Below are 72089 nucleotides of genomic sequence, written 5' to 3' on the forward strand. Positions count from 1 at the left end.
CATATAACAAAATTTTGTATTGTCGTCAACAAAAATAATAAAGTATTTATTTTCACCACGTGTTTACACTCCTTTTAAATCTCATATATCACTGTAAATTAGATCAGGTGGTTTAATATTTTTCAATTGTTCGAAAAGATGATCTTGTTAGTTTTGTCTCAACACAAGTTTCGCATTTGTGTTATTTTTCAATTTGGAATGCATTAATGTTTTTCATGTTAATTAGTATACGAATTGTATCATAATTAATGTATCCAAGTCTACCATGCCAGAAACAAGAAGACTCGAGCAAGTAAGAAAAATGTTAACTTTATTAATCAGAGTCTTAATAATCATTACATTGAGTTTGAACATACCAATACTTACATAGCCTTTGCCAACAAACATTCCACTTTTAGAAAAACAACTTTATCTGACTCAAAGACAATGCGAAAAATATGCTTGTTAAGAAGTGATATGGATACCAAGTTATTAAGGTTGTCTAGCACATACAACACATTGTTCAAAGTCAGATCTTTTCCAAATGTCATCTTTAGGAAATTTTCATTAACCTTTGATTTCAAAAGAAGCGGAATTTCCTATTAATAGATTTTTCCTCATTCTCAGATTACTCAATATTTGCAAACACGTCCTTGGGTTTGATCCATCCCCCTTCCTTGGGTTTGAGCACACCAGATTAGCTTCAGATATTACAACACATAGATTCATGTTTGAAACTTCTTGAGATATGTTCTCTACCACATTATCTTTCAGTTTTTCTTCGGCTTCTTACACTCAGAGGACTTGTGACACGTGCCATCAAAGTTATAACAATTTCTAGGGAACTTATTCTTAGAAATGCCTTATTTTGGTCTCATATTCATCCTTTTGTAGGAAGGAGAAAAGTTTCTCTTTTTCGAACTTTGACCATGTTTGACAACATTTTCCTTGGCAGCAACTGCAGAAAAATATTGTCTTTCAGAACTCTTGTAGTTTTCCTCATTGCAAAGTCGAACAATGAGCTCTTAAACATTAATCTCCTTACACTAGTGTTTCAAACAGTTTTTGAAATCATTCCAAGCTGGTGATAGTTTCTCAACAATAGCAGCCACTTGGAAAGATTTGCTCAAAAATCATCCCCTTAGCGTGAATCTCGTGAATAATCACTTGGATTTCTTGAAATTGATTGATAACTATCTTAAAATCTACCATTTTAAAATCCAGAAAGTGGCCTACATAAACTTCTTGGGCACATAAATTCTCGATTTTGTACTTTTTGTCAAGAGATTCACATAGCTTTTTAGTCATTTTCTTTTCAAAAAACACATTGTAGAGCGAATCGGTCAATTTGTTCACTACATAATTTTGTCATAGGAAATGAGAATGATTTCATGCCTCCAGAGCACTGACGGATTCAACAACTTCCTCATCTTCTTTGGGGTTAGGAGCATCCTCAGATAGGAATCTGGTCAGGTTCAGTGTCACTAAGTAAAATAGCATTTTATGCTGCCACCTTTTGAAGTCCTTACCAGTTAACTTCTCTGGTTTTTCTCTGTGACTTGCTGGGCTGGAACATCAATTGCGGCAGCACGTGGGGCAACATGAAGAACGAGTTGAACCGTAACAGGAACAGTGACATGAGGGACAACAACACCAGTTTCCTTTGCACGTTCGTTTCAGAAGTCATACCTAAAAAAAATAACATAATGAGTATATTGGATCTATTTTAAGATTGTTAGACAATATTCTAAAATCGAATATATGAATGTCACAGGTCAAGAACAGTGAATGTATGAAAGATGAAGGACGAAACAAAAGAAGTATTCTATAGAAAAAGATAGCATAACGTGGGTAAACGATTTTTGCCTTGATCGGTAAACAATAGATTTGCATGCATAAGATATGAGCCGCTTGATTCGTGAACTAGAAATATCAAGGAGTAAAAGAACAAGTACATTAAAAACTCTTATTTTTTTCTAAATAGGTTTCTTGGTTTCACAAATATTTATCGGTGAGACTATATATTTATTTATTTTTAGCTACATTAACATTGGGTGAAAATATTTTAGCAGCTTATTGTAAGAGTATCGGACAACACAAAAGATATTTAAATATAAAATTATTTATACATAATTAATAACACACACAAATATGTATGAATACATGTTATTAAAAATACATCAATAATTCAATAGATAGCAAACTCGACTTTGCGCAATAGTAATTAAATAAAGTTAACATTATAAATTGATTGATAAATTTTCGGTAGTATATAAAATGATACATTTATTGAATTAATAATATATAGAATGGAAATGAAATATTCTGATCAACACACACACACACATATATATATATATATATTTATATATTTATTTTTATATTTATATAATATTTATTGTTTTTAGTCGACCATACCATTGGAATATATTTTATTATTTTTTGTTTTTCATGTATTATTATATGAACTGAAAACTCTAAAATTAATGTATTGTTATTATTATTATTCGTGATAGCTATAAATCAAATCAATTAATCTAATTTTATGATTATAGATTGATGAGATCGTCTCTAAATAAATTTAATATTTAAATTTATTTAAACATTATATTTTATTGAGTTAAATTAATAGTACAAATTAAATATAAAACAATCGTACACTTTGTGTGTTTTGGGGCACTAAGGTTAATTATTGGTTTGTTGCATGCCTACGGTGTACTCGTTATTGTGACAAAACCAAACAAATTTTTTATAAAAAAAATATATATATATTTTTTTGTCAATACCAACCATCACAGTAAATCGGATTCTTAAATTTTAATTACAAAATGTAACTTAATTCAGGAAAAAAAATATTTTAGTTTTTTAAGCTAAACTCGACATCGGGATTTTTAAAAAGTCACTAATTTTTCCCCAAAAAAATTAGTTTTTTAACCACTAAAATTTGAGGTGCCGAAAGAAATTTAGCCACTAAGAATTTAATGATTATGCATGCAACTCGAAAAGTGGTAAAAAAATTAAAGAATAATAGATCTTAAGGAGTTGCGACCACATACCAAGAAAGATTTTATTCCAAAAAGTTTAAATTTTCTACAGTATTTCAATTTCTTTGCTCCCCATTATGGCCCGACCAAATTAATATAAATTTGGTCACGTAATAATTGAAACACATTAAAGATTTAATTTTTATTTTCTTTATTAGATTTGGTCTTGCAGTCGTCTCTCTCAAACAGAATAATAATAATAATAATAATAATAATAATAATAATAATAATAATAATATATTAAATGAAATTATTAAAAAAAAAAAACAAATTTTGCATATTTTTGAAGTATAATGTGAGGAAGGAGATCAAACTTATATCTACGAGTTACGCGGAAGAGACCACTACCACTTGACTACGAAGCCTGATCTCAATTTTCTAAGTACTAGGATGTGTTCGTCAATATTTTTATTATATTTATCTAAAATTCATGATTCTTTTTCCAATGATAAATGTCATGCACGAGTAGCATAATTGAGATATAAATATATAGTGTTTGGAATAGATGCTATAATTTATGAGCCTGACATATATCTAATATCAAATTTTAATATGAGTAGGTCTGTTGTGAGACGGTCTCACGAATCTTTATATATGCGACGGATCAACCTTACCGATATTCACAATAAAAAATAATACTCTTAGAATAAAAATAATATTTTTTTCGTGGATGACCCAAATAAGATATATGTCTCACAAAATACGACTCGTGAGATCGTCTCTCACAAGTTTTTTCTTTTTAATATTGTGTAATAAATAATTGCCATTAATTTGTAGTACTGATCAATATTTACACATTTTTTTGTCTTAGAGATTTTATCTTCTTAAAAAAAAGGACTTTTCACTATAGAGTCTTCCACCATGGATTTAAACACGTAATTAATTGGGACCATAAATTAAAAAACTTACTTTTATTGATATTCCTAAAAAATATTTAAGTAAAATATAAGAAAATATATATTATTAATTTTCCTTCAAATTAATTGCAGTGAGCACATGCCCTGTTCGTACAAAGAGTTCTGATATGCACTCAACCCAACTACAAGTCTCACACATGAACACTCTTCCTAATAACTTCACATGCTACTATATCACATATTAATCCAGAAAGGAATAAAATTTTTTTGCAATATATTACGAATGGTCAGAATGAAGACAGAAAGAAAAATAATGTTTTTGATCGATTAACTTGTCTCATTTTGATTTTTTTATCATTAAATTTTCAAATTTTAAATGTCTAATTGCTGACATGATACCGTATACGTCAATATTTTCCGAAAGACGAAATAGTAATAGACCAAAACCAAAAAATATACAAATTAAAAAACTATTTTCCTAATTACAGGTTCACATATATACATATATACATATATATATATATATATAAATTAACAATGTTTCTGACTATATATATTGGAATAAAAAGGATTAATAAATTATTATATATTTACTACACATCATCACTTTGAGTTAGGACAAGTGGTACTTGTTTCTCCTACATTAATACATAAAAACCTTTCAACATACAAATTACAAAGGACAAAATCCACCGAGAATGCTAAAGAAAACATGTTTTTATTCGATCTATATTGAGCTGGTTATATATATATATATATATATATATATATTTTTAACATTTCAACTGACATATAATCACGTAAAACACCAAGTTCATTTGATTAATTACCCTTAATGATCCTGATCAGCTCGAGCGGCGGTTGAAGAGATAATGAGGGGTTGCTGATCTTGGCAGATAAACAATGGCCGATTCCGACACCGCGCAGCCTCTCTTGCAAGAACCATACAAGCTTATGAATCCGAACCTGTCGCTCAAAGCCCTTGTAATGAAATTCTTGGAGCTTGTGCTCTTCCAGACATGATCAAGATGATCCTTGTCCTTGGAACATTCCACGAGTGCCACGAGAAATGGATCCTTTTTCGTGACGGCGGCGGAGGCGGAGTTCGCTGCCGGCGGCAGAGGGAGGAAGCTCCTCGTCGATGTTGATTTCTTGTGGGATTCTTGGTACTTGGGGATTCCAGGTATCTTCTCCCAAGAAAATGGGATTCCATTGAAATGGAGAGAACTGGTATATGGAGCAGTGGTGGTACTACTGAATTCTGTGTATGATGGAGTATGAGTCGGGCGAGCCGCCGACAGTGGCCGGAACGTTGGAGTGGCGTAAGGGGTTCCGTCGACATCTTCTTCGGACTCATCGGAGTTGATTTGGACGTTGTAGTTGAATCTTGTAGGAGTTGGAGCCATTGTTGATATATATTGAGAGGCTTAATCAAGTTTCTTTAATGTGTGCTACTTTAGTGCTGCTGTTGTGGTGTGGGCAGTATAAATATGGAGGAGTGTTATGGAAATATATCCTTTTTAAAAAATAATAATAATAAACGAAGTAAATAAAGTTGTGATTTTTTATTTTTTTTTTAAACATAAAGTTGTGATTTCTATATCATATTTTTATAATAAAACTCCCATCAAATGATTGCATTTACGAATACAGAGGAGGAAAAACTGCATTCTTAGTATCTATAGTTTTTTTATATAAAAAGAGAAACTAAGACTGAATTTTAATAAAATCAAATGTCAAAATCACAAAATAAATATATATATATATATATATATATATATGATGACAGATACAATTTTCGATAAATAAAAAAATAAATTAAAAAACGAGTATCTTGACAAGTGGTATATAAATAATAAATAAAAAAAAATCAGAAGAAAACTAATACGAATCATAATAAAAGCATGGATATTGATTTATATAAGTACTAAGGTTACGTATAAGATTGTGACGTGGATTTTTCACTATTTCCCGTATAATGAAGGGAAGTAGGTATTTTTATAATTGCTATTAATAATACAGATAAAATATACATTACTAATTTATTAGGCGGGGTTGGATGGACGTACGTGACTCAAAGTCAAGAAATATTGCACGCATTACATCATACATTATATTCCTCGCATTACTTACCTTTTTAGAGTCTTCGGTCGTACACTAAAATTGTATCTAGACATATTTTATGAACCCACCTAAGTGTACCTTAGCCAAGTTTATGTATAATTTGGCGGGCAGTAGGTTAGAGTACTGTTTTTTCTTACCCACGACACAATGAAGTTTAAAATTTTAGTATCAGCGTTCGAAATCATCTTTGGATGTCGTATGACTTATAATATTCATAAGGTGTTTTAGTTTATTTACCTATATGTATTTAACGTCGGCTCCGAACATTTCGATTTTTAAGTAGATATAATACTTCTTGTAAATTCTTACGAGCGGATCTCTCCTTTGACCGTATAATCAGATCTACGATCAAAGATTAGATTCCTTGTTTTGATCATACTAGAGATCTTAAACAATTTTGTGCCAATACTATGTCACTAAAATTTGAGAGATTTTGCGGCAATGATAGCCGCGGAAGTGATCATGGAATTTTTCTTATAAAATCTCAAGTGGATGGAAATTTTGAAGAGAGAATGATGGGAAAATTTTGTCTACCAAAATCTGTGTGTAAAACTTGTGATGTTTCATATGTCCTTCAATGAAATATTTATAAGTTTTGATTCATGATCTCATCAGTAATCTCGCTCATATTTGGATTCATAATCTTAATCTCATCAGGATTCCTATTTTGACTGATTGATTAAAATATCCATGCTTATATGTATCATGCAAAGTCAACTTTTGATAATGCATGATATATATCTCCATACATCTATGCAAACATATTGTTAGAACATTTCATGTTTGCAATCTTGATTTTGATGTTAATAAAACTTATTATTTTGTTTTTAACAAATTTATCTAGGCAGAAAGCTAGAACTGATCGGGTCACAAACTGATCAGTTCCCAAAGCCAAAAACTGAAGTTTTCGAGACGCCAACTGAAAGCACCGACTGATTTTCAAATCTGAACTAGTCCGACTAATATATCAAAGAATAGTTCAACTGATTGTCTAGTTGATAGGTGGTTCAGCCGTAGACATTCAGAAGCCTGGCCAGCTGACGAAGAGCTCAACCGATGAAGAACCCAGCTGAACAAAAATACTGATACAGCTGATTTCACCAGGCCAGTTCAGAGAACCAGTTCACCAGACCAATCAAAATCACCAGTTGTAACTGATCTGTTCGCATTTCACGACAATACTATTTAATGGAATCCAGCTAAACGCGAATATTCAAGGTACAAGTTACAAGCTACCTCACATATCAAGTTACAATAATGGACGTTACAGCAAAGCTGAAAAGAGAAAAGCTTCAGAACTGTTGTTAGAATGACAAGACATGTCCTAAGGAAGCACATGCAAATGCAACATGCATTATTATTGAGTCTTCATGTACAGTCAGCTGAGTGCCTATAAATACCAGATCAAATATCATTGAAGATAACAAGAAGTAGCAGAATCACAACTAAATACTAGTGTGTGAAGAAAACTGAGGGCATGCTCATAACATATCAGCTTACTAGAAGCAGTTAACCAAGTTGTGTGAGAACACCTTCGTGTTGTATTGATTAGATCAGTTCTCACACATAATCTCTCACATATACAGAGAGTTGAGCTTATTGTTTAGCTGAGTGAGTCTTCACACAAAGACGTAAAACAATGTGTTTGTAGTCTTAGCATAAATACGTTAAACAATATGTAGATTGTAAGGTGCTACCTACAATCTTGAGTGTTAGGAGTTCTAGTTGGGTGCTGCCCTTCTGGACTGGGTTTGTACAAAGAGTTGTATGAATCAAAGTCTTCTAGTGAATCCTATCCGAGGTGGTAGGAAGGGTGACATAGGAACAGTTGAAGTCTCCGAACATCCATAAACATATCTTGTGTCCTTAACTGATTAACTATTGTTTTAAAAATGATTTCATAAGTGCAGCTGATATCAGTTAGGATCTTCCCAAAACTGAACTGATACAAGCCCGAACTGATCCCCCTTATTTCAGTTTTTCAGTTTATACACAAGCTAAAAGCTTTAAATTGTTCAGTTTTCTTAGCGAATGGTTATTTCGATTATCGCACGAAATAACCAAAAAATTTTGAGTGGGTCATTCTCCTTTGATAGTTTGATTCGCACACGCTTTCTTGTTCTTTTTTGCTTCCAATTGCATTATCGTTTTTTTTTTTCTATTTTTATTATTATTCTTATGTAATTTTGGTCATCACACACAAACATGTTACTGTCATATTGGTATGTAATTATAACATATGGTATAAAAAACTTCAGATATATTTTCATCTCATATTAGTTTTAAACGGATAGAATTATCATATTTTGAGTTTTAACTATTTTAAAATATTTTTGTTCAGGGAACTGCATGCAATTATGTGTATTTTAGAACTTAGAGATACTGCGCCATAATTCAAACTTTTAGCTAAATACATAATGCACAGTAGTATATTTAAAAAATAGTAATTTAACTAGCTAGCTGCTCATATCAAAATTTCTGGAATAAAATCAATCGATTAATCGTATGCAAAAAGAAAAAGAAAAAGAGGGACATGTGAATGTTGTGATACCTTTGTCTAAAAATTAAAGATTTAAAATAATTTTATAATGGGTTTACAATTGACTTTTATAGCAAATTGGGTTACTCATTTTTGTAAAACGATGATGAATACGAAGTAGTTCTTATAGAGCTCATTGTGCAGTCATGCAGACGTGGGTCCGGGCTCGGGACGTGAAAAATGTCATTTCTATAAATTTGTTAACATTATCTTTTTTTTTTAATTTCTAAAATGTATTAGACACGAAACTCTCATACTAAAATCAAACCATAGCAATAATCGTCGAAATTCTTGGATCTGTCCTCTATTTCCAGATTTAGTTAACAAGATATATCACCTAATATATATATAGACATAAAATCGTTTTTAAAAACCCGTGCCTACTGATCAAATGATGAAATATTATCGTGTAAAATCAATTTTGTAAAAATCTGATGAAACATTGTCTATTATTAATAGGGTTAATTTCATTCACTACATCTGCGAAATAACCAAAAAATAAAAATATGTAGAGCAAGTGGGGGAGACTTGCTCAATCGCACGAAACACCAAAAATTTTGAGTGGGTCATTCTTCTTTGATAGTTTGAAAACCAAACTCGATTTAATTCATCGGTGTATTCTTAAAACACAAGCTACTGCAACTTATGGAGAATATTGTGTTTGAAGCACCTTCAAAGATCTCAAAACCGATCATTCACATATACACATACATACATGTATAGACATATCATTATTTAATTTCTTAATTAATTGTTAATAAATTAATTAATCAATTCTAGACTTTTCTAAAATATTCCATGAGAATCATGTACGTATAGTATTAATCACTACTAACAATACTATTTAATTAATAAATTTAAACTTACTAAATAAATAATTGTGAACTCATTATAACCCCGATTTACGATCAGACATCGTCGATGTACCAATGGTACAAATCTTGTTCATTCAATGAAAATTGAAAATTTTGAAGACCAAAATTTCAATTGATCTATTTTTGGCAGTTGTCAGTTTTGTGAATTCTTTCATCAAAACAGAGCTAACTTTCACAACTTCCAACATATGAAATCAACTTATAAACTCTTTTATAAGCAATATATTTGATTTTCATCAAACTAAAATTGTCAAATTCAACTCCTTAAACTTGTTGTTCAGAATAACATTTATTCTTTTTCGGACTTACCCTAAGTAAAATATTCTTTTCACCAACCCCTTGATCAAAAATGTTAGAATTCAAGTTTGATAGCACCCATCGAATAATGGTAAAGAGTCTAGTAGTATCACCTCATGATCCCCTAGATATAACTGATAATGTCAGCAAGAATATTAAGTTATGGTTAGCGTACAGTACAGTCCCTTCAACTCATATATCTCGATCGAAACTGCAATCATTAGTATATCGAGAGTTGAATATGAATTCGATAACGACGTACGTATTTTTTAGTAATAATAGTGATATAATACGTGCAACTAAGGAAAAATCTTTTCAAAATTTACACGAGTTGCATCCAACCTCATCACCTGATGACCCTCAGTAGAATTGGTAAACGGATCAAAGTGCATACTAGTACGTAGAGCTTCTACGTTATCCGGGTCAAATGACTAATGGTGTACAACCATAATCGCGGACCATTTAACTCGATAAGTGATAACCATTTGGACAATCTGAGGGAGAGTTATTCAGTGCATTATAATATGATCACCCTTCTGTGTGAATGAACATATTCATGTCATTACCAATGAAACATGACGTTTACATCACAAATCATAGTATCAAGTTCAAGCGAACTTTATCTTTATTTTATCCAGCTGCTTCAAATAAGAACTTGTTTAGAATATACAACACACTTCTTAATGATATTTTTTGCATACTCAAGAATTTTATTTATACAACTTGCATGAGTATACAGATAAAGTAAATGTCATAATTGGATAAATCGTAAAATATTATTAAAATAAAGATTCTTTTTAACTAAGAGTCTACAAAAGCTCAAACCACAAGTTGGCTAGTTGGACACTTACTCTAATATTATATGTTGACAAATGATAATAAAAATAAATAAAAAGTTGTAAACAAATGGAAGCATGATAAAATATCGAGATTATATATTCAGTATTACTAGTTTATCTTTGTTTTGGAAAAAAATGAAGTTAAAAAATAATGAAAATAGCGGTGTAAGATTGAGTAGTTAGCGTCAAGATCCTGGCTATGGAATCGATAACATATCCAGCCTTTAAGTAGTTTTGGGTCCTACGTACCCAACCCACCGGCCGCTACAAAAAGGAATAAATAAAATGATGGGTAAATAGTCATATTTATTAATCTTTAAATTATTATTATTATAAGTAATAAAAATTTTAATTCAATTAAATGTTACGCTCGTTAATTGTTTGATGAGTGCTCGGATGGTTTCATTCAAGTTTTTTTTTTTTTTTTTAAATTAAATTTCATCTACTCTCTATCGAACATCGATACAACTAACCCAAGTCGGAGTCCAAAATAGGGTTAAACAAATCATCCTTATTTATTCAGAATCAAGTAGGAAAAAATTTAAATAAAATTTTCTAGGCGCATATTATAATATTATTGTTACTTTAATTTGTACAAGAATCTTGTACACTAATTTGATATTTAACGTATTTCCTACTACAAGTATAACAAAAATATATTATGAATATTGGACATGGAAATAAAAACAAATTTGATAAATAATAAATTATTATTATAAAAAGACCCATGATGCATGTACCCGTGATAGAAGGTTTGGCAGTGGCATGAGATTCTGCAATTGGACAGTGGTCTCTCCCGAGTTGTTTGTGTTCTAACTAATAATTAACTAAAGTTTGGAAGTATGTTGGTTAACTAATTATTCTACTCGTGATACTCGTTTGGAGTTATATATATATATATATGTGTGTGTGTGTGTGTGTGTGTATATATATATATATATCAAATATAGTAGATGTTAGACGATATAATAGATGTTTTGGTGAGGATGCAATAATTGTGAATTTTTTAGCAAAATAATCGAAACGTGATGTTTGAACTACTTGTTCTATAGTTCAAAATATTTAAATTATATTATTACTATCAGCTATAATTTTTGATAAAACGAGAAGGAATCGATCCTACATTTTTGTATCTTATTGGATGCAAAGTGTAGGAACTATATATTTTTCCTCAAAAATATATATTGTCTTGGATTGATGCTTATGTTGAACAACATATTCGGTTGTTGAAATAGGAAGACTAAGATCCAAAATAGGACTTAAAACTAGTATATATAATAAGAAACGATATTGTAATAACCTTATTTAACTCACCACCAAGTTTAAATCCCTCGATATATTTCAACCGAATTTCGGTTCATTAATTTCATTTCCCTCATTGAATTCTCACGGAACGTCTCTGTTAACTCAACAACAAAATGGCAATAAAGAAAAACCCAACATTAAGGCAACATAAAGTCCAAACAACCCCCCTTTCATTTAATGCAACAAAATACCAAGAAAAAAACATCATTAAATCTCAGTGAACAAATACCTAGAGCAACAGCTTAAGGTGAAAACAAGAAAGTAACATACAAATTTTGATTCATTTTCGTAGGAGAAAAAATTATGAATATGAAAGGTGGTGTGATTTTATTTGGTTTGTTGTGTTTCAATTGGCATTTTTGAGTGCAAAATCAGAAGCTCATTCTCCATCACCGGCCGAGAGTTATAAACCACGGAGCTACATAGTATATTTGTCGGAACCAACAACCAAAGGAGAATGCCCCAAGGAACGTTGCCTCAGAATCTTGTCTTCCGTGTTTCCTAGGTTAATTTCCGTCCTCATTACTATTATATTTTACACAAAAACTCTTGCAAGACAATCTCACGAGTCAATTTTATGAGACATATTTTTATTAGAGGATAAAGATACGTGAGACATTCTCACAAGAAACCTACTGATATTTTATCAAACTTTTTTCGGACAAGACATGAAACTCGGGACTAGCCAAGATTTCGAAATTCATATATTCAAAAAATTATGCATGATTTGATTTGTTGAAGTGAAATTTAAAAACAAAAATTTCGTTGATTTTCTATTGTCTGGGGAACATAAAGTAAGAAGGCAGCGGAAGATGCGCTGATTTACGCTTACCACGTTATTCATGGTTTTGCTGCCACCATGACCTTTCATCAAGCCACGCTCCTCAAAGGTAACGTATTCATGTATTTTGTATTACAATGTTGTCATAAACACTGTAATAGTATTTATTAACTTCTTTTTTTTTTTAGACAGATAAAATCAATTATCTAAAATAGGTAAAGTTTATCGATTTATGTACTAATTTTTGGCAGAGCAAGCAGAGGTGGTGAATGTGGTGAGGGATAAAATGTACCATTTGGACCTTGTCAAGGGAAATGGAAGACACAGAGGGATGTTCACCCAACCTGAGCTTGGAGAATAACTTTTAACCCCCTCAACTTTCCCAAATTATTAATTTAGCCCTTTTTGGAAATAATAAAACAACCCTTGTAACAAATAACGATTATGAAAAATATAATATATATTATATGGATTGATGTTCGGTCCAAATCCATGGCTGTTACGTATGGCTTATTCTCCAATTGAGTACACATAATCCACATTTTAAGATCATATATATATTTTTAGTGAATTTAATAGATTTGGAGGAAAGGTTTAAAATTCAAACCTTCCTCCGATACACACCGTATAGTACTTGTCTTGGTATGGTAGCTTCAAGTATGAGTTATAAAATTTGTTTAGACCCTGCCTTTAAAAGTTTGGTATGACTCAAATATGATAAGGAAAAAAACCTACAAATTTGATCCATATGTTCAATCGTTTAAGAAATTTTATATTATTACATATAAAAAATTGAAAAGCGAACCTAATTTTTTTTTTGTTTTTAAAGGAAACAATTATTTCATTTTTTGAAATAACTGATTTTTATCGGTTCGGTCTGTTCATTTTCGGTGAAAATCATTCTGTTCGGTTGGCCAGTAAAGAGTTTAAGTTAGTTCGAATTCGATAAATTTCCGGCCTTAACCGATTTAAGAAATTAGAGCTAAAAAATAAGGAACTAAAAACAAAAATAAACTTGAAGAATGAAAGAACGAGTAGACACAAGTGACTAAAGTTTTATAGGATAATGACAAATAAATAGAGTTTACAAATTACAATCACAAGACTGATCGACCTACCTGTACAATGCTTAGGACTGAAAAAGAGTTACAGTAGCGATATAACCATTCTTCATCACCTGCGGACGTTAGAATCAGGAGAAAAAAACATTAACAATGCCACAGAAACACCATGAAGTTCGAGACACGGGATGTACCTCGAAAGCAACATGTGGATATCCATATACAAAGGTAGACCCAAAAGGATTACTGGTGGAGCCTTGAGTTTGAATGGCAGCACGACCACAATCACCAAGAATTTCCTGTAGAATATCGCACTTACAGTACTCAATTGAACGAATGTAATCCTGTCCGACTTAATACAAACTGTAGTAAGTAATCAACCTTAACTTGCTCCCACCGCGTGCTGGGTGTGATAGCACATTTCGATGCATTCACATCCTGATCGAACGACCCACTGACTGAGAATATGAAACAAAAATGTAGACCTTAGTTTCATCCTTTTCCTTTACAGCCAAAAATTTGAATTTATTTATCAACCAGAACCTACAGTCAGAGCTGTGTATCACAAAGTTGCACTTCATGTATGAATTGAAATCTGCATGCCCGGGATAGTTGGTGTGCAACACAAACTTTTTGATTTTATGAGTCTGCAAATCGCCAAAAACATTCTTGCGTCTTATCCATAGGTTCATGCAGTTGGTAGAGAAAAAAAACATAAAGAAAAGACTCACGTGTCCATCAAATAAAATGTCCATGCCACGGGTAAAATAATTGTAGAAGTAATCACCGCATAGAGTCGTTCTGGGCCGAGGATCTGAAGCAGAATGAATCACCATTTGGTCCACCTGTATCACATATAAATATACTTACCGTGATACACAGAGCAGTCATGTTCACCAGAAAATGAAATCACACTACCTGTTTTTGATGAATTCCACAAGGGCGCCCTAATTCAGTCCAAATATCCTGTATAAGAAATGAAGAGGAATGATATACATGCAATCTGCAGATGACCGCAAGCAGATGAAAATGGCATCAACATAATCTCATATAAACAAAAATATCAAAACAAAGGCCCATTTAAGAGAGAAGAGAATCAGCTTCTGGCGTCAATTTCTTTGCATGTACGTATTAATGCCACTGGCGACAAGGATGTCATGCCAGTGAGTAACTGAAAGTTTATGACATAGATAATGTCGGTTGCTAAATATAACGAATGCCATCTTGTATGTACAAATAAAAGGCAACCCATATCTATTTTTATCAATTAACTAAATAAAGCATGTCTTTAAAACAAATTTGGATGAACACCAATTTATAACAGTTTGCTGTACCAACATAGTCATACAGAATACAATCAACAACAAAATGTGAAACATAAGGAATTATCAAACTCTGAATGGAAAACAGCAAAGAAATGCTTTATAGTTTGATCAAGTCAAAGAGATAAAGTGCTTAAATGAAAGCAACATAAGAAACCACAGCACGAACAACAAATTCTAGCAGAAAACAAGTCAATTTTCATTGAACATATATCTTAGTCAAGATGTGCTACACCTCATTCTTCCTGAATTTTTTTTTCTGTTCACCATCAAATTGAGGTTCCCTTTCTGGCGTCCACTATATTAAAAAGATAATGGCATGCCGTGCTTGAATTATAAACCATAAAAAGAATCAGCAGTAGCAACAAAGGACATGAATGACTAAGAATTGTTTATAAGATATGGCGTTAGTAAGTCGAAAGTTAATGACAAGTCAGGCAATCGACAGCGTAGCTTTTGTTTCAAAATGTCAGACCTGTGGTGATGCACCAAAAGGTATGTGCTGTCCACCAACTGAAAACCACAGTTCTTCCCCTAACTGCAAAACAGAGATGTGAAGTGTACATTTCATCAAACTGCAAGCCAAATGTAAGCTGAGACATACATAAATTGCATCTAGCAGTTACTCCACATCTTACGAATAGATTAACCACGAAATGCAAATGACAATAGAAAATGCTTGCCTTCACTCGCACTTCTTCCATGTAGAGGCTGTCAGCTGGTAATGGAGGTACACATGCCTTCACCATTGATGCTCCAACACCAACCTTACTATCTGTAGAAGCATCATAAATAGAGACACGGCAAGTAACTGGAGTCGTGCCATCTGGAAACTCCAAAGGCAGTCCAGCTTTCAAATTGGTGGAGGAGCAAGAATGAAGAACCATTTAGAGTCGTTCATGGGGTATACGTCCAAATAAATAGAGAGACAGAAATAAAAATGAATACCTTCCCTATCATGACAGCATTCTGCATATTGTGAGGGTATTGGGAACGCAAAGGACAAGCCCTACAAAATCAAGATATTTAAATTGTCACGAGATAAAATTGGAAGAACAAAATGTGAAAACAACTAATAAATATGATCTGTTCAGATATCAATCATACGTACAGGGTAAAATAAAGTGTAGACACCCCTGTCTTTGTCGTAAATTCCAGGATACGTTGGCCCAAAAAGAGCATAGATAGCAACAAAAGTTGCAAGAGTGGATGGTCCACTGGAAGTAAACTTGAATGTCAAACAACACTGGTTAAACAAGAACGGTGAAATATAAAAGTTAGGCACAAGTCCATACCCGACCAACGAAGTGGCATACCGCATTTGAAGACGTTTGACATCAAAAATTTCAACAAGACGCAACCTCTGATAGGTTAAACGACAAAGTAAAGGCATGTTAAATTCATCACTAGTAAAATGTTTAAATATTAACAACAACAGCACAAAAACCACTTAGTAACCAAAATAAGAACAAACAAATAATCAACTTCGAGAAAACTACCTGTGACCAAGGATCAAATCTCAAGTGGAAACCATGATCGGGGAAGCTAATAACAATGTCAAGCCTCAAAGGATCCTGGAAAACAGGGATAAAACTAAGAGCTTCATTGCTATTTTAGAAGATATTATGCTGGCAGTTCAGCAGACATATAGTTCCTTGAGAACTTTTGAATTTTATAACGGACATCAGATATGATTTTGATAAGATCATACACTCAGAACATACAATATAAATGCAAGAATTTCGTCGATTTTATGCCATTAGGCTTGTTATTTGAGTATTGTAAAGCTATGATAGTCCTAAATTTGATAAGTACAAGAAAAAAAGAAAACAGACATAGAAGGACACATGAACGCAAAGGTGTGAATAAATTCAAATCTAAATCAAGATAGCCAAACCTCATCATAATACTTGACGTGCACAACGTCATAAATATTGGGTTGCTGCTCTATTTGTGCAAAGGCTTCGGATATGGGCATTCCTGACACGTGAACCAGTAAATCTTTTTTTAAATGGAGGTTTCTGAGTAACTGAAGCAGAAGTTATTGAGAATTTTTTGTTGATTGGAATAGAAAAAAATTCAACTGAGCACAGAAACACTAGACTGTGCCCCAATCCCAAAAATTTACTCCTGGGCCAACAATATTATTGATAAAAATGATTACCAAGAGAGAAAGGGCCGATGCCAAGACCAGGACGGAGATCGAGTACGATGGAGCCCATGGCGGTGCCATTGCACCTGCGTCTACTTCTCTGCATATTGGCTCTGATGGGAAATGAATGGGGAGTTTGATGAACAAGAGTCACAGCAGGATTGTGTTTGGGTGACCTAAATAAGGTACATACCAGTACCATTTAATGTGAAAAACATCGTTGATAAAAATGATAATTTAACCAAATACAAAAATTAATTAAATCAAAAGGTAAAAAATATGTAAGGTGGTGGTGTAAAATAGAACACGATCTTGGCCTATCTATTCGAAAAATATCAAAATCCTAGTTCAAAACTTTCCTAAACTCAATTCAAATGAAACATAAATAGTTTAAAGACAAGAGTAGGCATCTTCATCATGACGACTAAGTATTTTTATTTAATCAACAACAATGTCATGGAATATGGTCTTAATTCAAGTAAGAAAGCTTAAGAATGCAAAAAAAATAACTTAATTGTAAAACCCATAACATAAATTTAGAATATATAGCCCTAGTTAGAAACATAACACAAACCGGAAAATTTCTTCTCAAATGTTCAGTTAAAAACAAAATATATCTTCTCAAATTTTATTTCAGACAAATCATAAACCCAAACAAATCAAATTCACTGAAAAAAATAACTAATCTAAAAGTTTCAAGTCAGGGGTGTTAACGAACCACAACAATATTATAAAAATAAGGGAATTTGAGTTCGAGCTTGATTGATAATAATATATTTGAATTCAATACGAAATTTGAAAATATAACTGATTTTTGCTCTAGCTGGGTTAGAACTGAATTTCGAGCCCAAGTCCAATTTGAATTGTTTGAAACTTGATTCGAGCGAGTTCGATTCCAATAATTCAATACCTAGTTTGAGCCAATCCATTGCAGAAGGAAAGAAAGTAAAAAAACCTTAATTCGAACTACAATTGCCATTGATTTGGATGAACACCAAAATTTAGAAACCTTAACCCGCACTTAGAACACGATTCACACACGCCACGACGCACACTTACACATTATGAAATTTGTTTTATACCATAAGCAAACCTAGAATCTATTTTGTGTTAATCAAATCAGAACCATCTATAACGATGTTGGCCAAATAAAAGGTTTACAGACTAAAATCGAGAGCATGATTCCCTGCAAAGCTCAAATTTAATGGCAAAAAATGGAAGCGATAACAAAATAAACAACACAGAAAAAAAATTTAAATTTTTTTACAGATAATTTTTCGCTCACTGTGATTAAAGTTGTAACTTACGATTCTATGCGTCGCCCTGAATTCGTTGTGCAATAATCAACGATTCAGCGGTAAATCAAGTCTTTGTATGAGAGAGAAGCAAGGGGCGAGCGATGCGTGCTGGTGAAGAAAATGGAGGTTAGAGAATCAATTGTCTACCGGAAAGTGTAAAATTTCACTTTGCTCCCATAAATCATTATTTCAGCTAGGGGTGTTCTCCGGTCATTTGGTTTGATTTTCGATTTTTTATTTCGGTTTTTTCGATTTTCGGTTTTACAAATATATAATCTGATAATCGAACTATTTTTCTTCGGTTCAGTTCGGTTCGATTTTCTACCGAAATGGTTCGGTTATTTCGTTCGATTATTTCGGTTTTGATACAATTATTTAAATTAATAAGATAAATACAATGTCCGAAAAACCAACCTACGGAAACCACATGCATGCAAATTATTTTAATTGCTTAATTAGTTTATTTAATTGATTTTAAATGATTGCATGATATTTATTAAATGATTAAAGGTATGATTGCATGATTAAATGATTATATGTCATGATTTCATGAAATCGAAGGATTTTACCCAAATATTCGATAGTAGGCAGGGGAAAAGAGATCGGAGACGACCAAGAAAAAAGTATTTTTTTCATTAAATAATTGCAAGGCTTCTTAATATAATTAAAAATGATTTAATTTTTCTAAAATGTTGTATTTCGAATTATTTTATGAGTCGAGATCGATTTTTTCCGAGAAGTCGATTTTGGGAAAACAAGGGACTTTTAAAATATCAAGTGGATTATTTTTGAAAATTAATTTTTAAAACTTTTATTATTCAATTAAATAAGTGTTATTGAGCCCAGTCTATTTATTTAAAGTATGACCAATTGCCCTTAAGTTTGCAAGTCTAAAACCAAAGCTCATTTGCATGTTGATTAATTTATAAATAGGTTATCTAGGCTTTTAAAACACCACAATTCAGCACCTTATTCAGCCGAAATACACCCACCATCACATACATTAATTTCGAAATTTACAAGGAAAGAAAAGCTAGGAGTCTTCGTCGCCCGTTCGTCCTTCCTCGCCGACGATCACGTATTCGAGCGTTATAAATGCAAAAGGCACGTGTTTCTAAACTCTTTTAAAACATCATACAAATCATAATATGCATGATTTAATTGTTTATGCATGAAAATTATAGGTGTTTGAATATTTTTACGGTAGAACGTTTATTTTCAAAAATATGATGTTTTTACGCAAATATGAAACACGTCATGATTTCCAACGAGTACGCTGTCAATACATGATGAAATATGGTTAAAACATGATAAAGTTTAAAGGGAAACAAGTTGGAAAACCGAGGGAAAAAGCAGGAAGAAACCGAGGGTTTTGTGTTGGGTTGCACTTGGGTCTAGGGCTCGGTTATTATGCATGGGTGCAAGTGGGCTCGGCCAAGCCTTACTGGGGCTCGAGAGGTCAGGGATGAGGGCCTGGTAGAGTCCTAGCATGGCTAGGACTCGAGGGAAATGTTAGGGAAGAGTCCACGAGAGTTGGGACTCTTCCCCATGAGCAATCAGGTGAGTCTCGAGCTGGGGGGCCCATGGCTCGGTTTGGGGCTGGGCTAGGTGGTCTGGACGGTGACTTAGGATGGTCCAGTGAAGGTTAGGAGGGCTGGGCTCAGGGGTGTGGCTCGGTTCGGTGAGGGCTCTTGGAAAACATGAGGGAGCACCATGTAGCGCGCGGCTGCTGTTCTTGCTGAAGGTGGCTCACAGCGCTGGGTTCAGTGGCTGGGCTGGGCTTAGGCTGGGTCTAGGCGTGGTCCAAGGTCAGTGATGGTCTGAGGTGATAGCTAGTTAAGTGGCTAGAGGAGTCCTAGTTTGCTAGGAGTTTTATTGAAGGTGAAGGTTCACGCGTAGATTGGTGAGTCTCGGGTGCAGGGCTTCTGTGCGAGCTAGGGTCAAGTTCTATGGGTCACGGTCGGTCAATAGGGTGCCTCGATGGGTTGGCTCGGGTTTGGCTCGAGGTGGCTCGACCATGGCTCGAGTAAATAAGGAGATGGCTCGGGTTGTTCACATAAGGGTCATATTTCGAATTAATAAGAATAAAATTGGAACCATGGATGTACGGATGTGGTTCATGGCTCACAAAGGTAGTTAGGAAATAAAAAGGTTATGTTTAAAAATTGGGATCAAAATAATGAGTTTTGAATTTATCCGGGATTTAATCGTCTCGAATGATTAATTAAAGAATTAATCGAAAGGCCTCGAATTAAGCTGAATAAAATTATAAAAAATTATTTTTAAGCATAAATAATTATTTGGGATAAGCTCATGTCATTAAAAGTAATAAAAAGATAAAATCGAGAATTTTTATGTCTCGGGACAAAACAATAATTTTACACTCGAAAAATACGTAAAAACTTGGCAGCGTCCCGAAGGATCATAATACATGTTAAATGATATATATGATTTAAAATGATGATTTTTATGAAAATATAATATTTTATGATTTAAGGTAAAGCTGTGCAATTTATACTGTTTAAAATGTTATTTTTGGAAAGCTATGATATGTTATGATTTTAAAAGAAAAGGAAAAATATTTTGAGGTATGTGAATTGACTGTGACAAAAGATATGATATATGATTTTGTGGGGCTATCGTGGCCCCATAAGAACCCCGTTTACGGGCCAAGGCCCCAGAGAGGGACCCCGACGATCGTATTTCCACGGTGAAGCCTAGTGCCCACCCCCATGGACCATGTGGAGCTGAAAACTGATCAGTCGACCAAAGGATAAAAGCTAGTCACTTTCAAATATCAAACTTCACCCAAAATGATAAAGGATTGAAAACTTTACGATTAAATGATTTTACGATATATGATTTATTTATGCTAAAAAATGATTTAAATGGTTTATTTATGCTCAAAAAGCTATTTTAAAATAAAATTATGTTTTTTAAATGCATGTGATTGTATATGTATTATTTGCTATTCATGTTTAAAACGTGCCGAGTCATTAGAGCCACTAGGTTTGTATGATGCAGGATTTGATGATATTATGGGAGACGCTGATGATTGAGTGGATCGAGTGCTGCAGTACACTCGCGAGAGACCTTTATTTTCCGCACTAGTTTGAGAGATAAAAGATTTAACAAAATTTGTTAATGATTTTATTAGGAAGTTTTATGCTTTAATTTTATGTTACTTGATCTTTTTAAAGGTCGACATATGATTTTTGGTTAGTTGATGATTTATGGATATTTTTATACACTTGATATTTTAAATGTTAAATTAGTATGATTTATGAAAATGTTAAGTTATATTATTTAGTATTTTCGAGTTTTGATTTATATAAAAAAAAGTCGAGGTCGTTTCAATAAATATATTGTGAAATATAATATGTTATCTTTTTACATGATTTCTTAGTAAAACATTTAAATATAAATTCTAAATAAATTACATAAACAACAGCCAACTAAATATTATTCAAAATAATTCATCATTCATTAATATCATCTCAAAATATATATAATAAAAATAAAATTATTAATTTAATGAAATTTCAATTTTTTCGGTCGGTTCGGTTTTAACATATATGATCCAAAATCGAACCAAATAAATTTCGGTTTTAACATTTATATCTGAATTATAAAATTTTGTTTTCGGTTTTTTTGGTTTTTTCGATTTTATCCGAAGTTCGAACACCCGTAATTTCAGCACCCAAATATTTTCAGTTTGGAGATTTAAGAATATAATTGGGTGGATTCTATGTGGCATCCAAACTCTTTATAGGTTCAATTTTATTATTCGATCGCTCCTTGTATATCATCTTATGTAAAATGTGGGCCCATTGCAAAAATGTAAAGTATCGCCAATGATTTTATTTGGGTTATTCATGAAAAAATATTACTTTTATACGAAATTTTTTACTTATTATAATAAATATAAACAAATTTAACTTGTCTAAAAAGATAATGAGTCATTTTATTTGAGTTATCAATGAAAAAATATTACTTTTATACAAAATTTTTTATTTATTATAATAAATATAAACAAATTTAACTTGTCTAAAAAGATAACGGGTCATATTATTTAAGTTATCAATTAAAAATATTATTTTTATACGAAATTTTTTATTTATTATAATAAATATAAACAAATTTAACTTGTCTGACAAATAACTAATATGCTTGGTTAGGAAGCGTAAATAAATTATATAAATAGATCATATATATTTTTTGTTAAAGTGGTGTAACATGTGGGCACGCCTGAAAAAATATAATTCGATGGGTTGCTCATTTAATTTATCATCTCGTCAAGGAGCGAGAATGCACCTCGTGCGATAATGGAAGCAGGTCCCGTGCGGATTCTTTCCGTGTGGTGAAGCCCTGTCTACAACTTTATTTTTTTAATCTGACTAGTATTTCACCCGTACGATGCACGGAATATTATTTAATATAATTAATTATTAAAATTAGTAAGTATTAGTGTTTGAATAATTATTTAAAATTATTGATATAATATAATGAATATATTTAAATTTTAAATATTATTATAAAAATTATTACATCAAAATATTAATGTCATTTGAAATAACGCTCAAATGATGATAACAATATTTTGTCTTTAAATTGACTTATTATCTTGGTTAAATAGAACTAATGTAAATAAAAAGAACATAAAATTATTTCAGTATTTTGTTTATCAAAATTTTAAAGAATAAATAAACATTTTTTTAAAAATTCAATTTTTTTGTCATTTATTATATGAATAAATTTGGATTAAAAAATAATTATTTTTTGGTCATGTTAAAAATATTTATATTCAATTTATATTAAAATACATATTTTAAAGTTCAATTAAGATACATAACAATAATAACAATAATTTACGGATATTCTTTTAAAAAATTGAAAAACGTAATATTATATAAAATCTTTTATATTTTATTTAATATGATAGAGTATAATAAACATAAATTCTATAAAAGTAATACACAACTTAAAACCATAATTGATATTAAATAGAATTATATAATTAATGCAGATACTTAAATATAGTTTATAATTTCAAAAAACATCAAATTTAAATTTGAATTTTAAAAAATAAATTGAAAACAATTCACATTCAATTACGCATTTATTTCCTATTTTTTTCGAATATTAATGTGACATGTGAATACATTAATAATGAAAAAAAATTATAACATATTATTTTTGACAAAAAAAACTTTCCATATATGGCAAAAACTTTGTTTATATATATATGTGTACATGCGTGTGAACCATATGAAATAAAAGAAATATAAGTAATACCTTTAAATCAAAAAATAAAATGTATGAAAAAAATAGTAAAATTTTGATAAAGAAAAATACATTTTAAACTTCAATTTCTGTTTTTTCCATATGCTTGTAGATCGTATCAACGAACTAATCAGAGTTTAAGCATTAAATGTATTTTTGAATAATTTAAAAGTAGTTTATGTTTTCAATTGAGTTCAGTTTCAAGTTAAATAAATAATATGAAAAGCACATGATTCATATATTACATTGAAATTGATATAAAAATTAATTAAATTCAAATTTAAAATAATAAAAAAATTGATACAATCAATTCGAGCAATAATTGAATTTTATATTTTCAAATTTCTTCAATTCACATTTTAATTTTTTTAAAAAGAAAATATATAATTCTTTATTACAAAAATATCAATGAAAATCGTATAAAATTAAATGTTTTCAATCATTTATTGTAGTTGACATATTTCGAGATTAATTATATATCTTTCTTTTTTCAGAATTATCATTTTGATGAGAACTTAGTACTTTAGGCAAAAACTCATCTTATATATATTTTTGAATTCAAATTATATTCAGCACAACCTCATTGATATGAATTATGTGATGAAACCAAGACATTAAATCATTTGATGGAACCAATGTCAAATCTTTGAATGCATTTTATATTTTCAAGATTTTTAGATTTAAATTTGAAATGAAAAGTGAACTTTATATTTTCAACAAACTCAATTTTATAACTAAAATTTAAAAATGAATTTGATATGTTTTATGACAATTTTATTAATTTTCATATTTTAATTAATTAGATATTAATTATCAAATATTTCAAATTGTGTTATTCAATAGGCGTGGGAACTTCGAAAATCAACTTTAAAAATACAATCCATTTTATTGTTATTTTCAATTGAAAATTGTAATATTATTCAATATATTAGGAAATAATTTTTTTATTTCCTTATTTAGTAAAACTTTTGGCGAGAACTTACTAAATATAGCAGACAACTTTGCTTTTATATATATATATATATATATATTACTAAAATTAATAATAAAAAATTAAAATTAATAATAAATCATTTTAAATAATAAAATAAAAAAGAGTTCATGAGATGATTTGGTAACTGTAGATCGATGGTCAATATCATCTTAGTCTTTAATTTTTTTAAAAACATTAAAATCATCTTAGCCTCTTAATTTTGGGTGTTTAAATATTTATGTATGTTATTTTTTAATTATGTTTTTTAAATTATGTGTAAGCTTTTAAATTTTAATTATTTGTAAATCTAATTTTTTTTAATTATATACAATTTTATTTTGGTGTTTAAATAATCATAAATTTAATGAAATAAAAAATTAATATTTTAACATAATCTCTGCGATGAAATTATCATCGCTGATACCAGCATGCAAACCATTGAACATGTAATCGGTCATTAGATTTACAGTGGATGTGTCGTAGCATTGAATGAACAACTAAATTGATTGAAGATGATATCACACATGAATCTTTCTTTAAAATAATTTGGTAAAAATTGGAAATTGTACATGTAATGCCATCTCCTGAAAATAATGACAAAGAACTGTGTGCTACTAGTATTAGAATCACTTCAACCAGGTTGATGAGAAGATATCTTTGAAGGTAAAAACTTATATGAGGCGGTTTTACGGGTCATATTTTGTGAGACGAATATCATATTTGGGTCATCTATGAAAAAATATTACTTTTTATGCTAAGATTATTACTTTTTATTGTGAATATCGGTAGGTTTGACCTGTCTCACAAATAAAGATTCGTGAGATTCATCTTTGAAATATCGATATCGTTCCGTTTGATGGATATGATAATTAAATTATGTATAAGAAATGAAAATCATGGATAAATAATATGATGCGATAAAATATATGTTGTTTGATATGTTTTTAATACGATAAATTAATTTCGATGAAATTTTTTGTATGACCGAAATACCCCTATGCTATTTCTTTTCTCCTACTTTTTTTAAAATTTTAAAAAATTAAATTCCAATTAATTGAAAATTACTCCTACAAGTCCACACATATTTTACTTTCCAAATAAATCCATTTATCACTTTTTTTCCTAGAAATATTTCATCAATTTTTTTTTCTTTTTTAGTTACCATCCAAAAGTAAAGAATTCCATAAAATTTGAAGAAGATGAAATATAATTAACCAATAAAATTGCCCAATAATTCCTTCAAATATCAATCTTATAAATCTGAAAGGCATTCAAAAGGACTGAACTTAAATGAAAACGACTTTCATGAAGTGTTTGCAGCGAGCAAATTAGTTTAGTGCGACCTGAGTGGTTTTCAATGACCAACATAAATGGGCAAATATGTAATTTCATTAGCGCACAAGAAAATTAAACCCATCATTAAAACACATGACTCACCAGCAGGTTATTTGAATTGGAGTGAATATGATATTTTTAGGGTTCGCTTGGTTCATTGGATGTGATAATTGATTGATAAATATTTGATATGATAAGTTATTTAATTTGAGAGATATATAATATAATGCGTGGTGTGAATTTAACAAGAGAGATTAAATCGTGATATATATTGTAATGACCAAAATACCCTTCACCTTATATTTTAACTTATTTCCCATTATTGTTTATTTCTCCCCAACCTACGCTGTTTGCCATAAAATCACGAAGATTGAAAGATGAGGTGAGATCCGTGAAAGATCTGATGCGAAGAGCCAGCAGAAAGCATGAGCATGTTGTTTTGAGTTTATTTAATTTTTTATAGGTGAGATCAAAGATTATATCTAGAAACGTCGTTTGGTCCTGTGGAAGAAAGCAAGAGCTTCGTTTTGAGAAAAAGTTATTGTGAGTAATTTTCGAAATTCTTATTCGAGTAATCTTTTAATTCCGAGTTTCATAGAAACCAAATTGAACAAGTTTGTCTCAGTGTAGACATTTTTTTATGGTTATGTTGCTTTAAATTTTTTAGTTTTTTTATCCTGTTAATTTCTTGTTTCAGTCATGTTTCTGAAACGACCTCGATTTTTTTTTCTAATCTTAAACCATAAATTCTAAATTACTAAATAAAATAATTTAACATAATTATGAATCATAATAATTTAAGCAATTTAAATCTCAAGTGCATAAAATAAATCTTAAATCATCGACTAACCAAAATTCTTAAATCGACCTTTAAAAAGATCGGCTAACAATAAAATTAAGCATAAAAATATCTTTATTAAAAATCATTAACATAATCTTTGAATCATTAATCTATCTAGCTAGTGCGGAAACATAAAGGCCCTTGGGTGTGTACTGCTGCACTCGATCCACCCAATCGTCAGCGTCTCCCATAAATCATCAAATCCTGTATCATACAAACCTAGTGAATCTAATGACTCAACACGTTCTAAATATGGATAACAAATAATACATATACAATCTAATACATTAAAATCATATTTTTATTTAAAATATCTTTCGAATATAAATAAACCATTTAAAATCATTTTAGCATAATTAAATCATAAATCGTAAAATAATTTTAAAATAACTTTAAGCATAAATAAATCCTTTGAAAATCATTTAAAATAAGCTTTGAACATACATAAATCATTTTAAAAATAGCTTTAATTCTCATCATAAATCATATATCATAATAATTATTTTTAATCATCAAGCTTTCCATCATATATCATTTTGGGTGAAGTTTGATCATTGAAAGTGACTATCTTTTATCATTTGGTCGACTGCAGTATTAGCTCCACATGGCCCATGGGGTGTGCACTAGGCTCCACCGTGGAAATACGATCGTTGGGGTCCCTCTGGGGCCTTTTCCATACACGGGGTCCCTCTGGGGCCTTGGCCCATAATCGGGATCCCTGTGGGGCCTTGGCCCGTATATGGGTTCCCTCTGAGGCCTTGGCCCTCACGTCATCCCCACAAAATCTTATATCATATCTTTTTGTCACAGTCAATTCACATCTGTCAAAATATTTTTCTTTTTCTTTAAAAATCATAAAATAAGACAACTTTCCAAAAATAGCATTTTAAACAGTATAAATTGCACAGTTTTACCATAAATCGTAAAAATACATATTATCATCAAAATCATCATAATAAATCATAAAATATCATTTTACAAGCATTATGATCCTTCGGGACGCTGCCAAGCCTTTTTCGTATTTTCTTAAGCGTAAAAAGACCGTTTTGTCCCTGAACGTAAAAATTTTCGAATTTATCTTTTTCTCACATTTAATGACATGTGATTATTCTAAATAATTATTTAAGCTTAAATATAATTTTTCATAATTTTATGAAGCTTAACTAGGACTTTTCAATTAATTCTTTATTTAGCGTTTTGTGCAGCGATAAAATCTCGGATAAATCCAAAACTCCATATTTTGATCCTCAAATTTTAAACATAACATTTTTAATATTTATTCTACCCTTCCAAGTCATGAGCCACACCCGTGGACCCATGAATTCAATTTTACTTCTTTAATTTTCGAAATTGACCCTTAACCGACCAACCCAAGCCATCTCCCGATTTACTTGAGCCACGCCCAAGCCACCTCGAGCCAAACCCTAGACAACCCATCTAGGCACCATCCTGACCAAGCCCAGACCAAGGAACCAGCCCCCAAGTTGCTCAATCTCACCTGGACCGAAGCACCAACCTGCACGCTGGAAGGAAGCTCACGCTTATAAATCCCTAGCCCACTAGGACTCTTCCAGCCGAGCCACCACCGCGCCAACACGACCCTCACCATCCCTAGACCAGCCCAGACCCTACTCAGAGCAGCCCAGCCCCTGGAGCCCAAGCGCGAAGCTTCTGAATCAGGAAAACAACCTGCGCTCTACACCTTGCTGCCATGCTTCCCTCACGTTTCTTCGAGCCCCAGCGCACCCACTTGCACAAACCCCTGGCCCGACCCATACCCATCACCCTAGGACCCTGATGAACCAGCCTAGCTCGTGCCCAGGCCAGCCACAAGCCACTCTTCTTTCCCGAACAACTTCTGCACGGCCTTGAGCTTTCTCGCGTTGCCTCGAACCAGCGGCCAGCCCAACGCTTCAGCCCCTGGCCCAGCCATTGCCCACCATCCTTAGACCCTATAGGACCCTCTTGACTTGACCCTAGCCGCGCTGCCCTCTCTCCCGAATCACAGCAGGCGCGATCAAGCTTGGGGGAGAGTCCTAGTTCACTAGGACTCTTCCCTAGCCACTCCCACGCACCTAGCCGCCCTATGACCCAACCCAGCCCTATACCACGAACCTTAGGACTCAACCCCCAAACCTGGTCGAGCCCCAAGACCCCATGCATAGTGATCGAACCCTTCCCTTAATGCCACATGCATGAGAATTGCACAAAAATCTCTTCGGTTCTTTCCTATATGCTTCCTACCGTTTCCAGCTTGTTTTTCATGTTAAAATTGACATATTTTGCTCATATTTTAATCATATTTTAGCATGTTATGGCAGCGTACTAGTTGGATTCAAAAACGTTTTTCATAAAAGCGTAAAACATCGTATTTTTGAAAATAAACGTTCTACCGTAAAAATATTCAAACACCTATTTTTTTCACACATAAACAATTAAATCATGCATAATATGATTTGTACGATGTTTAAAAAAATTTAGGAAACGTGCCTTTGCGTTTATAACGCTCGATTATTCGATCTTCGGCGAGGGTGCGACGTTAGACGACCGAACGACAAAGAACACAAGCTTTTCTTCTCTAAATATTTTCGAAAAATATGGTGGTGTGTGTGAGGAGTGCACGGCTGCTGATGGAGGTGAATTGTGAGGTTTTGAAGACCTAATACCCTTATTTATAAATTAATTAACATACTAATGGACTTTGGTTTTGGGTTTGCATGCTTACGGGTAATTGGGCCTACTTAAATTAATTAAATTGAGCCCAATAACACTTAATTAATTAAATAATAAAAGTTTATAGAATTAGTTTCCATAAAATAATATTTTTGATCTTTTAAAACTCATTGTTTGCCCAAAACCGATTTCTCGGGAAAAATCGAGCTCAACTCGTAAAATAATTCGAACTCCAACATTTTTAGAAAATTAAATCATTTTTAATCATATTAGGAAGCCTTGCCATTATTTAAATAAAAATACATATTCTTGCTTTGGTCGTCCTCGATCTCCTTTTCCCTGCCTATTATCGAATATTCGGGTAAAATCCTTAATTTCATGAAATCATGTCATATTATCATTTAATCATGCAAGCATACATTTAATCATATAATAATATTATGCTAGAATTTAAAACAAATTAAATAAAACAATTAAGCAATTAAGATAATTTTGCATGCATGTGGTTTACGTAGGTTGATTTTTCGGACGTTACAGAAAATAGATAAAAGATTGTGTTTTGAATCTGAAATTTTTCCTACTATGTTCACGAATCCAATACTTTCTTGAAACATAATTTACACCAAAGATGTACAAATACATAACTTGAATAAATCATCCAAAAATAATTAGATTTTGTGAATATGTAAACGAAGGTTTCAAATCTGAGGTACTGATTTATAGGTATCAAGGAACTGAAGACACCACCACAGTGCGATTGTGGAAATAGATTAATTATATTACGGAAAGTTGGAGATTACTCTACTCGTCCGGGTCACTATTACTATATATGTCCCGCGGGTCTCAAACATCGGAACAGTTTCTCTTGGTATCTTGAGTACCATGGAAGGAATGTAACACCCACCGAGGAACAGTCGTATAAATCTGAAAACCACTCAACTAATTTGGAAGATCATTCATGTCATACTAGTACCCCAATGTTTTGTAAGAAGGAGTCAATGAACTCATCCTCGAGGCCATATGCTCGTCCTTCGAAAGAAGCTCATCCACATGCAAGCAAGCAATATTATGAAATGGACTGTTGTATGTCATGTACAAGATATGAGTTACCAAATCATGGCATGAAGAACACACCTTATTCACGTGATCATGTTTGTTGTTGTTTTGGGTTCATATGTGCGTTGATCTTCGTTCTTTTCCTCCTCATTATAGTCATTCTCTTGAAATTATGATATATTGCATTTTGTGTATATATTGGTGTATTAAAATTGTTTTGTCGAACTCTATGACATGTACTTTGATAACTTTTGACATATGTATTGTGTGCAAGTTCTACGAACAAGTTTTATCTTGAATTATTTATTTGGCTTTTATCATGGTTTTAGATTTATTTATGAACAATTGTCTGACTATTAATTTTTCTTGAGTTCTTTGTTCGAGAATCTGAGCACCTATATTATCTCACTAATATATACAACAGAAGTCATAACGTGTAGCAGTGAACCTTACAAAGCAGTGAAGGGTAAGTAATTTTCTTGCAAATATGATTTTACTGTTGTTCCATTTTACACCTTTGTGACTTTCCTACAAAATAGTGTACATGCTCGCAATTTATATCGATTAGTAACATGTGTTTCTCTTCAATGGTGATTTGGTGAAGAGTCTAAAATTGGGGATGGGGTTCATACATTCTTATATTAGGTAAGCATTGATACGATTTATTCTAAATCTGCATTAGATTTCTGTTAATTATGGACATATGTCACAAAAATTTCATAGTGGTGAATGTAAATGGTACAAATACATATTTTATTGCTTTGATGTATTATGCTATTAGTAAATGGTCTTATCAATTTTCTTTGTTCTCTAATAAATTTGCATTAATTATTTCTGAGGCTTCTATACAATCTGTTGTAGTAGTTGAAGAAGTGTGTTGTGTTAACAAGCATGCATCGCATCTACCTGCACATATTAATTGCTGAGAAAACTTTGCACACTTGATCACTATCAAGAATCATTATGAGCATAGATGTTGACATATGGTGGGATATCAAATCAATATGATCCTCTATTTCTTTTGAATGACAAGCATTTACTCTTGGGTTGGTAAACTATATTTAATGTGTTTGTGTTACTTAAAGTAGCACACATTCATGGGTCACACCACAAATACAAGCTCGGTTGAGTTGATCAACTTTTGCTATTTCTGTAGAACACCCCCGAAATGTTTGTCACATACAAAGCATCTTCTGAAGTAAGTGTAACTAGCAAGTAAAAGCTCGGATGACTTAGCGCATTACACATAAAACTTCGTACAAGTATATCATAAGTATGCTACCCTTTTGCTATTCACAAATGGACTACCTCGTGTATGCATTGTTATTTTGTTTTACTCGGTCGGTCGTAAGTGGTGTTTGGTTTGCAATATGTATGTGGTTGTGATGTTTGTATGAACTTTTATTTTGGATGCTCCAGCAACGTGTGGAGAAGGATGATATTGTAATTGTGGTTGTTTAACTAATTACTAATTTTAGTTTTGGCTAATGAGTATTCCAACTCCAAGCTACTTTTACGTCGGTTTCAACCATGTTACTTTGTTTCTTTGTTAGAGTGATTTGTTAATGTCACACCACTAACTAAAATATAATGAAGTAATAAATATCATGTGTTGTTATTATAGGCTGAGGAAAAAATTGTTGTGGTCCTTATTGTTGCTAAAAACTAATTGCTTACTTTGGTTAGTACATTGACGTGAATTGCTAAAATACCTATACCAAAACCCAAACCGACGATTTCAATATCCCAGAACCAAAAATGCACAATCTGAAATGTGTTATTTTGCATTGTCCCCATTAAATTTGACTTGAATCAACCCAATTTGAGTTTCAACTAGATGAAAATATAATCAAGTGTCCAGTATTTTGTATTCAGCTTCCCATAACTATAAAGTTATATCCTCAATTACTATACACACGAATTTCGAGACTTTGAAACGAAATTAGGCAGTAGGGTGCACAGGTGCGCGACCATGCGTGTCGGTTTGTGTCCATTGTCTTAATTTTAAACATTGGTATTTTAATAATGTGCCAAAATATGGTACCATATACATCATCATACAAAAGTGGCAAGATCCACACACAAAATACTTCGAGCCATTACAAAAAAGTCACAAGCATCAAGTTCATGGACCGCATAGCATATGAGCTTATGGATTTAGTAGTCGTTTGATTAAACTGATCTTTCCTTCATGATTAAGCCGCAAGAACAAAGCTAGTTTGTTTCCACCAGTATCTCCGCCACATGCACTTTGTCGTCTGAAGTTAATTCTGGGATGGTTCCTAATGTGGCCAAGAAACTATCCATAGCATTTTCAATTTTCGAATCAGATGCCATTTTTTTATGAGGTTTGACATTGTTTCCTTTGTGATGTCAGCTAAATTATTGATTGCATCAACAATTTGGTTGTCAACTTCGTCTAATTGTTCGCGTTTCTTTGACCTCACCTTTGAAACTCCAGTTGGGTATGAGGGGAGAGTCTGAGCTACAGACATTGATTCACCATCTCCTTCCAGTGGGCGGTAAAAGTCATCCATTCCAAATTCCATGTCAATGGGTTCATGCTCAGTCATATTTAAGACATCATGAACAACCGCTGAAAATGTCTCCACTCGATCACATGTTGCTCTATCATAGCCAAAGATTTCGCACCAATCTTTATAGTGTGGCCACTGCTTGTAACGCATAACTCGAACACTATTGTCCACCTGAAATATCTTCGTTGTAATAGAGTATACATTTGAAATATGAAATTAAACATTTTAATTAAATTCATGACCTTGAGTATCGCATCTAATGCCTCATTTGTGGCGTCAATCATGTTAATTCAACTTTTTGCTAGCATTGATGTCAAACATCCATAATGTTTCTTCCACACGTGTATTTTGGAAGTTATGTGGTAATGCCCACGTAAATCTGAATCTTTGAATGCATTCATCGATGTAGATTCCAATAAAAGTAAATAGCCATTACGGAATCTGTTCTTCGTTTTATATCCTTTCCTTATTATATCTTTCAATGCCACAATTAAAACCTCTTCCTCAGGGGCTGTCCAACTACGACGCAACTTATCTGTTTTCTTTTACCTTTCGAAGTCACACTTGTGCTATCCATTGCTTCAAATGTTTTTGCTATGTTAATCTGTTACACATTAATGTGAGAAGTTAGAATGGGAGATGCAACATTATATTGGAAAAGGGATAAACACATTTGAAAACATAATTTAAAATACAATGATTAATCCAATACATAATTCACAAGACAATTGTTCTGACAAACATCAGTAGTACGTAACTAGAAAAGAAAATCAAATTTGCAATCTAAATACAATAACATATAACACTTGTCTTAGATGTGGTACATCGACATTGCAAAATTATCTCTCCACATATCCCATGCATCGGAGGAATTAAAATCCTCAATAAAGTAATTCTCATTCTGTGGCGTTGGGCTTAATGTCTCCTCTTCAATCTCGTCAACAAGATTATCTGGCATTTGAGAACGGATGAATTTGTGTAACAAAATTCAAGCCATTATTATTCTGTACTGAGTTTTAAGTGGGTAGGAAGAAGGACTTCGAAGAATAGCCCATCTTTTCTTATGCAAGCCAAAATCTCTTTCAATCACATTCCTAGCTTTGTTGTGTCTCCAATTAAATATTTCTTTATAATTCTGTGGAGCATTTGTGCGATTGCCCCAAGCATCCCTATGGTATGGTACTCTTTTATATGGAGTAAAGAATCCCTGGACGTTTGCATATCCGTTGTAGCACAAATAGTAACAACCTACCATCGAAGTCATATATTTTGTTAATAAATATCCATTTAAAACAATAATGAAAAAGGAATCTAATTAAAAAGTATGGTGAACTAACATGATAATATGAAACAATATTTTAACCACTTTCAATTTTAAGTCCTTCATCACGTGATAATGCATCACGAAGAACTCGGGCATCCGCTGCCGATCCTTCCCACCCACAGAGGGCATAAAAGAAGTTCATATCTCGGTTGCACACTCCCAAAACATTCACTGCAATGGTTCCTTTTCTGGTTCTGTACTTTCCCTTATCTAAAATAGGCACATTAACATTTATATATGTATCATCCAACGCACCAACACAACCCTGCAAAATAAGTTACAAAATTATGAATCATATGTATGAAGATGTCTAATAAAAGGTATTGTACGTACAACATTATAAATGGAATTTGTAATAAGTAATATTTAGCAAATGTTCATATTACCTTGAACCATTTCCACGTCTCGTCGGTGCAGGTTTCATCGACAGGGGAAGGCTTCACAAGCAGTATAGTATGTAGCTTCAGTACTGACCCCAACACTTCATGGAAATGTGTGCTGATTGTTTGACCACTTCGTAGATAATCATGACCGACGACTCGGTTTTTTTTATGATGCGCCAAAATAGACAAAAACATAACCACTTTTTCTTCGGTCCTAACATATCTAGAATGGTCGAGCCCACCGATATGAGTTAGCAAGTAACATAGTTGTGCAAATGAATTTCTATTCATCCTCATACTCACCATACATTGAACGTCTCCGGTTTCAATAATTCTTTTCAAATGGTTCATTTGTGCATTCATTCTTTCTGTCATGATGTACGAAGCTAGCGTTCTATGTGACGACGTCGTTCGGCGAGAAATCTCGTGCAATGTCGTATTAGAAGACATACCATAAAAATAGTACATATCATCATTTGGTGTAGCAGCAGGAAAATTCTAATGTTATGACGTCTACGGTCCATTTTGCACATTTACTTACCAAATATAATAAAAGTTAGAACAAGCCAATGCATAAATTAACTAATCTCAGAAACATAGTTAATAAAATTTTAACTCTTGTATATCATTTTAATCTGTAACATTACAAAAAAAATTCAACAAGTTAAAAAAACAGATAGTTGTTGTACAACAGCCAAAGACAAAATGACAAAGAATGTCTACTACAATCTCACATGAGCATAATTTTTTAGGATTTAAAAATTAAAAAAAAAAGTTCTCAGTACAAGAACAGACCAAACAAACGACAATATAACAATATTCAATTTCTACAATACATTTGTACCATAAATCGGAAACAAAAAACAAGAAATTGTTCATCAGTGGCTAGTGTTCCTAAGATTTATCTACTGTCAAAGGCTTTATGCATCAGATGTAACATCAATAATCACAGTTAGCTTCAAAGCTTTAATTTCTTATTTTTTACCTTCGAATAATCTAGAAATTTCTTCAGATTTATCTTAGAAATGAGGATTTGGTTGACCCATTTCAATTTCGAAGAGATTCAGCAGCGGTCATCTGCACGATTCTTCTGAAGAAATTAAGACAATGACGTGTAGAAGACCCACTTGCAATTTTTGTATTTACACTCATGGGTATTTTGGTGATTACTCCTTTTTAGTGTAGCCAGATATTTATTATCCATCTTAAAGGCATGGATTTCTTCTCCAACGTAAACAATATAAATAGTCAAAGAGATAGCCAATGTCAAATTTACAAATCAAAGCAAACAAAATATTTGTAAATAATCCAACCTTAATAATACTTACCAAACTGGGCCTTAATTGAATAAAAAAGAGTGGATTTAAGGGTATTTTAGTCTTTTTCACTCTTAATCTCTACTATTTTATTAAAGGTTAGATGCTCGTAAAAACTGCCCTCGCGGACACCAAGTTTCTATCGACTCTTTTGTCTTTTTGCTTAACCTCAGAAATATTTCTCTCTCAAAATCACTCCACATCTCCAACAATCCGTTCTACACACCTACTCTGCACGATTCTCTCATATATTGTTGGTTTACCTTCACAAATCTTCTCTCTCAAAAACCAATTTATCTTGAAAAACACAGAGTGGCTAGTCTCAATCTTCATTGTTATCCCAGCTTTGCATAATTAGCTCTCTATATGCTGGATTGGGATGGACCAAATCCGTGATCTCCTCCAACATATACTCGGTTTCAGCCTCGACGAACACAACACCACATCCACTGCACTCGATCTCCAGCCTCCTGTCTGCCGGTTCAAATTCAATTTTCCGGCCACGAAATCATAAGGGTCCTGTGGTAAGTTCACAAATATCTTCCTCTCAACCGCTCTCAACCGATCTGATCGTTATTCGTTTCGAGTTCCGCATTTCAATACTGAAATTTGAATGTTGAATTTGATTGACGTAATGTATTTTTTGGTTGAATTTTGGCTTCTCATTAAATCAAATTGCGTTTAATGTCGGGTTGAAACGACACGTAGTGTTAATATGACAGTGTTCTTTTGCAATTTCTGGAGACCGTCTGGATCCATCAATTAAAGACGTAATCGTTTGCGTCAATCTAATTTATTTCTGTAGTCTGGAATTGCGATTCATATGGCTGATTGTACGTTCTCTTGATGAATCCTGTACATTTTGTTTATTGAGGATGATGATGAATTTTGTTGGAATTTTATTGAGTTCATGCATAAATGATAATATATGAAAATGCCATTTGATGGAGGCCTCTTATCCAATTGTGAAGACACCTCGTGATTAATTGTTTTTTAATGGTTTTATGTTGTTTCGTTGATGGTAAATATATATGTCATGTAATGTTCATTGTTATCTCAAAGTTGATCTGTCCTTTTTTTTTTTTTTTTTTTTTTTTGGCCTTTGTAGTAGAATCATGAATTGAAAATATATTGTTGTTTGCTAAGATTATTCGCAACTATAATAAACGCGTTAGGTTAGAAGAGTTTGCTTTGATGCATTGTTGCAGTCGGGTGCTGATTGGCTTCAAACGAGTACGACAACTATAGATAATGTAATTTAGCATGTTATTACTTATATGATTTGTTTTAGTTTTGTTCTGGGATTCTCCGTGAATAGCTAGCTGGGTGTATATTATTTGAAAAAAATCAGATGGTGGGTCTCCCACTTTTTTTTCTCGAAGAATATATTGCTTCGACCCGAGTTTTTTCTCATCCTGATTGGGTTTATTGTTTTTAAAAATGTCTGTCGTCATTTTTTGGTTATTAATTTTTTAATTCACTTGGAACAAATTCATCTTACCATCATCGTGTGTTCCTACATAATACTGCTTTTAATTAGCTAAAAAAAGGATTTTCATTTGTGTAAGTTTCAATAAAATTTTGTATTTTGGTATACTCGATCCATGTAAGTTTGAATAGATATTTGTATACCATTAATATTTTTTGTTGTTGGAAGATGTGTATCATTGTGAGAATGGCTTCTTCTTGAAGTCAAATCAAAAGTTGATTTTTTTGTTGTCGAGCTTGGTGTTTTTTGTATTGATGGAAGCCTGTTATTCAATTCTACCTGAAAGTGAGGGAGGATTATCAATATTTTAATCATTAATTTTTTATGTTATTAGGTGTCTAATTTCAATCATCTCTCAATTGTCTTAACTCATTTACGTTTATTGAATTGTTCTCCTACATTGTAACACCAGGTAAGAAAATCTACATTTTTTTACTTTTATTAGCTCATTCATGCATTCAAAATTTTAAATTGTTTTAATTTTTTGAAAAAAAATAAAATCTTTTCTTTATGTTGTTTTTAGTCTTGCAATCAAATAAAACTAACTAAAAGAGCTATTTTATTTTATGTTTTTGGTTTACTATATAAATTTAAATTTAAATTGAGATTCTATGATTGTGATGCAAAAAGAGATAATACTCACATGAATTTACTATTTAAACTTTTATATAATATTTCACCAAATATTATTATATTTGTTTTCCAACACGTTTTAGTTTTATTTTGTGTGCAAAGTTATATATAATGGAGTTTAGCATGTTATTAATTGTATGATTTGTTTTAGTTTTGTTCAGGGATTCTCTGTGAATAGCTAGCTGGGTGTAGGAGTGGGCGTCGGGTCGGGTCGGGTTGGGTCGGGTTCGGATAGTTCGGATCGGGTACCCAAAATTTTCGGATAGCTCATTTAGTACCCGAACCCGAACTTTAATCGGTGCTACCCGATGGTTCGGGTACCAGAAAATTTCATGTATCGTTGGGTACTCGATATCTCTCAATATATATATAAATACATACTCTGCACAAAATAGCACAACAATAATAAAAAGTTGTAGGAAAATTATCAATCTAAATAAAACATATGTCAATCAAAACAACAAAAAAATCCTCACATTGTAACCAATCCAATCATCTTCGAAAGTAAAACATCAACTTTTTCAAATAATCAACAATAGATTGAAAAAAGAGGTAAATCATCTTCCAACTTCCAATCTAAAGCATCATCTGTCCACTCAAATCAAAGTACCTGAAATGTTATAATTCTATTAGTTTTCTAAGACAATCATTATTAAAGTAGATAAATATAAAGAATTTAAATTTTAAAAATTTATAGTCATCGAATATAATGAATTTAAACTTTAAAAACTTACAATAATCGATTGTTGATGTTTTTCATAATTATATATCAATTATGGTTGAATCTTTCCCTGAGTTTGTTAATTCTATGCCAAAAAAAAAAAAAAAAAGCAAAGAGGTTAGTCATTAGAGAATAAAACATAATAAATATAGAAAAGTAAAGAGAGAAAATATATGTCTTTCTCAAGTATTTCGATTTTAGCCAAATCTTCCTCCACGCATATAGGCTTAGAATCCAACCTTAGCCAATCTTGGGTACATACCAAAGCTTGAACTATTCTAGGAGATAGTGAACTTCTAAATACATAAAAAACATGACCACCTGTACTAAATGCTGCTTCCGAATCAACAGTGAGGACATGAATAGCTAAGATATCACGTGCCAATCGAGAAAGAATAGAAAATATGTGAGAATTGACTTTCCACCACTGAAGGATGTCAAAATTTTCATCATAATCCTCAGGATCCTCACCTAGATATTTCTCCAATTGTGACTTCACATATTCTTTTTTCCCACCAAGTTTGTATTTCTAAACTCAACTTTCAAGTATGTTCGAGAAGTCATTGAATCATTAGATTGAGAATCTTTTGAAAATGATGTAGAACCTAATGCAGAACGTACCGGACTTCCTGAAGTTCCATGTGTCACTTTATAATTGAAAAAAATTTCCTGCATTCCACTCTTCACTTTTTCCTTCATCATCACGCTCTTTGTGATAATATCATACATTGTATCAAATGAAAACTCAACAAGCTCTAATTTGTGACGAGGATCAAGAATCACTGCATAATATAACATCATGTTCATTTTTTCAATCGAACCCCAATACTTGTCAAATTTATCTTTCATTTTTCTTGACATTTCACTTAATTCAAAATCATCGCTTACTAACCACTATTTTAGAAGCATGTCAACAGCACTTATTTCATGAAATATGGTGTTTGAAGTGACATGTAGAGAGCCAGAAATTGCCAAAGTGAGCTTGTAAAAGTGTCCAAGAAACTTGACCAACAAACTAGCCCTTTCCCAATCATATTCCGATGGAATCCTATCATACGGGGGTTTTAAGAGATCATTCACGTAGGCAAGATCTATATCGGCATATGAATCAAATGCTCTTTTCAAAGATATTGCTGACTCTAACATTAGATATGTCGAGTTCCATCTTGTAGATACATCAAGGCTTAATAGTTTCTTTGTATCTATCTTTTCGATCTCAAAACATTCACAAAATCTTTTATACCTTGCTGGCAAATTTCGGACATACCTCACTGCTCCTCTAATTCGAGAGATAGCTAAATATTCGTCCTTCCCTTTCAGACCATCCTGCACAATAAGGTTGACAATATGTGCAATACATCGCATATGTAAATATTTTCCCCCTAAAATATTTGTTTTCCAATTATCAAACCTTTTTTGCAAATATGTTATTGCACCATCATTTGATGAGGCATTATCAACTTTAATGGTAAAAATTTTATCAATTTTCCAATCAAGTAAACATTTTTCAACTGCTTTACCCACATCATCATTCTTATGTCCAGAAATCGGACAAAAAATAAACATTCTCTTTTGCAAAGTCCATTCATCATCAATGAAATGAGCAGTTAGACACACATAATTCACTTTTTGTATTGATGTCCATGTGTCTGTAGTTATAGAAATTCTTGGACCATGTTGTTTCATAAAAGACATCAACTACACTTTTTCATTCATGTACAAATTATAAACATCCTTGGTTGTTGTCCTTCGAGATGGAATGCTAACCATTGGATATGAAATTGACATGAAGTGTCTAAAACCTTTGTTCTCAACTGTTTTGAAAGGAAGTTCATCGACAATCAACCTATAAGTTAGTGCCTCTCTTAATTTGTTCTTATCAAATTTCCAAGTACCAATTTGCGCTTCTTTTGGATCATCTTTTGATGGTTGAAAAGAAATCCGAGCTTGATTAGTTGCAACTTCATGAGGTTTTTTTACAAGAAACGACGTGATTCTGTAAAAGTCGAGTCCCATGTATTTTTGGATCTGCCTTAATCTCTCTGCAACAATATTTGCACCTTCACAATAGAAATTTTCAAAGTGTTCCCAATATTGTGATCTAGAGTTCATTGAAAGGGGATCGTTTAAACTGCTTGCATGCGCAACGGAAGTTTCAAAAATATTTTCATACAAGAACCGAGCACCCTAAACACTATAGTGTGTAGCAATACAATAAAACAAAAAATGTCATACATAGGGTGTTTTAGAAATTACCTATCAATCTCAAAGATTGATTATTGACTCCAACCAAGTTGTAAACAACTTGGCTCTTGAATGGTTGACCCTCTACAAGCTTTCCTTGCTCTTGGACTCCTTCCTTCAAATTAGGTCCACCACCAACAAGCTAAATCTGTAATGCATCACATAAACATTAAAATAATGCAAATTAAATAAATCATGCATCACTAAAAATCATTTTAAATTTAAATAAATGATTTAACAATTAAATAAATGCATGGGTTTTACGTGTACTGATTTTGGGCACTACAGTTCCTCCCCCACTTATATAAATTTTGTCCTCGAAATTAAATCTTACCAAGCAATTCTGGATATCGAGTCCTCATGTCTGCTTCGGTCTCCCAAGTGGCCTTTTCCACTAATTGATTTAGCCACCGGACTTTGACCAACTTGGTCACTTTGTTCCGAAGTCTACGCTCTTGTCTGTCTAGGATTTGGACATGTCTTTCCTCATATGACAGATCTGGAGCAAGCTGCAACGGCTCGTAGCTCAAAACATGCAAAGGATTAGCTAGGTACTTCCTCAGCATTGAGACATGGAACACATTGTGTACACTGGCCAGATTCGGCGGAAGGGCAACACGATAAGCTAGTGTCTCAACTCTGTCAAGAATCTCAAATGGTCCAATAAACCTCGGACTCAGCTTGCCTCTTTTCCCAAATCTCGTAACACCCTTCATAGGTGCTATCTTCACAAAAACGTGATCACCTACGGTAAACTAGATCCCTTCTCCTCTTGTCAGCATAACTCTTTTGGCGACTCTGGGCGGTCTTCATCCTGTCTCGAATCTTGACCACCACATCTGTAGTCTGCTGAACAGTCTCTGGACCAAGTTCTGCTCTTTCATCGACTTTGTCCCAATGAATCGGTGATATGCACTTCCGTCCATACAATGCCTCGTAGGGAGCCATACCTATAGATGATTGAAAACTGTTGTTGTTGGTAAACTCCACTAGAGGTAGCTGCGATTCCCAAGTCCCCTGGAAATCGATCATACAGGCTCGCAATAAATCCTCCAAAATTTGAATCACTCGCTCACACTGGCCATCTGTCTGCGGGTGAAAAGCTGTACTGAATAGCAACTTTGTCCCCATGGCTGTATGTATGCTCTTCCAGAAGGACGATGTAAACCTCGAGTCCCTGTCGAACACAATGGAAACTGGGATCCCATGCAACCGAATGATCTCCCTGATATAAAGCTCCGCATAATGCGTAATGGAGAAAGTCGTCTTCACTGGCAACAAGTGCGCCAACTTAGTGAGTCGATCCACTATAACCCAAATGGCATTGGATCCTCTGACTGACTTTGGCAACCCAGTGACGAAGTCCATGGTAATATTCTCCCATTTCCACTCGGGGATAGGGAGTGGCTTGAGCATTCCTGCTGGCCTCTGATGTTCTGCCTTCACCTGCTGAAAAGTGAGGCATTCGGATACAAATCGACAGATGTCTCGCTTCATCCCTGGCCACCAATACAAAATCTGCAGATCCTTGTACATTTTGGTGGCTCCTGGGTGAATGGAATACGGCGATGCATGTGCCTCCGTCAGAATATCCTCTCTGATCGAATCAACACTAGGCACCCACATTCTACCTCTGTATCTCACAATACCACCAGACACTGTGTAGAGTACACTGCCCTTGGCTTCATCTTTCAGCCTCCATTTCTGCAACTGCTCATCTGAAGGCTCTCCTCTACGGATTCGGTCTAGCAAATCAGACTTGACGGTCAGATTAGATAGTCTGGGAGCTCTGTCCTTGGAAAAAACCTCTAACCCAAACCTCTGAATCTCAGACTGAAGAGGTCTTTGCAATGACAACTGAGCTACAACTGCCACTTTTCTGCTCAAGGCGTTGGCGACAACATTAGCTTTTCTCGGATGGTAGCTAATTTCGCAATCGTAGTCTTTTACTAACTCCAACCACCGTCTTTGTCTCATATTCAGCTCTTTCTGCATGAAAAAATACTTGAGACTCTTGTGATCAGTGAATATCTGACATTTCTCGCCGTACAAATAGTGTCTCCAAATCTTCAAAGCAAATACAACGGCGGCTAACTGAATATCATGAGTCGGGTAGTTCTTCTCATGCATGTTCAACTGTCTGGAGGCATAACCTATAACCCGGCCATGCTGCATCAACACTGCGCCTAACCCGAGCTTAGATGCATCGGTGTATAACACAAAATCTCCTTGCCCTGATGGCATGGCTAACACTGGCGCTGAAATAAGGGCTTGCTTCAAAGTATCGAAGCTCTTCTGACATTCATCACTCCACGCAAACTTAGCATTCTTCTTGGTCAGTGAAGTGAGTGGCACTGCTATCGAAGAAAACCTCTGAATAAACTTACGGTAGTAACCTGCTAAACCCAGAAAACTGCGGATTTTTGATGTATTTTTTGGCTCAACCCATTCCTTAACAGCTGCCACTTTAGCTGGGTCCACCTCAATTCCACTGCTAGACATTATATGACCCAAAAACGCTACCTTTTCCAACCAGAATTCATACTTACTGAACTTCGCAAATAACTTACGACTCTGCAGGGTCTGCAAAACTGTCCTCAAATGCTGATTGTGCTCCTCATGGCTCTTCGAGTAAATAAGAATATCGTCAATGAATACTATGACGAATTGATCTAGGTAGGACTGAAATACTCGATTCATCAAGTCCATAAAAATCGCTGGAGCGTTCGTCAGTCCAAACGGCATCACTAAGAACTCGTAATGCCCATATCTGGTTCTGAAGGCTGTCTTGTGAACATCTGCATCTTTTATCTTCAGCTGGTGATACCTTGATCGAAGATCTATTTTAGAGAACATTGTAGCTCCCTGCAACTGATCAAAAAAGTCTTCGATTCTAGGAAGTGGGTATTTATTCTTGATCGTCACTTTGTTCAACTCTCGGTAATCGATGCACAGTCTCATGCTCCCGTCTTTTTTTTTCACAAAGAGCACTTGTGCGCCCCACGGTGAGAAACTAGGGCGAATGAATTCCTTGTCAAGGAGCTCCTGAATCTACTGTTTGAGTTCTAGCATCTCAGCTGGAGCTAGACGGTACTGTGCCTTGAAGATTGGCACTATGCCTGGCATAAGGTCAATAGCAAACTCCACCTCTCTCTCTGGTGGAAGGCCTGTGACGTCATCAGGAAAGACGTATGAGAAGTCTCTGAGTATTGGCACATCAGATATAGACGGAGTGGGTATGTCAGGTGCGGAGACAATACTAGTCAAGAAGGCCTGACACCCCTTAGAAACAAGCTTTCGTGCCTGCATGCAAGAGATCATGCGAGGGAGACTTCTCCATCTGGCTGATTCAAAAAGAAACTGCTCCATACCCAACGGTCTAACTAACACCGACCTTTTCTGAAAATCAATTAGGACTCGGTTCTTCGTCAGCCAGTCCATTCCGAGAATGATGTCAAACTCTGGCATCGGCAATACAATCAAATCGGCATACACTAGGTGGCTTTGCAGCTCGAGATCGATGTCCCTGACCACGCTAGTAGCTGACATTTCTTCCCCTGATGGGACTGTCACTGAATAATTCACGTCAAGGTCGATGGTCTTGATGTCCAAGTGGTTAGCAAACGTCTCCGAGATGAATGAATGAGTGGCCCCGAAATCTATCAAGGCCTTAGTAGCTAATCTCTTAATGAAAATATTTCCTGAGAGACGTTAGCACAACACAAAACTTATATCCCCAAAATTCTAACATTAACCTCAATCATAGTAGAAATTTATATCCCAAGTCATTCAAAAATATTACTAGCACACTAATAATTCCCAAAGAAATTTCAACATGCAAGGCGAAATGATACTGAGCTTGGGTAGAAAAGTTTACCGGTCAGTAATGTCGTTTCTGGGTTCGCCTCCTGCGCATGCATGGCGAACACTCTGCCCTAGGTCGGCTGCCTCCACTGTGGGCACTCCTTCAACATGTGGTCACTTGCCCCGCATTTGAAACACTTGCCTGTCCCGTATAAACACTGCCACGGGTGCTCGCGGTTGCGCTTAGGGCACACTGGGAAATCACCGGGCTTCTGAGGTGCCCTCTGTTGCTGAATTGGACCCTTGCCCTTTGGCGGTCCCTGATATGGCCTCTTCCCTGGATGTCCCTGGAAAGGCTTCTTGAATGGAGGCCGCTGCTGTTACTGCTGCTATGGAGCCTGATAAGGCCTCTTGCCCTGCCTGTCAGCCTCAATATCTCTCTGATCCTGTTCTGCCGCCAAAGTTCTAGACACGGCAATTGCATAAGTCTTAGGACCAGCAACTCGAACATCACGGCGCAAGATCGGCCGCAACCCATCCATAAAATGCCTCAACTTACTCTGGGCATCATTAGCTATCAGGGGCACAAAGTGACACCCCCTCTCAAACTTCCTCACAAACTCCGCAACGCTGCTATCCCCCTGACGCAACGTCATGAATTCCCTGATCAATCTGGATCGTACTTCTTCAGTGAAGTACTTGGAGTAGAATATCTCCTTAAATCCGTTCCAAGTCATCATCTGCAAATTGACTGGTACTGACGCACTCTCCCACCATATTCTGGCATCCCATGACAAAAGGGAAGTGACACACCTGACCCTGTCTGCGTTTGTCAGCTCCATGAAATCGAAGATTACTTTGATGGACTTAATCCATTCTTCAGCTATCATCGGGTTAGTGGTCCCCGAAAACTCCTTTGGGTTCATCCTCCTGAACCTCTCATACACGGCTTCCGGTCTGGGCCTCGTCCCTGTATCCACTGCTGCCTGGTTCCTCGCAAACTGTGCGAAGAACTGAGTTATGCCTGCAAGCATCTGTGCCTGCATATCTGGTGGTGGAGGTGGGGGATTGGCCCTCCCATCATCTCGAGGCTCTTGGTTCTCTTCTCTTGCCTCACGGTCAATCACACGTCTAGGAGGCATACTGTTCCAACAATTTACCCAACACGTAAACCCAACATGCATGAATATAATATCAATAGCATAAGATGCACGTAATTTGAACTTGAAACATGGACATGCTGGAATCAGAACTTCATGCTTACTACATAACATAAATTTTAAAACCTTAAAACTTACAGACTTGAGGTGTGACTTCGTGAGCTTCTTGCGACTGGCAGTAGGCATAACCCTTTACAAGAACATCGCTTTGATACCAACACTAACGTACCGTACTTTTTACCTTTTAAAAATTTGCGGAAAAATTAAAAATTTTCTTAAAAGAGTAATCAACATTCAAATTCGATAACGTAACCGTACGTCCCAAAAGTGGTTGGAACAAAAGATCTAAAAAAATAAAGTTTGACAAAAGTATTTGTTTGAAATCTCATAACTAGTAGCGTGAAATCAGAGTATTCGACATTTCATAAAAACTTAAAAACTTGGGCGGTCCTCGGGTCTAGCCCCCTGCTCAGTCCAAGCCAGCTCTTTGGTCCCCACCCCTAGTCTCCTCGAAATCATCCTCACCTGCATCGATCAAGTCTAGTGAGTCTAAAGACTCAACACGTATAAACTGGAAGTAACAAGTAATACGTAGTAAAATCAGAAGCAACTTTAAAATAGGAAGTACATACTGAAACTTAAACTTGCATATCAAAAGCTTGAACTTACGTACATACATACATAGACGTGCCATTGTCATAAAACTTTTTCTAAACATGCTTTCATACTTGAACATACTTGAACATACATAACTTCATCATTTTGCATAGAGGAATGTTTCAAAGCAAGTGACCCATAAAATAAATCACCTGATCAGACTAAACCACAGTACTGGACTGACAGGGACGAATCCACTGCCACATACATGAGATCCCCTTTCATGCTTTAATGGGTGGATTGGTCCCCGTTCATGTTTTTACACTTTCCAATCCTGATCTAAACCCGTTCATGATTTAACGGGGTGGATTGGTCCCTGGTCATGCTTTACCGATTTCCAATCCCATACATAAATTGGTCACAAGACATTTAACATACCTCAAAAACTTGAAATATTTTCTTTGCACGTCGAACATACTTACTTGGCATTGAGGGATTCGTTGGATCTCATTTGGGGCCGCTGCTGCAACATAATACAAGAGTTCAAGCAATTAATTTCCATACTTAGACATAATGATCGTGCTCACCACCCAAAATGGCAATTTTCTTATGACAATCTAAATCGCTCGGGACTTGACCTCCTTTAATCGTTGTACTAAACCATGACATCAACATCCGAAACAAATCCTAAATGACGTGTGAACATTTCCAAAACATAGAAGACATGAGCCTAAAATAGTGTTTTAAAAAGTCATGGACGAGCGCCTATGCGCTGGACACTGCTGCGCTGCTTAGCGCCGCGGCGCTAGCAAGGCCGAAGGCCAAGCGCTGCGGCGCCACAAGGGCAGCGCCGCGGCGCTTGGCTTGCGCAGAACGGGCGCTGCGGCACTCCCTGGCGAGCGCTGCGGCGCTAATCCTGCGCACAACCAACCCAAAATAACACATTTTGATGCAATTTTAAAAGTCACGCTTAAACGACTCGAACCGATGCAACGAGACTCCTCTTAGGACGCTATGACAAGAATTCAACTCAAACAAATGTCCCCAAAACAACGACGCACAACAACTACACAACATAATCCGTAAACATGAATTTTGACACCAAAATATTTCCTACGACTTCTAATGCAACAAAGTGCCTATCGACACAAGACTAAGCACCAAAATTCATCCCAATGTCATACTCACAATATCCAAACGCAGCAGCGATCCACCAGCGGTTCCCAACGAAGCCTGCAACTCAAAAAATTCAAGAATACATCAATACAAAATTTTTCCAGAAAACGCAGTTTGAGCAATCCCACGAAAAACACCATAACTCACTCAATTTTTATCCAAATATTTCGAATTTTATATCAAATCGAAGGTATCAAAGAGTTCTACGATTTTAATGTTGAAAGTTTTCTCAAAATCGCGACCGAAGAATCGCAGAAATTCAAAATACAATGAAAAACGAAATTTCATATCTAAAAACGTTCAAAAATCGATTCGACAAGTTTATGCTCAAACTTCCACATAACATACACATGTTTTCATACATAATCAACATCACAAAACATAATATAACGAGATCGATGCAGAAACAACAGATTATACATGCCTTTTGATAATTAAAAGTACGGAAACGACGATACCGACGCGGAGAAAGATGCGAGGTTGATCCGGGACGAACGTGGAACGATTTTCTTTGAAGAAAACACAACAAAACCTTGCTGGAATTTGAGAGGGAGGGGCGGCTGCTGTAGAGTGGAGGAACCCTAGGTTTTCTCTTTTAAAAATCTAAAATAGAGTGTTTGTGTGTGTGATAAAACGTGTGTGTGTACTCGGTGTGTGTGTGTGTGTGTTTAACTAAATTAAGGGATTAGAATATTGCTTAGATTAAAATTTAACAACTAATTAAATGTTAATCAACCACTAACTTGACTAAAAGTCTATTAAGAAAAAAAAATGCACATGTACTAAATATTTAAAAGTTTTAAAATCTTAAAATTACTAAATAATTCAATTAGACTTTAAAAATGCTAAAAACTTATAAATCATTTTAAAAAATTGCCCCAATCCTAACTTAAAATAAATTACCACGTTTTAAAATTACCAAAAATCGTCCCCGGTCTCTTCTCCTCGATCCCGCATCGGATAATCACCTGAAACACGAAACTCAAGAAAAGATTTTAACAATCATCACATAAATATTAAAATAATGCAAATTAAATAAATCATGCATCACTAAAAAAATTTTAAATTTAAATAAATGATTTAACAATTAAATAAATGCATGGGTTTTACGTGTACTGATTTTGGGCACTACAAAATCCACCTTACACTTGCACTAGAAAATGTAAGGCATTTTTCTTTGAGAAGTGAATGTTTTTCTTCAACAATTGAAGAACAAAATTGAAGGGAATTGTTGGATAAAATTTCAGCCCTTAGTATGAGGAGAGAAGGGAAGATGAGTTTTTCTTGGTTGTGGAAAAATTTGAAGTAAAAAGTTGCATGTGCATGCCATGCCATTAACTCAAAAGTTGCTTCCAACCCTTCACCTTCCAGATATGCATTTTACTTGGGCTTGTAACAATTACAAGGCCCATGGACTTTTATTTAAATGTCTCAAACACATTTGAGACCATTTAAACTTTACTTGATTTTAGTCAAGCCCACTAGTTTAATAATTATTTCTAATTGGGCTCTACAAGGCCCAATGTTATTTAATTAATTCAACACTTGAATTAATTTAATTATTTGGACTCTACTAGGCCCACTAGTGTTTAATTAATTCAACACTTGAATTAATTTAATTTAGTCCATAATAATGTTTATGAAAATCACAATTTTCAAATACTTTATTTATTTGGCCAACTTTTAATTTAGGAACACTTCTTCAAATTAAAAGTCGCATTCCTCTTATAGAAGTCATACTTCTAATTTTTCTTGTACTTATAAACTCCTTGATAAGCCGTTCAACATATTGAACTTATTTTACTTCTCAACGGGATCTAGAAAGTTAGCACTTGTGTGACCCACAATGGTTCATTGATACAACTAGCAGTGGGTTTACATCTCTATGTGATTTGGGACTAAACATGTCCTTATATGAGCATACCCCAGTTGCTCCATTCTTACTTATCAACTCCTTGATAATAAGAACGTCAGAACTCAAGTCTGATAGTACCCAACCAATCATGTTAAACACCTAGCAGCATCGCTTACATGATTCCATAGGTATCAAATGATATTGCCTGCAAAAACCAATCAATTATGGTTAGCGTACAGTACGGTCCTTTCAACTCATATATCCTGACCGATTCGACAACTATTGGTATATCGAGAGGTGTCAAAGAATCGATACTATGTGTCATGTCGTAGTTGCATCAATGGTGTAATCTAAGAAACCCCTTTCTTAATTACCACCATACTCTGATCAGAGATTTCAAACTACATACACATAGGATATCCATACTCGAAGGTAAGCGGTGAATCCCCGACTACAATGCATCGACTCCTAGATGTTTCGACAAAACACCCAACCTTGCCACCCGATGACCCCATATGAGTCGGTAAACAAGTCAAAGTGCAATGCTAGCATATAGAGTCTCAATGTTGTCCGGGTCACAAGGACTAATGGTATACAACTATAAACTAGGCCGTTTTCACTCGATAAGTGAGAACCACTTGGAAAGTCCTTTCTGGAGGGTTGTTCAGTGCACTCTACAAGGAGCACCTATCTGCGTGTTCGGACATCACAATGTCCCCTACCAATGAAACATGGTACTCACATCGCAGATACTAGTCTCGAACTCGAGCGGCCTATATCCTTCTTAGCGGCGGCTGAATCGACTAGGAACTGTTTAGAATATACAGTATTGCAAATATGAGATTCATGATACTCATCATATTAGCATCTCATATTCTTTCTACTATTTGTATATTCAAGGACTTTATCTATGCAACTAGCGTGGGTATACAGATAAAGATGTGCCAAAACAATAATTTCAAATATTATTGAAATAAAGATTGTTTATACATAGAGTTTCAACATGAACCCTCGGCCAACACTTGGCTCGACGGACACCTACTCTAACAATCTCCCACTTGCACTAGAGCCAACTACCCATGTGCTTCAAACCCATCGATTCGCGATGCTTCTCGAATAATGGTCCAGGTAAAGGCTTAGTTAGTGGATCAGCAACATTATCTGCGGAGCCGACTTCTTCAATCGACACTTCTCCTCTTTCCACAATCTCTCGGAGGATGTGATACTTTCTCAATACGTGTTTGGATTTTTGATGATACCTTGGCTCATTTGCTTGAGCTATAGCTCCCGTGTTGTCACAAAACACCGGGACATGAGCAACTCCATTAATAATGACGCCCAACTCTTGGACGAAGTTCCTTATCCAATCAGCCTCCTTTGCTGCAGCTGATGCAACAATGTATTTGGTCTCAGTGGTGGAATCCGCAGTACTGTCTTGCTTGGAACTCTTCCAAGAGACAGCAGCACCATTGAGCATGAATACGAACCCAGAGGTTGACTTCGACTCATCGATATCACTTTGGAAACTAGAGTCGGTATAGCCTTCCAATTTCAGTTCTCCACCCCCATAGACCAAGAACAACTTATTGGTCCTTCTCAAATACTTGAGGATGTCTTTCACTGCTTTCCAGTGTGGAAGACCAGGGTTCAATTGATATCTACTCACAACACTTAGTGCGAAAGCCACGTCAGAACGTATAGATATCATCCCATACATGATGCTACCAATTGCAGATGCATAAGGAATGCTTGTCATCGCCGCTATCTCTGCATCAGTCTTGGGAGACAGACTTGGATAGGGACACGCCATGAGACAGTGGTAGATGTCCTCTCTTGGACTCATCTATCGAGAACCGCTTCACGAGAGTATCAATGTATGTGGACTGGGTGAGAGCAAGCAATCTTCTCGATCTATCTCTATAGATCTGTATTCCCAAGATGCTTCACCCAAGTCCTGCATCGAGAACTTACTCGCTAACCATATTTTAGTTGATTGAAACATCCCTACATCATTCCCAATGAGTAAAATGTCATCAACATAAAGCACCAGGAATGTCACAGTACTCCCACTGACCTTCTTATACACACAGGGTTCATAAGGATTCTTAGTAAAATCAAACTCTTTGATTGTACTATCGAATCTGAGGTTCCAACTCCTAGATGCCTGCTTTCGACAATAAATATATCTCTGAAGTTTGCATATCATATAATCACTTCTGATAGATGTAAACCCTTCAGGTTGAGACATGTAAATCTCTTCCTTAATATCCCCATTAAGAAAGGCTGTCTTGACATCCATTTGCCATATCTCATAGTCATACCATGCAGCTATGGCTAGCAATATCCTTATAGACTTCAACATTGCAACTAGAGAAAAGGTTTCCTCAAAGTCAACTTCTTGTCTTTGAGTATATCCTTTTACCACCAATCGCGCCTTGAAGGTCAATACCTTCCCATTCACCTCAAGTTTCCTCTTGTAAATCCATTTACACCCTATGGGAACAGTTCCCTCAGGTGGATCCACAAGATTTCACACTTGGTTCGAATGCATGGAATTCATCTCAGATTCCACAGCTTCAAGCCATTTGGATGAATCGGCATCAGATAACGCTTCCTTGAAGGTCCTTGGATTACATCCATGGTTAGGCTTATCATGGCCCTCTTCAAAAAGCAGACCATACCTCATAGGTTGTCTCGAGACTCTATCAGATCCTCTAGGAGCTTGTATCTCCTCTCTTGGCTCTTCGAGTGTGGGTTCTTCAATTGTGAGTGTCTCTCGAACCTCTTCAAGTTCTATCATCTCCCATTTTCTATCCAATAGAAATTTCTTTTCCAAAAAATTTGCATTCCTAGAAATAAACACCTTTGTTTCTTGGGGATGATAGAAATAATATCCAACTGGATTCCTTGGATATCCCACAAAATAACATAAAATGGATCGACTATCCAATTTATCTCCCACTACCTGTTTCACATAAGCAGCGCATCCCCATATTCTAAGATAAGAATATTTGGGAGGCTTACCCATCCATAACTCATATGGTGTCTTATTAACTGCCTTTGAATGGACATTGTTCAACAACAGTGCCGCTGTCTCAAGTGCGTATCCCCAAAAAGATGGCGGCAACTCCGTGAACCCCATCATAGACCAAACCATGTCCATCAAAGTCCGGTTACGACGCTCTGAAACACCATTCAACTGTGGTGTAGCAGACGGAGTCCACTGCGAGAGAATGGCACTCAAGTACTCACCACCTCGATCCGATCGAAGTGACTTGATGCTTCGTCCCAACTGTTTCTCTACTTCACTTCTGAATTCTTTGAACCTTTCAAAGGCTTCAGACTTGTATTTCATCAAATACACATACCCATACCTCGAAAAGTCATCGGTAAATGTGATGAAGTATAGATTTCCATGCTTAGTGATGATGCTAAGTGGACCGCACACATCGGTATGGATCAAATCCAATAACCCTTTGGCTCGCTCCACATGGCCCTTAAAGGGAATTTTGGTCATCTTTCCTTTTAGACATGATTCACAAGTTGGGAGATAATTAATATCAGACATATCAAACATGCCCACTCCCACTAGCTTGTTCATCCTTCTTAGGGAAATATGTCCTAATCGAGCATGCCATAATTGTGCCGTATTAAGAGTATCTTGCTTTCGCATGTTTGTTGTTGTTATTGCTTGGACATTGTTTAGTGGAATATCTTTTAATTTTAAGTTATAGAGATCGTTTTCAAGTTCTCCAGTACCAATCAAGCATTCATTCTTGTAAATGTTGCAAACACCTTTGCTAAATAAACAAGAATATCCATCTTTATCAAGCATAAAATGGAAACAATTTTTTTCACCAAATCAGGTACAAACAAAAAATCTCTTATAATCAACTTAAAATCATTGTTCAAAAGCAAGTAAACATCTCCTACGGCCTTGGCAGCAACTCTTGCTCCATTGCCCATCCTTAAGAAGGTCTCACCTTCCCTAAGTCTCCTACTTCTTCTCATCACCTGCAAATCATTACAGAGTTGTGAGCCACAGCCGGTATCCAATACCCAATAAGTAGAGTTAATTGAAATGTTTACTTTAATATAAAACATACCATTTCCAGAACCCTTCTGGGCAAGATATTCTCTGCAGTTACGCATCCAATGTCCAGGTTTCTTGCAGTGATGACAAACATCAGCAGTCTTGTCAGCCTTTACTGGTAACTGCCACAACGGGATTCGGAGCTTGCCTCTTCAAGGGCACGTTCTTCTTGGGACGTTGGAAAGAACGCTTCTTTCCCTTCCCAGGTGGACCAGTCTTCGTGTCAGATGAAGTGCCCACATAAAGAACCGACTTCTCTTTCTTGATGGTGGCTTCAAACGTAACAAGCATATTCACCAACTCCTCAAGGGTAGGCTCTAGCTTGTTCATGTTGAAATTAACCACAAAAGGATCAAATGAGCTAGGTGGCGACAAGAGCAACACGTCGGTGGTCAACTCCAAAGGCAACGTAAGATCCATGCCAACGAGCTTGTCCACAAGCCCAATCAACTTTAGGCCATGCTCATGGACCGAGGCCCCATCTCGCATGCGTAAAGTGATCAGCTCCTTGACGGTACCATGCCTGAGAGGCCGTGTTTGCTCACCAAAGAGCTCCTTGAGATGCAAATGAATATCAGCAACACTCTTTGCATCCTTAAAACACCTCTGCAGCTCATCATTCATAGAAGCCTGCACATAACACTTAGCTTGCAAGTCATGGTCACACCAATCCTTGTAAGTCTGTAATTTCTCAGGAGTGCAGCTAGTCGGAGCCTCAACAGGGGGCGACTCAGTAAGTGTATATGCTATCCTTTCCGAATTCAAGAAGATTTTTAGGTTTCTTCGCCAATTGAGGTAATTAGGTCCGGTTAATACGTGTTTTTCGAGTATAGCACATAGAGGATTGCGAATCGAAGACATTGTCACAAATGTACTGAAAAGTAAAACAGATAAATGTTAATGAATATTTTAAAATATTTAGTAAGATATAAAGTATGGACTTTTACTTCATAAATTTTCGCTCCCACTGTTTTGACATTTTTCACTACCCTCTAGTGAAAACGGGAAACTCCTTTCCTCAGTAGGTACATAATGTCTAATTAGCAAATTATAATCCCGAATAATATCAGCCAATCATAATTCCTAAAAGGTAGTTTCCAATTGCATCACAATGCAACCCTCTACGTAAACTTTTGTCTCACGTTTGATTATGACCCAATAATATGATGTCGTTTATCTTTACGTGTCAAGCCTTACCCATCGATGTTGAACCTTAATGGACTGTCGCCATGAGTTTCCTCAATAATATGAGCCGAAAATATGGGAGTTCCACGTAGTTCACATCACCATGTCAATGGATGTCACAGCTTTCCGGTGTCCAGGGCCCCCTAATAATATGAGCCGAGCCCCGAACACGGGTAGCGTTCATCATGTACCCGTTGTCGATGGAAGACATGAAAATTATAAACATCTTTATAGTTTCCCTTTTCAGGCTTGATATTAATTTTGAATCTTATTCAAAATGAGGACTTTTAATTTTGAAAGGTCTCATCATTAATTTTATTTAAAAGCTCGCCATGTTTGATCGTATGTTTGCCGGATTCATGCAATTTTGTTATTATCATAATAATAACGCACATACTCATTATTTATAACATATCATGCATATATTATAAACAGTAAAAAAACAAGGATGATCAATCGCCCCAAAACTAATGGCCCGTGTGAGCTAAGCACGGGCCTAGGTCCAATCCTAGGGAAATGCATGGGATGCAAATGCAACTTTTACACAGGCCTCCAATATTTACATGTCTTCGATTTTCATAATCATCAAGGCCACCATCTTCCAATCTTTATCTTCCACTATACTAATATTTACAAATAAATATCCATGGCAAATATGGATACATCTCATGGGGTGGGAACATGCCATAAATCAAGCCCACTTTATAAATTGATAATTATTACCATCATTCAACACAAAATATCCTAGCATACACCTAGCAAATTGGGCTTGGACTTTTGATCATCCTTCATGCATAATATCATATATCATACACCATCAATTAATTATCACAATAATCAATTGATCCAATCACTAATCGCCACGATTATAAACTAAATGAACAAAGTATACAAACTCATTTGTCTATTTTCTAATTAATTTATTTATAACCGAATTTCTTCTAAATCACAATTTACTATAAATAATTAAAGTCCAACTTCAATTATTTATTTCATGAGAAAATATGTACAACTTTTGTAAATTTAAACTTAAGAGCCCAAAAAATCATTTTTTTACCAAAAAAATTTTGGCCCATTTAAATTCACAAATTGTATTAGCCATCTAATGGCCCAACAACTTCAAGGCTGTGGGGACTCGGACGCTAATTCATTCCTTAATCGTCTTTAGGAATAATTCAAACAATTATAATAAACAGGGTCTAAATTTTTTTTTTTAAAATACGAAGCGGAAACGTAATGTAATTCAATTCAGATTACATACTAAACATAAACATATAAATCTTGTATTATCTATAAGAATTCAACTAGGTTCAACTATATATCAGTGCTGAATCCTAAGTTGCTTCGAAGCCCGGATCTCCACGCTATCTAGTCCAGCCTCGTTCTCTTCTTGACCCTGATCCTATCCCACCTGTTGCCATGCACACATACAAACAAGACAACAGCCGGATAACTCCGGTGAGAATTACATTTTCAGTATAAATCATGTATACATGAAATCATAAAAACAATATAAAAGCATATAACAGATATGTCTAACATGTATTCAAATCAGAATATAAATCCATATCAAGAATAAATCCTATTCTAAACATGTACCATCATCAGGAACATAATTCATCATGTACCATATTCAGGAAAATAATCAACATAAATCAATATAACTGTCAATTAGACTCATGACTCCACATTTAAGACTAGACTCAATCCTAGTCTAGGGATCCCGATTTCCAAAAATTGGCATTCCCATATCGACCAACAGTAATAGAAAAGACTCCAGTTCTATCCATGTCGATAGGGTATCGATCACCAGTAATAGAAGAAGCTCGGATTCTATCCACATCGGTATAGTATCGATCACCAGTAATAGAAGAAGTTATAATTCTATCCACATCGATACGGTACCGATCACCAGTAATAGAAGAAGCTACATTTCTATCCACATCGATAGCCAATCATCCGGTGACAGACTTTGGCACTATCGCCAATACACTATCTTGTGACATTGTGCAATGTGCCCGTGGCGATCCCACCACTATCAGGCACTTCTGTCACAAGATTACTCGTCTAATACCTGCTGTCTATAAATCAAGAGAACAAGTATATCAATCAAATCAATACAATAAGGCAAAGTATGTGATTTAGGGAAACTCGAGCCAAACCTCACTCGAGTTGTGCAATCCCAACTCAACATTAATTTATACATTTATCTTCTCGGTCCGACAAGACGAAGTATCGAAGTCAACTCTGTCCATACCCAATCTGATAATGACAATAGAATAGATACAATATCAGTATATAACTCAGTTCAAAACCTGTTCTGATTAATACTCAAATCAAAACATAATATGATCAGTGCCAATCGACATAGGGTACCACAATACAATCTCAATCACTACCGAATCTGATCAGTATCAATTTACGGATGTTTCGACGGCATAATCATATAGTCTTGATAACCCCGTCAATTCCAACACCACAGATATAATACCAGAACTCATAATAAACATCGATGTAACTCATAATTTCAATAACAATACAAATATGATATCGAATCTCAATTAATCAATTCCAAAAATCATAACAATTACATAGTTAGTCTGTTTCTTAATCTGACTTCGATTCTATGATGTCTAACATGTCAAGAACATCATATATGACGGGTATTCAATTCCAACAACATCATAATTTCAGAACATGTCAAAACGTAACAAAACTTACGTCATGTTATAGCTTTCGTCGCTAAGAACTCGGTACTGTACTCAGATTTAAAATCAGACGGACGAAATTTGCGTGACGTTCAATTTTCGCACATCAGGAACTTGGAGCTTCCGTTTCTCTCCTCTTTCAATTATGAGGAATCAATTGTTTGTATATACATATACATATATATATATATATATATATATATATATATATATATACACGTTGCACCTAAAAGACAAGTGGCGTCGTGCATGTTCTGCACGTTGCGCGCATATGCGCGCACAAAGTCGCGCATATGCGCCGGTTGTTCGGACCAGCATTTCGTCTAATCGCGCATATGCGCCAATCACTTCCGCGCATATGCGCCGAACATTCTGTCCATCACGCGCATGTGCGCCATCTACGTCGCGCATATGCGCCGAACTCTCTGGACCTCTCGCGCATATGCGCGAATCTAAGTCGCGCATGTGTGCGCATGGTTCTGTCTTCCTCGCGCATGTGCGCCCATACATGTCGCGCATGTGCGCGAGGACTCTTCTTGCACCTCACGTCAAATCTTCTTTCGGCTCTCCCGGTCTGATCTTTTCTGTCTATAATCATATCAATTAATCAATAAATCATTTCAGATTAATCTCGGATTACAGTAATTAAAATCCCGGGCCTTACATTTCTCCCCCTCTAAGATATGATTTCGTCCTCGTAATCACAGACAATCAATTCAGATAAGGAAGAAATGTATACTAGAGGTTACTTCAGAAAATTTATTCTATAAAATCATTCTGAAATCTCAATCTCATATCAGATTCTGTCTCTTTTAATGCCCTGCTAATTTTACCGTATTTCCAACAACAGAATAGTCTTCATTCTGAATTTTCATTCTTTCACGCATCCCTGATTTCAATTTGAAGAAGAATTCAAGAAGTATAATATCATAATATCCTTCGAAATAACTCTGACAAAATCAATCTCACAATATTGGCTATACAACATCCGTATATACCAATCAACAGCTCATACAAATTCAATATCATCAACTGTTATCAAATTCATCTCCGATATCACCGTAATATCGTTCTCATTCAGCGGAAATCCGCAGTACTCACTGTACAATGTCTCGTCTGTAGCTATCTCAATACTCATTTTATAGCTATCATTATACAATAATTCATAAAGTGACAAGAGACATCAGGTCACTAGTGCTAAAATCCAGCACTACAGTTCCTGGATATCTTCCAGTATCTAGATAGTTCGTTTCGACTATCTGTCAATCTATAAATCATAGATAAAAAATCATGCTATACATTCTGCCAAAAGTATAAAATCAACCAAAAATCACGGTATGATATAATTAACTTTGGCATTCAAATACAATCTGACCCCTTTTATAACATACCTCTCAGTCGTCTTGTCATATCTGTACGTCATCCTGTACAATATACATATGCCGATTTGAACAATCGTTCAATCATAACCATATCCTGGTACATTCTTGGCACGATTTCGGTAAGTCTATCACCAGATCCATAGAATTATACTCCTATTTCTATTCAGGAATCGATAATCTGTATAACCAATCTCCTGGTTTCTATCTTACTGTCCTCATCTGTCAGCGATTTAGACATTTCAATACAAATTCTGACATAACTGATTTCGTTGATTTACATCAAAACTGTCCGTTCGAATTATCACACATTTCTTGTTATCAGAATAATACTGAATCTACTACTGTGTGCCTCTGACCATACCTGTCATTTCAAATTCGAAGTATCTAGCACAAACAATTCAGCTAATTATATAAAATAAAGCATTACCTACCTGGTATTCTGATTGACACACTATTCTGACTATCGAACTCAAGTTCTGAACAATCTGATCAAATTTCGGAACTGCTGTAATTTTCAACATCAGCTCTGAGCCGGCTTGAACGTTCTGAAGTTCTGCCATTATTAATGTCGTTTTTAGCCACTGATCACTGTCTCAAATGTGCTATAATTAATCAGTATACTATCTTCAGATATCACAGACTCTGAATACAATCTGTTGCAATCTGGATTCATAGCCGAACAATTCTGTATACAACAATCTCGATTCCCAGAATATTCAGTACAGATTTCAACTGTTCGATTCAATCAATCATACGCTGCGAATATATCAAAATATCAGAGATAAAACGAGCATAAGGTCATCAGAACACTTCGGAACACAGGATTTATCAACACATACACAGAACTGAAGTATTTCCCAGAGAAACACATAATCACATGTAACTCTAACTCTCAGGCAGTAAATCTTCTAACTGACATTTAAATTCTTTCAATTCAATCAATATCATTCTGTACAGAAGTCTAAAATGAAATCCATACCTGATGTCACATCAAGGCTGAAGTCGCTCTCCCTGATATAAGACAAACCCGGAATTTCCTCTGGAACGACTATAGCAACTCTCCTGCTACTGACAAATCATTCCCAGATAGGCTCAACTTCAGTAATCAACTGAATACATAAGGAATTACTTCATTTCTTTCGATAATCCTCGAGTCATAAATAATATGGATATCAAAGGAGTTTTAAATCAAAATCCTTATCGCATATTATTTATTATTCGGCCATTTCAGGTCCGAATAATAGTTCTGTACTTGTTAGCATATTGATATCAATAATGTAGTCAGAATCAGATAACACAAGTACAATACAATCTAATTCAATCTCATTCTCTTTTTACTGCAGTACACAATATATCACAGAATTTACTGATATCAATTCCTCTTCCCAAAAGTTACAAAGATCAATACTACAGTAATACAGACCCAGCAGGTACAACATATATCAATACAACTCAGTCAAAGATAATCGTAGGGAATACATTAGTATATATCAATACATATGCAACATAATCATAACAGATTATTACCTGCCAGTATATCATCACGTGTGTCCTGGGTCTGTTCCTCGATCACTACCACCAGATGATTCTGCTCCCTGAAATCTTCGGGAACCTCTCTGTGGACAGACTCTAGCAAAGTGTCCCTGCTGTTTACAGATATTGCACCTACCACTCACTCCCTGGCACTGCTCCATGGGATGTCTCCCTCCGCAAGTCCTGCAATAAACTCCAGTATAACTCGGGCTAGAACCACTGGAGCTAGATGAACCGCTCCCTAACTTCTTGAACTGTTTCTTTCGAGCTTTCAGCAAATCTTGCTTCCCACTCGTACTGCCACTATCCAATCGGAGAGGAAATTGTTGTGTCTGGGGTTGCATTGCACACAACCTTTCTTGTTGTCTAATCAGACTCGCCTCAGCTCTTTTTGCTTTATTCAAAGTATCAGCAAAATGGTGGGGTCGTTCTACCTTTATCAAGGCAATTATCTCAGAATTTAATCCATTGATGAACTGATCAGCTACAGCTTCATCATTCCCAGCTATCTGAGGAACAAAACGCAGTAGAGTAGAGAATTTAGCAACATATTCTTCAATATTCAGTTAGCCTTGTCTCAAGTTCTCAAACTCTGCTCTCTTGTTCTCTCGGTACGATCCTGAGAAGAATCTTCGATAAAATTCAGCTTTAAAAATTTTCCACGTAATCGTTGAGCTACGCTGTGCTATGGCTTCCTTGGTTACCAGCCACCAACTCCTAGCGACTTCCCGTAGTTGATTTCCAACCAGTTTAACTCTACAATCATCTTTAAAACCAAGAAATTCAAATAACATTTCTATATCATCTAGCCAATTCTCACACTCCCCTGGCGTCTCATTACCCTTCAGAATCGGCGGTTGAAACGATTGAAACCTCTTCATCTGTGTTTCCATCAAAGTTTCTGTCTCATCCATCTGATCAATCGAAGTACTACCTCTTTCAGGAATTTTTCGAGGAGGTATATCTGCTTACCACAAGAGTTAGCCCTCACATGAGATAAATCAATCTCAGTCCCTTTCTAATCAGCTTACCTTCTGATCAAGAATTGGTTCTGATTCATTTTCAAATCAAATACATTACCAAATCACTCAGCTATTCAGGTAACATGTATTTAAAAGCACTAAACATAATATCATGCTAGCATTCACATGCAGGAAAGAAAACTTAATCTACCCCGCTCACTCTCTTCTATTTCAATCTCAAGAACCTACAGTTCTAGAACCTACTGTTCTGGAACCTAATGCTCTGATACCACCTGTTGTGGGGACCCGGACGCTAATTCATTCCTTAATCGTCTTAAGGAATAATTCAAACAATTATAATAAACAGGGTCTAAATTTTTTTTTAAAATACGAAGCGGAAACGTAATGTAATTCAATTCAGATTACATACTAAACATAAACATATAAATCTTGTATTATCTACAAGAATTCAACTAGGTTCAACTATATATCAGTGCTGAATCCTAAGTTGCTTCGAAGCCCGGATCTCCACGCTATCTAGTCCAGCCCCGTTCTCTTCTTGACCCTGATCCTATCCCACCTGTTGCCATGAACACATACAAACAAGACAACAGCCGGATAACTCCGGTGAGAATTACATTCTCAGTATAAATCATGTATACATGAAATCATAAAAACAATATAAAAGCATATAACAGATATGTCTAACATGTATTCAAATCAGAATATAAATCCATATCAAGAATAAATCCTATTCTAAACATGTACCATCATCAGGAACATAATTCATCATGTACCATATTCAGGAAAATAATCAACATAAATCAATATAACTGTCAATTAGACTCATGACTCCACATTTAAGACTAGACTCAATCCTAGTCTAGGGATCCCGGTTTCCAGAAATTGGCATTCCCATATCGACCAACAGTAATAGAAAAGACTTCAGTTCTATCCACGTCGATAGGGTATCGATCACCAGTAATAAAAGAAGCTCGGATTCTATCCACATCGGAATAGTATCGATCACCAGTAATAGAAGAAATTCTGATTCTATCCACATCGATATAGTATCGATCACCAGTAATAGAAAAAGTTATAATTCTATCCACATCGATACGGTACCGATCACCAGTAATAGAAGAAGCCACATTTCTATCCACATCGATAGCCAATCATCCGGTGACAGACTTTGGCACTATCGCCAATACACTATCTTGTGACATCGTGCAATGTGCCCGTGGAGATCCCACCACTATCAGGCACTTCTGTCACAAGATTACTCGTCTAATACCTGCTGTCTATAAATCAAGAGAACAAGTATATCAATCAAATCAATACAATAAGGCAAAGTATGTGATTTAGGGAAACTCGAGCCAAACCTCACTCGAGTTGTGCAATCCCAACTCAACATTAATTTATACATTTATCTTCTCGGTCCGACAAGACGAAGTATCGAAGTCAACTCTGTCCATACCCAATCTGATAATGACAATCGAATAGATACAATATCAGTATATAACTCAGTTCAAAACCTGTTCTGATTAATACTCAAATCAAAACATAATATGATCAGTGCCAATCGACATAGGGTACCACAATACAATCTCAATCACTACCGAATCTGATCAATATCAATTTACGGATGTTTCGACGGCATAATCATACAGTCTTGATAACCCCGTCAATTCCAACACCACAGATATAATACCAGAACTCATAATAAACATCGATGTAACTCATAATTTCAATAACAATACAAATCTGATATCGAATCTCAATTAATCAATTCCAAAAATCATAACAATTACATAGTTAGTCCGTTTCTTAATCTGACTTCGATTCTATGATGTCTAACATGTCAAGAACATCATATATGATGGGTATTCAATTCCAACAACATCATAATTTCAGAATATGTCAAAACGTAACAAAACTTACGTCCCGTTATAGCTTTCGTCGCTAAGAACTCGGTACTGTACTCAGATTTAAAATCAGACGGACGGAATTTGCGTGACGTTCAATTTTCGCACATCAGGAACTTGGAGCTTCCGTTTCTCTCCTCTTTCAATTCTGAGGAATCAATTGTTTGTATATACATATATATATATATATATATATATATATATATATATATATATATACACGTTGCACCTAAAAGACAAGTGGCGTCGTGCATGTTCTGCACCATATGCGCGCACAAAGTCGCGCATATGCGCCGGTTGTTCGGACCAGCATTTCGTCTAATCGCGCATATGCGCCAATCACTTCCGCGCATATGCGCCGAACATTCTGTCCATCACACGCATGTGCGCCATCTACGTCGCGCATATGCGCCGAACTCTCTGGACCTCTCGCGCATATGCGCGAATCTAAGTCGCGCATGTGCGCGCATGGTTCTGTCTTCCTCGCGCATGTGCGCCCATACATGTCGCGCATGTGCGCGGGGACTCTTCTTGCACCTCATGTCAAATCTTCTTTCGGCTCTCCCGGTCTGATCTTTTCTGTCTATAATCATATCAATTAATCAATAAATCATTTCAGATTAATCTCGGATTACAGTAATTAAAATCTCGGGCCTTACAAAGGCCTATGACACTTTGATATTCCAAAACACTTTTGGAAAACCTAGTCGTCATCTCCGTCACCGGAGCTCCGTCGCCGGATTCCGGCCAACATGCACAATTTTTTTTTTAAATTGAAGGGACTGTTCGGGCAGCCCCTTGGGATGCCCTTGCTGCCCAATATCCGGCCATCGATTTGTTGTTTTGATTGTCTCATGCGGTTAGAAATTGACCTCAATATAATATCATGTATATGCTACACAAAATAGTAACCATAGCTCATGATACCACTTGAAAGGGGATCGTTTAAAGTGCTTGCTTGCGCAACGGAAGTTTCAAAATTTTCATACAAGAACTGAGCACCCTAAACACTATAGTGTGTAGCAAATACAATAAAACACAAAATGTCATACATAGGGTGTTTTAGAAATTACCTATCAATTTCAAAGATTGATTATTGGCTCCAACCAATAATGGTTGACCATTTACAAGCTTTTCTTGCTCTTGGACTCTTTCCTTCAAATTAGGTCCACCACCAACAAGCTAAATCAACCTTACACTTGCACTAGAAAATGTAAGGTATTTTTCTTTGAGAAGGGAATGTTTTTCTTCAACAATTGAAGAACAAAATTGAAGGGAATTGTTGGATAAAATTTTGGCCCTTAGTATGAGGAGAGAAGGGAGGATGAGTTTTTCTTGGTTGTGGAAAAAGTTGAAGTAAAAAGTTGCATGTGCATGACATGCCATTCACTCAAAAGTTGCCTCCAATCCTTCACCTTCCAAGCATGCATTTTATTTGGGCTTGTAACAATTACAAGGCCCATGGACTTTTATTTAAATGTCTCAAACACATTTGAGACCATTTAAACTTTACTTGATTTTAGTCAAGCCCACTAGTTTAATAATTATTTTTAATTGGGCTCTACAAGGCTCAATGTTATTTAATTAATTCAACACTTGAATTAATTTAATTATTTGGAGTCTACTAGGCCCACTAGTGTTTAATTAATTCAACACTTGAATTAATTTAATTTAGTCCATAATAATGTTTATGAAAATCACAATTTTCAAATACTTTATTTATTTGGTCAACTTTTAATTTAGGAACACTTCTTCAAATTAAAAGTCACATTCCCCTTATATAAGTCATACTTCTAATTTTTCTTGTGCTTATTAACTCCTTTATAAGCCGTTCAACATATTGAACTTATTTTACTTCTCAACGGGATCTAGAAAGTTAGCACTTGTGTGACCCTCAATGGTTCATTGATACAACTAGCAGTGAGTTCACATCTCTATGTGATTTGAGACTAAACACGTCCTTATATGAGCATACCTCAGTTTCTCCATTCTTACTTATCAACTCCTTGATAATAAGAATGTCAGAACTCAAGTCTGATAGTACCCAAACCAATCGTGTTAAACGCCTAGCAGCATCGCTTACATGATTCCATAAGTATCAAATGATAGTGCCCACAAGAACCATTCAATTATGATTAGCGTACCCTACGGTCCCTTCAACTCATATTTTCCGACCGATTCGACAACTATTGGTATATCGAGAGCTGTCAAAGAATCGATACTATGTGTCATGTCGTAGTTGCATCGATGGTGTAATCTAAGAAACCCCTTTCTTAATTACCACCATACTCTGATCAGAGATTTCAAACTACATACACATAGGATATCCATACCCGAAGGTAAGCGGTGAATCCCCGAGTACAATGCATCAACTCCTATATGTTTCGACAAAACACCCAACCTTGCCACCTGATGACCCCATATGAGTCGGTAAACAAGTCAAAGTGCAATGCTAGCATATAGAGTCTCAATGTTGTCCGGGTCATAAGGACTAATGGTGTACAATCATAAACTAGGACGTTTCCACTTGATAAGTGAGAACCACTTGGAAAGTCCTTTATGGAGGGTTGTTCAGTGCACTCTACAAGGAATACCTATCTGCATGTTCGGACATCACAATGTCCCCTACCAATGAAACATGGTACTCACATCGCAGATACTAGTCTCGAACTCGAGCGTCCTATATCCTTCTTAGCGGCGGCTGAATCGACTAGAAACTGTTTAGAATATACAGTATTGCAAATATGAGATTCATGATACTCATCATATTAGCATCTCATATTCTTTCTACTATTTGTATATTCAAGGACTTTATCTATGCAACTAGCATGTGTATACATATAAAGATGTGTCAAAACAATAATTTCAAATATTATTGAAATAAGGATTGTGTATACATAGAGTTTCAACATGAACCCTCGGCCAACACTTGGCTCGACGGGCATATACTCTAACAGTCATATCTTTCCTAGCTCTCTTTTTAGACTCGGATTTCACTTCATCTTTATCACCATCATGATCTAAATTTTCCACACAATCTGCATCATTGTTTTTGTTCTAATCAGCATTATCAGCTTCTTCCATTAGATGATCTATTACACTCTCTATTTACACAATAAATTTCTGAAATCCAAAATATTCAATAAGGTATGCCGAATAATCACATCATTGATGCCTTAATCAATTTTATGAGCCAATATACATTCAAATTTGAGAAAAATCAAGATAATGATTATTTAATAGAATGACAATTGAATTTAATTTGTTAACTCACAAGTAATTCACATATTCAAAAGCAAGTCCAGTGAAACATGGATCAGAATCAGTTACAATGAATGAACTATTGCACATTGACAGTCCAGTGAAACACATTTTCGGAAAACTAATACGTTGTAAATTGTATACACACACATTAAAAAGGGAACAAATCCATTTATTTACTCTCCAAGTGCTGAAAAATAAAACTTGAAGGCATATTGGAATCAAGCCAAACATGCTTTAGTCTCTTAAGTATATCAAGTCACAGAAAATTCTATTAACATCAATGCATCTTCATCATACCAAGAAAGCCACATATTTCAACTGACCGAAAATGGGGGGCTAATCCAGGATTTTAATCTAGGGGACAAAACAAAAAAACTAGTTTCTCTACTATTAATAACACGAACCAAAAATATATCAAGCCCAAAGGGAAAACAAAACCCGCAAAAAATAATAATATTTCACAATACTAAAGCAATTCATCATGTTTAAAACGATTACCACGTACCAGAAATCATTCCACCTTGAACAAATCTCAATAACACGGATTCAGATATACAAATTAAGAGAGATATTTACATTAAACAATTTAGGTGTATGTACGATTTAATCAAATGTATACTCACTTTTTGAGAAGAGGCGGCTGACTGGCTGAGGCACAGAAAAATGTCGGGAGGGAAGAGGGAAGAGCAACGAGCCGAAGAGTGAAGACACTAGAATATTAGAATTAGGGATATACATAAAAATATATATATATATATATATAGTGTATTTCGGGTACCCGTTTTTTGTTTTGGGTAGCACAACCCGACAGTTGTATATCGGGTTCGGGTAGAAACCCGAACATGAATTTGAAGTAAATAACCGACCCGATCGGGTCGGGTCGGGTAACCGATACCCGACTACAAATGCCCACCCTTAGCTGGGTGTATGTTATTTAAAAAAAAATCAGATGATGGGTCTCCCACTTTGTTAATTACTGCGGAAATTCTTACGATCCTTTAGTACACAAATAAATTTATGTATCTCTATTATTTTATTAGAGTTAGATTGTTAAGAAATACTACTTCTCCTCATCTAGTGTGCGGCACCAAGTTTTCTTGACCTTTTTGCCCTCTTGCTTCACCTTAGTAATATTTTCCTCTCTCACAATCACTCCACGTCTCCAATAAAAACCGTTTCACACAATATTTTAGTTCTCCTACTCTGCACGTTTCTCTCTACACTCATTTTCTTTTTCCTATTCCAAAACTTCTCTCTTATATATATTTCACAAAAGACTCATTTATTTCCTCTGAATCTCTATGATTTTATCTCTGCCAATGTTTATCTATTTCTCATCCTCTATCTTATCACGTCTCCCGAATAACCATTTTTGGCATGGGTATTACACTTTTTTTATTTATTGATTCAAATTTGAACAATGGTTTGTTAGTGCCTAATGAATAAACATATTATTTATGATTTTTTTTTGTATAAGTAGAATTTTTTTGCTGGTTTTGAATTTTCTTTGTGCTTTTTTCTCAAAAGCTGAAAGATACATGTTACAAACTGTTAGTCAAGTGTCAACAATTGGTGATTGGATAGAAAAAGAATCCATATGAATAAATCAAGAAATTGGAAGTTGGTAGATGGCAGTTAGCCACCTAACTCAAGTAAACAAATCAGTGGCCAGGAGACTCTGATATTGAAGAGCCGTTGGATTCAAGTGGATGGTAGAAGGACTGATTTATATATATTCAGCTTTGAGGCTATCTGGAAGAGGACGAAAAAAATAACAGATGAGGTATGCCAAGAAAATGGAAGATCACCCTCACCAATCGAGATAAAAGAGTGTTCTTTTGAAATCAATAGGAGAAGAACAAGATTGTATATTGTATTGAGGAGATTGATTGGTGTAATTATTTCACGTTATGTATTCTGGATTCTACTCAAAACTCTTAATGAGATTACCTCCCATGGACGTAGATCAGTTTTGATAGAACCACATAAACGTGTGTCTTCTTCATTCATTTTCGTTTGTGGTCTTTAACTTGATCGCCTGTGGATATTAAATTCGTTATTCATACTCTAAATCTTTGATTTTCTTGATTGCAAAACTCGAGAGGAGACTGATAAAGAGGGATCACAACTTACAACTGGCATCAGAGACTTTGTTTTTTGCAGCTACATTCATAAGATGATGGCTGGAAAAGTCGAACTCGATCGGTTTGACGGAAAGGGAGACTTTGCTCTTTGGCATAGAAGAATGCACGCCATACTGGTACATCAGAAAGTTGCCAAAGCACTGGAGGGAGAAAAGAGACTCCCTGAATCTCTAACTGAAGAAAAGAAGCAGGAGATGATGGAATTGGCGTTCAGTACATTAACGTTGCACCTAAGTGACAAAGTACTTCGCGAAGTTTCATTAGAAAGAACAGCTGCAAGTATCTAAGTAAAACTTGAATCCCTCTACATGACCAAGTCTCTGCAAGATAAAATATATCTTAAAGAAAAACTATTTGGCTTCAAGATGATTGACTCCAAGACAGTCGATGAAAATCTAGATGATTTCAATAGACTCATTTTGGATTTGGAAAACATTGGTATAGAAATTGAGGATGAGGATAAGGCTATCTTAGTCCTCAATTCCCTTCCCAAATCATATTCCGTGTTTGTGGAAACAATGAAATATGCCAAAGAATCATTAGTCTTTGATGAGATACAAAAGGCTCTAAAGGAAAATGAATTCCAAATTATCATTGAGAAAGATGCGAAAGAAACTGGTGACAGCCTCTATGTAAGAGGAAGATCAGATAAGAGGGAATTTAGATTCAAAAATCGAATTAGATCCAGATCAAAGACAAGAAAATTGAAGTGTTTCTTATGTCATAAACAAGGACACTTTAGGAGGGATTGCCCTGATCGACATAGACTAGCTGATAAAACAAAGGTGGAAGGAGAAGCATCAATTGTACAAGATGGGCATGACAGTGTCGAGGTACTGTGTGTTACAAACTCAATACAGACCAACACTGGGTTCTTGACAGTGGATGCTCCTTTCATATGACACCAAACAAATCCTGGTTTGAAACTATAGAGGAGATTGATGGTGGGGAAGTCATATTTGGAAATGACAAGACATGTAGGATCAAAGGGATATGATCTGTAAGCCTTCAGATGACAAATGGTATTGAGTTGATCCTAACGAAGTAAGACTAGTCCCTGATTTAAGAAAAAACTTAATCTCACTGGGTAGCCTTGATCAGGTTGGATATACTTTCAAGGCCGAGAAAGGAACTCTGACAATCTACAGAGGAGCACTAAGTATGATGAAGGGACAAATGATAAATGGACTATATGTCCTATCAGGAAACACTTTGGTAGGGTCAGCAATTACGGTTGAGGCACAACAAAATAATACCAGAAAGTGGCATCTCCGATTAGCACACATAAGTGAGAAGTGTCTCACTGAACTACATAAACAAGGCCTACTTGGAGAGAAGCCACTAGAACAAATGGAATTCTATGAAGAGCGCATCAGAGGCAAGTCCACAAGAGTTAAATTAAACGTGGGAAAGCATACCTCAACTGCTCCACTGGATTATGTTCATTCGGATCTCTGGGGTCCATCAATGATACCATCCAATGGTGGGGCAAGCAGTAAGCTGGAAGGCAACCCTTCAACTAGTAGTTGCATTGTCATCTACCGAAGCTGAATATATGGCGGTAACAGATGCCTTCAAGGAAGTCAAATGGATGAAAGGTTTCATGTTAGAACTTGGTTTTAAACAAGAGTCCTTAACAGTCTTTTATGACAACCAAAGTGCTATACACCTATCAAAGCACCAACCTATCACGAAAGGATCAAACATATAGATATTAAACTCCATTTTGTACAGGAGATCATTGAAGGTTGAGAAATCTTAATCAAAAGATAAGCACAGATGAAAATCCAGGTGACATGTGCACAAAAGTCATACAAACAGACAAGTTACTTCACTGCATGGAAATAGTGAATGTAGCCAAGGGCTACATCACTTGAGGCCAGAAACATCAGAGGAGGTGCTCTCATTAGGATTCCTAAATTGTTGCCAAGGTGGATATTGTTAGTCAAGTGTCAACAATTGGTGATTGGATAGAAAAAGAATCCACATGAAGAAATCAAGAAATTGGAAGTTGGTTAGATGGCAGTTAGCCACCTAACTCAAGCAAACAAATCAGTGGCCAAGAGACTCTGATATTGAAGATCCATTGGATTAAAGTGTATGGTAGAAGGACCGATTTATATATATTCAGCTTCGAGGCTAACTGGAAGAGGACGACAAAAATAACAGAGGAGGTGTGCCAAGCAAATGGAAGATCACCCTCACCAATCGAGATACAAGAGTGTTCTTTTGAAATCAATAGGAAAAGAACAAGAGTGTATATTGTATTGAGAAGATTGATTGGTGTAATTCTTTCATGTTCTGCATTCTGGACTCTACTCAAAACTCTTAATGAGATTACCTCCCGTACACGTAGATCAGTTTTGATCGAATCACGTAAACGTGTGTCTTCTTCATTCATTTTCGTTTGTGTTCTTTAACTTGATCGCATGTGGATATTAAATTTGTTATTCATATTCTGAATCTTTGATTTTCTTGATTGCAAAACTCGAGAGGAGATTGATAAGGAGGGATCACAACTGACACAAACAAAGTTTTTGTACAAATGACATACTCAATTTAATGGATCATATCTATTCGCTCTCATCTTCATTTTATTCGTTTTTATTAATGAATAAGTTTATAGTCTATGAAATATTATGTTGATTTATATTAGTGATCATATCAAATTAGTTTGTTCGTTTTGATCTTGCAAGTGATAATATATTTATTACGAGCTTCAAGGTCCTATGATCTAATCTTTCACATATTCTCAACAGAGTCATTAAATCATTATATTAGGTCTTCTTAGACATTGTTTTATTATAATTTTTATAGATAAATTTACATTTTGGTTTATAAATTTTAAACTCAAATGTGTCGAGATCTAGCAGAGTTGCGATAACAAAAATCCAAACTTTCAAATGTCACAATTGCATATATATAGACACACACACACACATACACACACACACACTGATCTGGCGTATTTGAATATTTGTTGCACATGTATTTATAACTAAAGATTCATACATGGAAAA

At 35.0% G+C, this 72089-nt stretch overlaps 2 protein-coding genes and 1 long non-coding RNA gene across 3 annotated transcripts; 1 reads left to right on the top strand and 2 right to left on the bottom strand.

The window, feature by feature from the left end:
* Positions 1–12128: 12128 nt before the first annotated feature.
* LOC142522136 (uncharacterized) lies at positions 12129–13086 on the top strand. Its single transcript, XR_012814389.1, has 3 exons — positions 12129–12364; positions 12655–12749; positions 12892–13086. It is a non-coding gene; the product is annotated as an uncharacterized LOC142522136 (long non-coding RNA).
* Positions 13087–13685: 599 nt separating this feature from the next.
* Positions 13686–18656, bottom strand: LOC142523144 (PHAF1 protein At3g51130-like). The gene is made up of 15 exons (XM_075626793.1): positions 18483–18656; positions 17188–17351; positions 16921–17003; positions 16523–16597; positions 16319–16386; positions 16135–16240; positions 15972–16032; positions 15707–15873; positions 15499–15561; positions 14620–14667; positions 14433–14546; positions 14249–14348; positions 14083–14159; positions 13896–14000; positions 13686–13817 (listed from the first exon to the last, which is right to left on the bottom strand). The coding sequence occupies exons 2-15, from the start codon at positions 17279–17281 to the stop codon at positions 13770–13772; spliced, it is 1209 nt and encodes a 402-aa protein (XP_075482908.1). The 5' UTR covers positions 17282–17351; positions 18483–18656; the 3' UTR covers positions 13686–13769.
* Positions 18657–34159: 15503 nt separating this feature from the next.
* LOC142521768 (uncharacterized) lies at positions 34160–35253 on the bottom strand. Its single transcript, XM_075624960.1, has 3 exons — positions 34882–35253; positions 34535–34760; positions 34160–34419 (listed from the first exon to the last, which is right to left on the bottom strand). Exons 1-3 carry the CDS (start codon positions 35251–35253, stop codon positions 34160–34162), a joined length of 858 nt encoding a protein of 285 aa, XP_075481075.1.
* Positions 35254–72089: the final 36836 nt, after the last annotated feature.

The sequence above is a fragment of the Primulina tabacum genome, chromosome 13 (genome assembly GCF_025594145.1).
Source record: "Primulina tabacum isolate GXHZ01 chromosome 13, ASM2559414v2, whole genome shotgun sequence".
Classification (NCBI taxonomy): Eukaryota; Viridiplantae; Streptophyta; class Magnoliopsida; order Lamiales; family Gesneriaceae; genus Primulina; species Primulina tabacum.

Coding starts and splice junctions, on each gene's coding strand:
- LOC142521768 (XM_075624960.1), bottom strand. CDS start 35,253: ATGACAGAAAGAATGAATGCACAAATGAACCATTTGAAAAGAATTATT. Junction 34,761..34,881: donor AGACGTGGAAATGGTTCAAG/GTAATATGAACA, acceptor CTTATTTTGCAG/GGTTGTGTTGGTGCGTTGGA. Junction 34,420..34,534: donor AGGACTTAAAATTGAAAGTG/GTTAAAATATTG, acceptor CTTCGATGGTAG/GTTGTTACTATTTGTGCTAC.
- LOC142523144 (XM_075626793.1), bottom strand. CDS start 17,281: ATGCAGAGAAGTAGACGCAGGTGCAATGGCACCGCCATGGGCTCCATC. Junction 16,241..16,318: donor TATGCCACTTCGTTGGTCGG/GTATGGACTTGT, acceptor GTTTACTTCCAG/TGGACCATCCACTCTTGCAA. Junction 14,668..15,498: donor CTTTTGGTGCATCACCACAG/GTCTGACATTTT, acceptor TTTCTTATACAG/GATATTTGGACTGAATTAGG.